Source organism: Vigna unguiculata, chromosome 11 (genome assembly GCF_037176805.1).
Source record: "Vigna unguiculata cultivar grain cowpea cultivar isolate G323 ecotype 2 chromosome 11, ASM3717680v1, whole genome shotgun sequence".
NCBI lineage: Eukaryota > Viridiplantae > Streptophyta > Magnoliopsida > Fabales > Fabaceae > Vigna > Vigna unguiculata.
Window position 1 is genome coordinate 6,654,796 of NC_140802.1, and position 72,089 is coordinate 6,726,884.

The window sequence follows — 72,089 nt, forward strand, 5'->3', positions numbered from 1 at the left end:
AAGTATACCTTTTTTATCTTCTCAACTGGTGCTGACAGGCCATTCATTTTTGCTGCAGAATTCCAAAGCCAAGGTTGGAGTGTTAAGGGGTGAAGCTTGTAAAAAGATTTGGAATGACCCTTCTTCACGTTTTGTGAGTATATCCTTCTAACAGATCCAATGCGTGTCTGGTTTTAATTTCAGAACTTATTTTATGTTGCTGTACATTTCTTTTTCTTATGCTATCCAATGCGTGTCAGCTCATCATGCAGCTTAGTCTCTCCATATTTGAAGCATCCTATCAGGCATAAACTACAGAATCTGCTTGCTTTCATGTACTTGTGGTTGTGGTGGAGTACTCGTATTCATATTCAAGCAGCAAATGACAGTTTAAATCCTGGTGATACACTAAATTACACAGCAACACTATGTTCAGAAAAGTGCACATATTATCTAGCTTTTACTTCATTTAGTCCTGGTGATAACAATTACTTGGCTGTATTGACTGCAAAAAATGATATTGAAGTTTGGATGAGTGATAGAAACCAACTTGTTGACCAGGATTCTGCAGTTCTATCACTTGACCACTATGGTGTGCTGAAAATAGGACCTCAACGTGTGAAGCCAATAATCCTGTATTCTCCACCAAAACCTATCAACAACACTAAGGCCACCTTGTTGGACACAGGAAACTTTGTGCTTCAACAACTTCACCCCAATGGGACTAACACTCTCTTGTGGCAGACTTTTGATTACCCCACTGACATTTTGATCCCCACCATGAAGTTAGGTGTTAATCACAAAACAGGCCATCGTTGGTTACTGGTTTCATGGATTACCAAAACACTTGCCCCTCCGGGTGCCTTTACCCTTGAATGGGAACATGTGGAACAAGAATTGATCATAAGGAGACGGGGAAAAGTTTGCTGGCGAAGTGGGAAACTGAGGAACAATAGATTTGAGCACATTTCAGAGGATGCACAAAGCGGGTTGAAGTACACCCTTGTGTCTAACGGGGACGAAAACTCCTTCTCTTTCACAACTACAAATGAAGAGCCTGATCGATGGTGGTCGTTATCAGATATTGGGCAGATATCTGATGGTGAAGGATATGTTGCAAGGGCTGATTTGTGTTATGGATATAACAACACTGATGGAGGGTGCCAAAGATGGCAGGATATACCCAAGTGTAGGAATCCCGGTGACGTGTTTCAGAAAAATATTGGTTACTTCAGTACTAACAATTTAAGCGTTGAGGAAAATACAAGTTACGTTCACAGTGATTGTGAGGCCAGTTGCTGGAGCAATTGTACCTGTAGTGCTTTCAAGGAATTATATCCAAATGGAACTGGATGTGTATTCTTTCATTGGATTTCAGCGGAAAATTATACTTTTGACAGTACTGGTGGCCCCTTTTACTTGCTGGTGAACACGTTGTCTCATCATAAGGGTAAGTCAACTAAATTGTTCGATTGATTTCTTTAGTTTATACTACTGTGTACCTTATGTACGATTGTCTGTGCTCTAACAGAAAGCAGTCATTGCTGTTTGTTGAAAAGTTATAATATTAATTGTAAACATTCTACACAGGGACAAAAAAGTGGATTTGGACAGGTGCAGTAGCAGCAACTGCTCTATTTGCAATTTGCCTATTCACTATTTGCCTAGTCTTAAAGAAGCGAAAATATGTGTTTCAAGGTAGTTACGTACTTCAAAATACATCACTAAGCACAATCTTTTGATAATTTACCTATATTTTAATCTTACCTAAACAGAGAAGAAAAGTCAAAGGATAGTGATGAAGATGGTTCATCTGGCAACTTGTAGTCGGTCTTCTCCAACGGAAGATTTTGAAGTTGTTTTAAAAGAGGGGCATGGTCTAAGAGTGTTTAATTATACATCAGTTATGGCAGCAACAAATGGATTTTCAACGGAGAATAAGTTAGGACAAGGAGGCTTTGGACCTGTTTATAAGGTGATCTGAAACTAGTGAAGCTATGCATTAACAAGTTTGTATCAATTAGAGTGCTGAATATTGGTTATTTTACTGGCATTTCAGGGAATTCTTCCAACAGGACAAGAGATTGCTGTGAAAAGACTTTCAAAAACTTCTGGACAGGGAATTGTGGAGTTTAAGAATGAACTGACACTGATATGTGAACTTCAGCATATGAATCTTGTACAACTACTCGGTTGTTGCATTCATGAAGAAGAGAGGATTCTAATTTACGAGTATATGCCAAATAAAAGTTTGGATTTCTATCTATTCGGTGAGGAATATACAAGAGTTCAGTAAATTATGTGTTCTTTTGATGGAGAAAAACATTAAAAAAAATTGTTTTCATTGTTATGTATTAATTAGAATACATATATAGGGAAACATTTTAGTTTTCTGAACTACCGTTTTCCAGTAATAGTTGAGGGCACTCAACAATCACACTAAAAAATTGGTTTTTGTTTGGTACACATACTAACCCATCACTATATACATGTTGAGAATTCGTAGATTGTACAAGACGGAAATTACTAGATTGGAAGAAGCGCTTCAAAATAATAGAAGGAATTTCTCAAGGATTACTTTATCTTCATAAGTACTCAAGACTCAAAGTCATTCACAGGGACATGAAAGCTAGCAACATTCTTTTAGATGAAAATATGATTCCAAAAATTTCAGATTTTGGGATGGCCAGAATATTCACACAACAAGAATCAGCCTCAAATACCAACAGAATTGTTGGCACACAGTGAGCTTGATAAACTCTCTTGCTTCCATTTTCTATGAATATATAAAAATGATTTCATCTTGTTACAAATTATTTTTTCTTGCAGTGGTTACATGTCTCCGGAATATATGATGGAAGGAGCTTTCTCTACAAAGTCTGATGTTTTTAGTTTTGGAGTTTTGTTACTTGAAATTGTTAGTGGAAGAAGAAACCTTGGTTGCTATGATGTTGATCGCCCATTAAATCTAATAGGACATGTATGTAAAATCAGTCATTTTGAGTTATTTCTTTTCTTATTATTCCCTGTGTCTAATTTGAGTAAAACATTTACAGACATGGGAGTTATGGAAAGATGGTGCATGTTTAGAGTTAGTGGATCCATCAATAAAGGAGTCGATTGATGCTGATGAAGTACAAAGATGCATTCATATTGGTCTGTTGTGTGTAGAACATTATGCAGATGATCGACCAACCATGTCTGACGTTGTATCAATGTTGACAAACAAAAGTGCAATAGTTTCCTTACCTCAAACACCAGCATTCTACATCGGCAGAAAGATCCTTCATGATAATTTATCTTCAAAGGGGTCTTGTACTGATTCTACATCAGAAATTACAGCTTCTACAATGGACACGACTGATTCCTATTTAATAGAATCAAGGTGAATAATTTCCTTGTACGGGATGTTATGGAGTTTTCCTTACCCTGTAACAAAGTACACTGATCTTTTCCTTTTCTCTTGACACGTGCAGACCGAGGCCATGCATTTTACATGCAGAATTCCAAAGCTTAAGTTGAAGTTTTGTGAGTCTGGTTTTAATTTCAGGGCTTAGTTTAACTTGATTTTACATTTATCTTTTTAATGTGTACCAGAAAAACCACACTGTGTCGTCCCTTGTGCAACACTCCCTCCTGTTGATTACAGTTTCCATATGATTGTGTAGTACTTATATCCATGTTAAAACAGAATAACAGTTTAAAGTATGATGATGCATACGCAGAAACAGCAACACTCTTCTGAAAATGCAAAATCTTATCTAAATTTTGGTGCATCGATTTCGTGTGTGAGAACACTCACTTGGTGTTATGCACTACAAATGAGGGTATTGCAGCTTGGTGCAAATTAATTGCCATTTTCTCTGCTCCAGAAGTAGAGCAGGGTATAGTGCATGGTATTGATTGTGAGGAAGAACAAGCAATAGTTGACAGAAACATAGCCATGATGAAAGATGTAGACGTCCACATATCCCTCAATGCTTTACAAGAAATAGAAGGTGACAGTACATTGCAACTTAAAGGATCAATGAAGAAGGAAAAAGGTGTTTATTAGTGATATGGTAAAGTTGTTGGAGGCTAAAAACACTGTTTGTGGAGGACTTTTCGGGAATAGTTGTTTCTGTTAAAAAGCTATTAATCACTTGAAAGTGTGAGCAGATAACTTGAAGATTCAATGATCATACATTTACAATACGTTTTTTTAGTGTTACATAGTAAAAAATTTGGAATTATTTTGGCCATGCATTGGTTTAGGACACTATGCAAAATTTATTGGAATTGTGCAACTCTTACTATGAGATTGAATCATCAAGGCTAAGAGGTGATATTGGAAGGAGAGAAACCAGATGCAACAATTCATGAATTGACAAGGAAGCTCGAATGATACAAGGAATTTGCATGTTACTTGCATTGCAAGGTTCAGTTTTGCGTAATGTTGCAGAGACATTTGATCAGGAAGCTCTAGTAGCAGAACAACAACATGGTCTTTCTGCAATTCTACAACAATTTCAGCAATTATTTGAGTCTAAACACACCTAACACCTAAGGGGAAATGTGATCACAAGATGAATCTCGTTAATGACGCACCTGTTTGCTTGAAATCATAGAGATACACATGCCCAAAAAGAAGAAATTGAGAGACAAGTGCAAGGGTTATTGGCAATGGGATTTATCATGGAAAGTACAAGTTCGTCGGGTTCTCTAATTTATGTTGGTGAAAAGTTTGGAGGTAATGCACAGTTTAAACCCCAAAAAATTCTCTACAATGGAATCCATAACTAAAACACCCATCTTTAACATGGTGAGATGTATATATTGTAGCCAAAGGGTTCACTTTGAGAGAATAAATTGACTACAAGGAGATTTTTTTTTGGTCTAAAAGGAAAGAACTTTGAGATGGAGATATGGGATAGATGTTCTATCATAAACATTAAGATCAATAGAAAAAGATCTTAAGATGATTTCGGTTTATCTCAAGTGACCTACATTAACAAAGTTTTAGAGATATTGTATACGAAAGATTTTTCAAGTGTGACTCCCACTTTGAAGGGTAATAAACTTGAATTGGGTCTGCCCAAAACATGATCTTGAGCAGAAATGCATGTAAAATATTTCATATGTTTTAGTTGTTGAAAATCTTGTGTGTTTAGGTTTATACTAAGGACATTGCTTCAATAAATAAATAATTTCATCCTCGTATACAAACAGACGGATAATTTGGAAGTAATTTGCTAGGCTGATTAAGAATTTGTTGACTGCAATGATTCTAAAAAATATAAATTTGGTTATGTTTTTATGTTAGCTTATGGAGTTGTATTTTGAAATAACAAAATGTAGACCTTGACTACTTTATTGACCATGGAAGATGACTTAAGTTTAAAATTATGGACTGTCCACCAGCTTACCCTCCCTATTCTCCAGGATTAGGCTTCTATAACCAAGAACACAACTATACAAATGTTTTAAACTGAATAATAGGGGCTGCGCGGACGCAAGCCCCCTCTACCACAAATTATGATGTAGATTCCACCACCAGGGTAGACCTTAGAACAGCACCCCTTCTTTGTGCAATGAAGGTCACTACTCTAGGCCATGAGCCTTCATGATCGCTCATTGACCCCATCCAGGTAAGTATGTTCTCCTATGCCATAACTATTTCTTTTATAGCTCATACTCTTTAATACTCTAACAGATATATCGATGTGGGACTTCACTTATGTTTACATTAGCCTACCTGTGCGACTGAAACTTCTTTTACGAAGAAGAACGAACGGTACTTTTGGTTAAGGAAATTTGAACACTGCCATAGAAATGTTGTTTATTTAAAACAAATCAGCCGACAAGCTCAATTTTTTTTGTGAGATTATAAATATTTGTAAGGAAAAAAAAAATGACATTATTTTATTGTGAAACTAATTCAAATGTATAGTAGGATGTTTGGATTGGCGTACAAAAATCGCATCTATCATAATTTTTTTATCAAACAGTCCAAAATATGTGAAGTTATAATGACTTGTTTGGTCCAAAATATGATCAAAATAAACATGCAGCTAATACTGACTTGCTTAACATATTGTAAACTAACTTGCTTAACACTTAGAGTTCTTCTAAAATATTTGAAATGAACTAAATTGTATTGTATAAAGAGTTTACAAATTATGTAAAATGAAAATGTACACTAAATTATTTTATTAATTTGATTTGGAGGAATTAAATTGTGTTTTATTAATTTGATTTGTAGGAATTAAATTGTGTTTGGATAAAGCATTTTAAGAGGCTAATTATTCTTTTTTTTTAAGAATTTGAAATGTTTTATAAGAAATATGTTGCTCGGATAAGAAATTCTAGAACTTCATCAGAGTAGTTGAATTACTTAGAATTAAAGAATTTCAAATTTCACCTGAAAAGTCAGAATTTGAAATTCTTGTTCTCAAATTCATATTTTGATCTCCATAGTTTGGGTTGATTGAAGTTTAGGCTAACTCAGCTCAACTGAACTAGGTTTGATTTAGTGCTAACTCAATGTCTTGGCCTAACTTGACTCTTCCAGAACTGACGTGATCTCCACCATTCCCACTTGGGCCTAAACCAACTTGGACTTGGGCCAAGCTAGACCTAATTAAACTTCATTCGACATGGACCTAGCCTCTCAACTAAACATGATCCTACTGTCTTGGCTTGACTTAAACCTAGGTAAACTTGGCTTGATCTTGGTTAGGGCTGACTTGGCTTGACATGGGTCTAGGTCAACTAGGGTTGATTTGACTTCGATGAGCTCGAGCTAAATCAACTTGACTTAGGAGGGGGAAGACTCTGCTCGACCCGGATGTGACTAATTCAGCTTGACCCAATTCGATACTAACTCGGTTTGACCTGGTCTTAGTCGGGCATGACTTGATCTGGTTCTGAACCCATATGAGCCTAGTCCAACTTGATTGAACGTAGCTCGTCCTGACTCAGGTGAGTGCTAAAGTGTTCCATGTCAACTCGACCTAAACCCAGGTCGACTTGGGTCCAAGCCTACTTAGTTTACTTAGACCGACTCGAATCGAATGTGCCAAAATTGATTTAACTCAATCAGGTCCAAGCTTACTAGAATTGACTCGACTGGGTTCGAGCGACTCAATTCGACCCAACAAGCCCTCTCTAGCTCTTATGAAACTAGAAAATAAGATTGTATTATTCATAAAATCCTGTATCACAGAGAGGTGCCTATAGAAATATATAGGCAAAGGAAAAACTAAAAGAGAACCAAGAGAAAACAAAACCCCATACAAAATAGACTCAAGGTAGTTATGTAATTCTACTGACATTCTCTCTTAAACTTATGGTAGGATTATAAACTGTCTTAAGTTTACATCTAATATTAGGAAAGATGATCTAGAGATAGGCTTTGTTAGCGAGTCTACCACTTTGAAAACGAGATAAGAGATCAATTATAGGTGACATTGTTTCACTTTATCACGAACAAAAGTTCAAAGTGTTTGGATTTTGGAATGCATGACAGGATTGTCTACAAGGAGAACATCACCAAGATTATCAAAGTAAATCTTTGAAACAGTAGAAGAGATCCAGAGTTTAGAATGGAGAGAATTGATCCATGTAATTTCAGCAAGAACTGCAGCAATGCTACTATACTCAGCTATTGGTTCATAGTACCCACAAGATATCAAAGATACGTTTGACAGCCTTCCAGTGATGCTCCTGAGGTTGATGCAGAAACTAGCACACCTTGTTAACAAAGTATGATAGTTCAGGTCAAGTGATGAACAAAGAAAATCGAGACAGAACCAGGGAATGTTGCATGTAAACAATTTTAGATGATGAATGAAGAACATATCTTTAACAAACATGGTTGTCAAAAGCAGAAAAGATATAGGTTACCACTACCTAAATACTTGGAACTAAATAGTAGGGGCTGCGCGAACGCAAAGCCCCCTCTGCCACAAATTATGATGCAGGCTCCACCACTAGGGTAGACCTTAAAACAGCACCCCTTCTTTGTGCAATGAAGGTCACTGCTCTAGGACATAAGCCTTCATGATCGCTCATTAACCTCATCCAGGTAAGTATGTACTTCAATGCCATTAGTATTTGTTTTATAGCTTATACTCTTTAATACTTTGCTGGATATATCGATGTGGAACTTAAGATAAGTTTACATTAACCTACCTGTGCGATTGCAAGTTCTGTTAAGAAGAACTGCATTTTTGGTTAAGAAAAAACATAATAGAATACAATATCGACGGACAAAAAATGTCAAAATCATTTTTAATCCAAAATATTTCGACTTGAACTGCCATACAAGGTTGCTCATTTTAAACAAATCAGCAGACAAGGTCAATTTGTGGGATTATAAAATCAGATAAATATTTTGGGAAAAAAAATACATTATTTTATTGTGAAACTAATTCAAATGTATAGTAAGATTTTTGGATTGGCGTACAAAAACTGCATCTATCATAAAATCTGCATCAAACAGTCCAAAATATGTGAAACTATCATGATTTGTTTGGTCTAAAGTATGATCAAATAAAACATGCAGCTAATACAAACACTCTCAAGCCAATTTTACAATTTACAGAACATATTATCTTCTGTATTAAACTCTACAGAATTCTCAACAATGGACTCCATGACAATAACACCGAACTTTAGGTAAGTAAGCTACTGACACTCACATAAGTTGGTGTTATTAACCTTATATCTTTAAATTGGCCATGCTTACCGAAGAATCTCAAATATTTTAGCCTTTGGTTGGTTTTCCTTTATAAAAGTGGTAACAGTGCACTCAGATAATTGAAACATTGCATAATTATATAAAGCCTTTTCATGTATGATAACAACTAAATACATACTTATTTTCTTGGAAATACAAACCAAGTGGAAAAAATGCAAAAACATTTTTTAGGAACAAAGGTCGCTGAAATATTTGTAATAAAACCATACTTTGAAATAACAATTAATCGTTGTAAACTGACTTGCTTAACACTTAAGTCTTCTAAAATATTTGAAACTAACTAAATTGAATAGCATAAACTAAAAGGACATGGCATGCACCCTTTTAGACAAATCATGAGAATCCATGACCCACTTATGTATTATGAATTGACATTATGTTAATGTGAGAGTTTCAACACACCCAGATATATATTCATATAGTGCGTGGGACTAGAAATTAGTTCGTAGTCCTAGTTCAACCCTCCAAAATCAATGTATAAAGTGAGGATTGTATCCACTTGTATATTGTGAATTGGTCTTATTTCTAGTGAACATGAGATTTCCAACACCTGTGCCTTTTCCTCTTGGTGAAGCATACTATAAACTCTTCTAGGCAAACTTTCCTCCACTTAGCCGCTAAACTCTCCTTTCGTTTCCCCTACACCTCCCCAACTTTTCACCAAAACTTATTTCATTCTTTCCGAAGCTTTTTCATTATCTTATCATCCTAGTACTTTTTTATTGTCTTTCATACTTATTCTCATTTTAAATTATTAAAACGTTCATGGTTTATTCTGAACATGAACACTTATATTTGTTTTCTTTGATTTGATTCTTTGTGATGACATTATATATAAGACTTTATTAAGTACCGCAAAGTAAACTTCGAGTTAAAATAATATATATATATATAACTTTTCGTTTTGGATTTTTTTTAAGTTTTGTAATTTTTTTTTCTATATGTTTGTCATTACTAAAAAAAATTCATATTTTTTGTCAATTTTGTTTTGATTTTTTTTAGAAAATACTTATACATTTTGTTATAAAAAAATATTTACAAGAAATTGCTGTTAATTTTTTCACAAAATATTTTGTAGAAAACATTTTTTACAACAAATTTTGTAGGAAATACTTACAAATTTTATAATTTTGTAGGAAATAATTACCCACGAAAGAATTACCTGTCAATGAAGATTCTTAGCAAAACTAGCAGAAAAAAATATGTTCTTGCAAATTTTCTTAACAAATTTGCAAGAAAAATTCTATGTAATTTGAGAATTTTTAGTAGTGTGTATTAGGTATTGTATTTGTTATTATTTTTCTTTTAATCAAATACCTTTTATATTCTAATTTTAAGAAGCTTCTTGGATGACCTTTCATAATCTTTTGGCTCGAAATTTTTTATTTTGGAATTCGAATCATTTTTTTAAGTGAGAATTTTATCTAAGGTTTTCATTAGAACTTTTGGTCTTTATGTTTGAGTTTTCAATTCTAAGTGAGAAATCTTTCTCTACTCATCAATTTCTCTTGATTTTGATATCAATCAAGATAGATGAGATTCTTTATTTTTTATCGCTTTTATCTTTTTGTTTTGTTAATAGTTTAGTTAGATAATGTCAAAACGATCCTACTACACAAGGTTAATTTTTCATCACTTGATTTTGTAATCTTTATTTTTTCTTTGGCTACAATTCTTTTTATTTTCTCTCAATTGCTCTATTTGTTTATTTGTTTAAAGTTTACAAAGTTCCTTCAGATTTTTAAGGTACTTTTCTCTTTATCCCAATGTTGATAACCTATTTTTTTTTCTTTGTGTAGTTTCACTCAAATGATATATTATTATTTTTTAGTTAGAAGTGATTGCATTCCAAAGAATGTTTTATTGCATGTCACATTAATTATTTTTGTGAACTAGGTAAGTTAGGTCATAATTTCACAATGTTTGGTCTATTACACTTGTTAGGAACCACTAACACAAAAAAACCTTTTAACGTCCAATATTTTCATACTGGGTGACGTCAAAATAACATCGAAAAACAAAGTAGACATCACTTAACGTCGGGACAATAGGGGTCCGACTTTATCCAACATCGGGGCCAAAAGTAGCAGACGTTAATATTCGCGCTAAATGGAGCCAAAAAACATAGCAGTTTGACGTCTGTTGGGCTCTGACAGACGTTAATTAACATCGGCCATGGTAAGCTCAGACGTTAAATAACGTCTGTCAGAGCACCACCAGACGTCAAACTGCTCTATTTGTTTTTTAAAATTTGGTTGTTTTTACAATATTCCCACACCTGAAAATCAGAAAATTTCCAGAACAATTCAATAATAATTTCAGCATAATTCTGAAGTTACAATTATATCTAATAACACTTAAGTTTCAACATATATTCTAAACTAATATAAATAACACCAAACTAAAAGTTTCAACATGATATTTTTGTACAGTAAAGTTTTTGAAAGGAGTTCTAATTCCTGTGCTATCAACTCCATCTTTCCAATAGATATGTTGCCCACTCCTGTCTTAGTGTGTGGATAAGGTCATCTGGTAGAGGTGATGGATTCTTGAACCGCTAAAAAAGTAATACAATTTCATTATGTATGAATATCATTCTTTAAAGTTTGATATGATTTATAATATGTGAAAGATAAATATATATATATATATATATATATATATATATATTATTATCTCTATCCATTTATCTTTAATTGTAGCTCGAATGATTGTTCTTATCCAAGACATGACATAATATCTACATTCTCATGAATCTTCTTGCTTGTTGCACTAAACATTACAAATAAAATAAACACATATCAAAGTCATAAGTTGACATACAAAAATTAATAACTTTAAACTGAATGAGTTATAACCTTTGGATATAATACTTTAAGTTGTTGGCCTCTAGGCTTACCCACAATTCTAATGAAATTTTGGAAACATAAAACATATGTTAGTTTTTATAACTAAGTAGATACATAGGTTAGGATTGAAAAAAAGTAATACTTACTCTTGTAACATGTTTTTCAAAGAAGGTGGAATCTTCCTATGGCATGAACAAAACCATACAATCGTGCATTGTCTTGGAATGATGTCACATAGTTGCCAATGATACCTACCATCAATCACAAGTACTTAGCCGAAATAATTAATAATACTTCATAAAATATTACTAGAAAAAACACCTATGCATCAATGTATGGCGCAAAGTAGATCTCTCTATTTGACTCAACTATCCATGTTTGCAAATAAAGTTTGATGTGGTCATGTGAATTTCCCGAAGGTTGAATGGTTTGAGGTTCAATGAATCCATAGACGGAAGATCGACCAAAAACTCTAAAAAGAAAAATAGTCTAAGATAAAAATTATAATTGCAAATAAAAAAATACAAGCAATTATACACATACAATGAAAAAGAGATAACAAGCAAAATAATTTCAAAATGATGCAAATGGGGATAAAAACACATAATATTCGGTTGAAAACACCTAAAATAAATCCACAATCAAATCCCAACAAGTTTGGTGGTGAAAAACATTCGAAACTCACTTGGAGGAGGTCAGAATAATGGTCGTCAACAGGAAGGATCGCGAAACACTGCAAATGGGGATGAAAACAAAAAATATTCGGTTCAAAATGCCTAAAATCAATCCACAATCAAATCCCAACAAGTTTGGTGGTGAAAAATGTTCGAAAATTACCTAGAGAGCTCATAATGGTGTTCGTCGGCAGAGAAGCTTCGTGAAAAATTGGTGGCGCGACAAAACAGTTAGGGTTTCTATGTTTCGTGTAGAGAAAATCCAAAAATTGAAGTCGGGGCTGCGTCGTCAGACGTTACTTAATGTCAGTGTAGAGGGAGTCAGACGTTATTTAACGTCGGGGCAGAATGGGTCAAACGTTAAATCACGTCGGGGGCAGAGAGCTCAGACGTTAATTTTTACATAACGTCGGGGTACTGTGGATCAGACGTTAAATTACGTCTGTGTTGGAACAAACGTTAAAAAAGTCAAATAATTTACAAAAATACCACCGATCATTTTTAACGTGGAACTTTTTTTGTACATACATTATATAGGTGACGTTATAGGGTTTTTTTGTGTCAGTGACCGTATGAATTTTGGTCACCAAATAAAACTTTTTTTGCTCGATCCAACATATTGAGTCTAGTTATGAGTAGTCGCACTTCAAATACTATTTCAACTTTTTAACCAATTGACTTAGGTCTAAAATGTAATCATCTTGTATGATATTGTGATAATAATTGATAGTGGTCTTGGTTATAAAAACATCAAACATAAATCTTTCTTTTTATTCTTCAAAATTGTTACATTACCGTTGAATAAGTGTCATCTGATTTTTGAGAGAGAAGGAGAGTCTTTTGAACAAGATTTACAATGTGTCCACTTAAAAGTGCATCTAACAGTGTTAATTTGATCTTATGGAAACTTAAAAAAAATATACAATAAACAACATAAGTATCATCCTTGTGTATTTCATAGATTTTTTTCATAAAAAGGAAAGTACTTAAATAACTTTAAAATTGAAAATTAAAAAAATATCGTTTATTTATGCTTAATTACTTGACATAATTTCACAGCCCAGTGGGTGGATCAATAATTTTTTTTTTTTATATGGATTCAATATTTTACCAATTGAACAATGGCCAACAACAACATTAGTTAAAGAATTAAGAGGATCTCTAGGAATTTGAAGCTATTACAAAAGGTTCATCTTGAATTATGGAAAGATTACAAGGATTAAGAAACAAAACTAGACGAAATTTTCATGATTCTCCCATCGGTGGACTGTCAAGGACTTAACTCAATTACGGAAGGATTAACGAGTAGTTTTATTAGAAATGATCCCTAAGTGGTGGATTAGAGAGGGTGTCATTTACCAAAGGTTCAAACCAGTAAACCAATTACCTCCAGGACTTCTTTAACCTCTACCTATACCTACTAAAGCCTAGAAGTCAATCCTTTTGGATTTGATCACTGGTTTTCCTGAGTCCTAAGCGATGAACATCATACTTCTTACTAAGCCATATATATATATATATATATATATATATATATATATATATATATATATATATATATATATATATATATATATATAGAGTTATATAGAGCTGTCAAAATGGGTTGTAACCCGCGAGCCAACTCAGCTCACCACGGGTTCGGGTTGGTTTGAAATTTTTTTATAAATTTCAAAACGGGTTGATTTTTGACCCGGCTCATTTAGAACCCGGTTCATCCGGGTTGAACCCGTGGTGAGCCAGGTTGGCTCACCAACATGCAGATAAAAGGGTTACACAAGTGTTTTTTATTAAGTTGGGTTTTACATTTGGTTCATGTTAGGTATTTTTTAACCAACACATAAATAATTTGTATTTTTTTTTATTTTGGTTTGTATTTGAATTGTATGAAAGTTTATTTAGATTTTAGTGAGAATTATAATTTAGTTTTGACTTAAAATAAAATAAAATAAATTGTATTTTTTTTTTAATTAAGTGAACCCGTGAGCCAACCTGTTTAACCCGCCAACCCGTAGTGGGTCGGGCCGGGTTCAAATTTTTTTGGCTCGCTAAAGAGTGAGTCGGGTTGGGTTGGCTCACTAAATCATCAACCCGTGGTGAGTCGAGCCGAGTCGGGTCGGGTTACCCATTTTGACAGCTCTCTCTCTCTATATATATATACACACACACACACACATTACACTACACATTTTTCTATTTTTTATTTCTTCTAATTATTTTGCTTGTCATAAAATTCATTCACATCTGTAAGATATTTTTCATCTTATCACAACTTTTATGAAACTAATGTCAAATGATATATGTCAATTAAATATTTTTAATGTTTCACATTTGAATATTTTTACTCTTATTTAATACTTCTATGTATTCTGCATTTTCTTTTCACATGATAATGTTTAACACTCTCAATTTATGGGTTTAATAGCATAAAGCTTCCATTTACTAGGTAATATAAAAAAATTATCTTCTTTATTCTATTATTCTTAATTTTTGTTTCATTTGAAAAACTCTTTTTTTTTTTTTGCTAAAATAATTTTTGTTATCTCTCACCCATCGACTATGTGATATTTGAAAAGTTTTCTTAGATCTCTAATCTATTTTTCATCTTATTATACCCTTAATTATACATTTGTTTCTTTTGTGTGATTTCATTCAGTGGTATATATTTCAAATTGGTTTTAAGACAATATTTGATAACATTTTTTATATTTTTATTTGTTGTTTATTTTTATCATGTAGAATACAATTTTGATATTTTTTATTTAATTATTTTTAATTTTCTAACTAATTATCATATGTGTAATTTTATCACTATAATTGTATAAAGAAATTTTATTTACTATATAATATAATAATTTAATGTAATTGTCATGAATTTTTATATATTGAAGATCAAAAGATGAAATATATATGTTATTATTATTAGTTTAATCTTTGATCTTTGTATGATTTTGATCAAGTGATGTTACAACTTTTATTAGTGTATAAAAGATGATATTCCATTAGAATTTAAAAAATTGAAGTAAACAGACATTTAAACTATTTTTTTAATTTGAAATTTTTTTTCTTTTTATATATTTTTTGGATATTTTTAATTTTTATCAACTAGGTTAACGTTTGCAAATTTAATAAATATTTTGGTTATCATGAAATTTTATTTTGTATTCTAATTTGAAATGTATACAATTACAATTTCTTTCTAAATATTTGATAGGTACGAAACAACTATTCTATTAATATTTAATATTTGATGATATTATGTTTCCTTTACCATTATTTTTATTATTTTATAAAATTTAATTAATTGATATTGAAAAGGTAGGAAAACGGGCACATGCATAGGTACGAGTATATACCCGTTATTCAGTGGAGATGGAGATGAACTTTTTTCTATAGGAATGTGTATGGGATAGTGAAACCCATCCCCATCCCACCCTGTTGTCAGCCCTAGTCCCTACTTTGGTAGGGGTATGTCAATTTGGTCCAGCTTTTAAAAAAGTTTCAATTGCGTTCCAACTTTTGAAAAAAAAAAATCGCAATGTAAGAGAAGAAAAGGCAGAGAAAAACAAGGATGGAACAAACTTAAACTCATGGCACGTACATATTGTTGCTTTTAGTCTTAGCAGTGAGTATTGTACGTCTTGAGAAACAATGTTCTTTAATAGTCCATCCACGTTACAAGTCCAAAAGACCTTAGTGATATTTGCCAATTTGTGTATACATGGAAGATGAAAATGAAATAGAAAGCTAAGTGGATAATTGCAAGGGTGCTAAGTAGGGATGGCAACAGGGTGGGGCGGGAACGGGTTTTGCTATCCCATACCCATCCCCATAGAAAAAATCCATCCCCATCCCTGTACCCAAACCTAACGAGTATCAAACTTTTTTCTCATCCCCACCCCCACTAGGTAACGGGTATAATCTCGTACCCATACCCGTACCCGTTTTCTTACCACTTCAATATTAATTTTAATTAATTTTCATAAAATAATATAAAATTAAGGTAAAAAAAAATAATATTATCAAATATTCAATATCAGGAGGATGATTGTTTCTTCGATATCAAATTCTTTGAAATAAATTATACTATGGTTGATAATGAGTTAGAAATAAAAAATAATTAGATAAAATATATCGAAATAATATATGATGAAAATAAACAACAAATAAAAATATTTAAAAATTAACAAATGTTTAGAAACAATTTGAAAGACTATTGAAAGATGAAAAATACAGTGGAGATGCGAATAAGTTTCATGACAAACAAAATAATTAGAAGAAATAAAAAATAGAAAGTATGTATATATATAGGGTTACTTAATTAATTGTGAATATTTTAATAATTTAAACGGGGATGGGTATTATGGCAGGGGATATGTACATCCCCATACCCATCCTCATACCCAAATGAAAAAGTCGGGGATTCTTCATACCCATATCCATATCCAGTCAATGCAGGGATTCTCCGTCAAAACGGAGACGAGTTTGGACAATACCCACGAGGACGGGTTTATTTGTCATCTCTAGTGCTAAGACTGCAAACACTTTGAAACACTTGGAGAGGAATACTTTGCAATTTAAAAACAAAAAATAAATGAGAGACTCTGTTAATTCATAGCTATTATTCTGAACTCATTTGTGTCTTCAACAATAGTATTTGGTTTTTCAATTTAGCATATAATTGCATTCTCTTTAACCTTCGAAAATCAATGAAACACTTGGAAGGACACACTTTGCACATTAAATAGAAAATCAATGAGATTCTGAACTGCATTACTTTGAAACACTTAGAAAGAAACACTTTGCACCTTAAACAGAAAATCAAAATGAGAGACTGTGTTAATTCCTGCCTGTTATTCTGACCTACATTTGTGTCTTGAACAATAGGTTTTGGTTTTTCAGTTTATTACTATGATTGCATTCTTTTTAACGTTCGAAATCAAAGAATGTGAAATTATGAATTCTTAAGTCAACCATGATTAGATTTTTGGAAACGATTCTATAGAACTGTTTAGGTTTACTTGGGGACAAGTAAAGGGTTAAAGTTGGAGTATGTTGATAAATGTCGATAAATGTCTAGTTTATTTATAATTGCATATTATTTAGACATTTATTTTGAATGAATTTGATGTAAATCTTAATAAAATAACCCCTTTGTCTTTAAATACAGAATGACGAGTAAAAAAGTAAAAAAATATGGAATTTGATATATTTGTGCTGTTTTTAAGGAAAAAAAAAGCAAATTAAGAAGATGACTTTGAATCCCAAATTTGATGCTGAGCACCGTGAGACGAAATGGTTTACTGAAGATTCAAATATAAGTCCTACAGCTGAGCATTAATATGAGTACTAAGCTACACATGATGTAAAAACCTTTGATACAAAGAAATCTCAAGCTCAGAATTAACAACTAAGCCTTAAGAGAAAACTCACGTGCATACTCAATCCAAAATATTAATTTCACAAATTCTTCTCGTCCAACTTTTCCATTTCTTAAAATTTATGAAGTTCATCACAACATATGCTCAAATTTTATCTGATAAAATGTCAAAGCTACAGTTATTCTACAATATCATTAAAATTGTAGAAAAAAACATAAACATCGGTACTTTGCCTTTATGATTTATAAGTAACAAGAATACTTTTTATAACAGAAAATACTAACAACAAAATAATTATTTTATAATTTTCATCATATAATATGATTTCAATATAATAATGTATTATAAATATGATTTCAATATTCATAGACCACAAAAATCCTTAATTTTTCTTTTTGTAGGACCAATAATAGTCCATCATATCTTTGTCGGCTTTCATTACTTCATTAATTGCAATAAAGTATGTTGTTCTTTTCTTCTCTCTTGTGGTGACAGGCTATTCATCTTTTCTGCAGAATTCCATAGCTAAATTTGAAGTGTGAAGCTTTAAGATATTTGGAATGACACTAGTTCACGTTCTGTGAGTATATGTTGCTATACATTTCTTTTTCTAACGTATCAGAAAGAATAACTATCAGCTCATCACTTGTGCAAATCATCATGCAGTTTAGTCTTTCCATATTTGAAGCATGCTGTCAGGCATAAGCTACAGAAGGTGCTTGCTTTCGTGTGCTTGTGGCTGTGGTGGAGTACTTATATTCATGTTGAGGCAGCAAACGACAGTTTAAAGCCTGGTGATACGATGAATTACACAGATACAGCAACACTATGTTCAAAATTGGGCAAGTATTGTCTAACTTTTACTTCGGTTTCTAGTGGTGACAACAATTACTTGGTTATCTTCAATAGAAATAAGAATATTGAAGTATGGATGAGTGATGGAAACCAACCCGTTGACAGGGATTCTGCAGTTCTGTCACTTAACCGTTCAGGGGTGCTGAGAATTGAATCTCAAGGTGGGAACCCAATAATCTTGTATTCTCCACCTCAACCTATCAACAACACTAAGGCCACCTTGTTGGACACAGGAAACTTTGTGCTTCAACAACTTCACCCCAATGGGACTAACACTCTCTTGTGGCAGAGTTTTGATGATCCCACAGACACTATGATCCCCACCAAAAAGTTAGGTGTTAATCACAAAACAGGCCATCATTGGTTACTGGTTTCGTGGTTCACCAAAACACTTGCCCCTCCCGGTGCCTTTAGCCTTGAATGGGAGCCAGGGGAACAAGAATTGATCATAAGGAGACGGGGAAAAGTCTGTTGGCGAAGTGGGAAACTGAGAAACAATAAATTTGAGCACATTTCAGAGAAAGCACAGCGGGGTTTGAAGTACACCATTGTGTCTAATGGGGATGAAAATTCTCTCTCTTTCACAACTACAAATGAAGAGCACGATATATGGTGGGTGATATCAGAGATTGGGGAGATATATGATGATGAAGGATATATTGGAGGTGCTGATTTGTGCTATGGATATAACTACACTGATGGAGGGTGCCAAAGGTGGCAGGATATACCCAAGTGTAGGAATCCTGGTGACGTGTTTCAGAAAAATATTGGTGACTTCAGTTATAGCAATGTAAGCTTTGAGGAAAATCCAAGTTACGGTCACAGTGATTGTGAGGCCAGTTGCTGGAGCGACTGTACTTGTAGTGGTTTCAAGGAATTTTATCAAAATGGAACTGGATGTGTGTTCTTTCATTGGATTTCATCGGAAAATTATACTTCTCACAGTACTGGTGACACCTTTTACGTGCTGGTGAACACCTTAACTCATCATAAGGGTAAGTCTAGTTAATTGTTCCACTGTTTTCTGTAGTTTCCTTATTCAATCAGGTTTTTTATACCTAACAGAAAGCACTCATTGCTTTGGTTGTTGAAAGTCATAATAACATAATATTAATTGTTACTTGAGTAAACATTCTATGCAGGTACAAAAAAGTGGAGATGGATAGCTGCAGTAGCAGCAACTGCTCTACTTGCGATTTGTCTAATCACTATTTGCCTATTCTTAAAGAAACGGAAATATGTGTTTCAAGGTAGTTACGTACTTCAAAATCAATGATGTCCATCACTAGCACAATCCATTGATAATAATTTATTTATATTTTAATCTTCCATATTTATCAAACAGAGGAGAAAAGTCAAAGGATGGTGATGAAGTTGGTACATTTGGCAACTTGTAGTGCGTCATCTGCAATGGAAGATTTTGAAGATGATTTAAAAAAGGGACATGGCCTAACAGTGTTTAGTTATACATCAGTTAAGGAAGCAACAAATGGATTTTCATCCGAGAATAAGTTGGGACAAGGAGGCTTTGGACCCGTTTATAAGGTCACTTTAAACCAATGAAGTTATGCATTAACAAAATGTGTCAATTAGAGTACTTAAGAATATTTGTTAGTTTACTGTTATTTCAGGGAATTCTTTCGACAGGGCAAGAGATTGCTGTAAAAAGACTTTCAAAAACTTCTGGACAAGGAATTGTTGAGTTTAAGAATGAACTGACACTAATATGTGAACTTCAGCATATGAATCTTGTACAACTACTTGGTTGTTGCATTCATGAAGAAGAGAGGATTCTAATTTACGAGTATATGCCAAATCAAAGTTTGGATTTCTATCTATTTGGTGAGGAATATACATGATCCAGTAAATTATGTGTTCTTTTCAAAGAAAAAATAGTGTTCATTATTATGTATCAATTAGAATTAGAACACATATATAGGGAAACTTTTAGTTTTCTTATCTACCGTTTTCCAGTGATGGTTGAGGATACTCAAAAATCACAATAAAAAAAGTCATTTTGGTTTGATACACATACTAACCCATCACTGTATACATGTTGACAACTGGAAGATTGTAGAAGAGGAAAATTACTAGATTGGAAGAAGCGCTTCAAAATAATAGAAGGAATTTCTCAAGGATTACTTTATCTTCATAAGTACTCAAGACTCAAAGTCATTCACAGGGACATGAAAGCTAGCAACATTCTTTTAGATGAAAACATGAATCCAAAAATTTCAGATTTTGGGATGGCCAGAATATTCACACAACAAGAATCAGCCTCAAATACCAACAGAATTGTTGGCACACAGTGAGCTTGATAAACTCTCTTGCTTCCATTTTTTAAGAATATATGAAAATGATTTCATCATGTTACAAATTAGTTTTTCGTGCAGTGGTTACATGTCTCCGGAATATATGATGGAAGGAGCTTTCTCCACAAAGTCTGATGTTTATAGTTTTGGAGTTATGTTACTTGAAATTGTTAGTGGAAGAAGAAACCTTGGTTGCTATGATGTTGATCGACCATTAAATCTAATAGGATATGTATGTAAAATTAGTCATATTGATTTAATTTTTCTTATGTTGGCTTTGTCTAATTTGAGTAAAATATTGACAGACGTGGGAGTTATGGAAAGATGGTGCATGTTCAGAGTTAGTGGATCCATCAATAAAGGAGTCGATTGATGCTGATGAAGTACAAAGATGCATTCATATTGGTCTGTTGTGTGTAGAACATTATGCAGATGATCGACCCACCATGTCTGATGTTGTATCAATGTTGACAAACAAAAGTGCAATAGTTTCCTTACCTCAAACACCAGCATTCTACGTTGGAAGAAGGATCCTTCATGATAATTTATCTTCAAAAGGGTCTTGGATAGATTCTGCTGGAGAAATTACAGCCTCTACAATCGAGATGACTGATTCCTAAGAAATACAATCAAGGTGAATAATTTACTCAAAAGGTATCTGAAATTTTCATTACACTGTAAAATAAAGTACACTGATCTTTTCCACTTTTCTTCATCTTACTTGTAGAATTTCAAAGCGGACGTTGAGGCTTGAAATAATATTTAGGATGTCTTTCAACTTTTGTGAGTTTGTGTTACGGAATTAACAAATGTATCAAATCGTACATGTAATACAGTGGAAAGTCTAATTATACTTTTTCAAGAGACTAATGTGATTTAGAAAAATTATGTTTATTTAATAATGAAGGTTAAGAAATTTCAAATAGGAAACATTTTGATGAATGAAAATAAAGTAAGTTTAAAACTAAGAAGGCAGTCAAATCCATAAATAAAAATAATTAATTTGATTTAAGAGAGTATATGATAAAAGCTTCATTGGGTGGGTTTTCGTGACTCAATTCAAAGTAAAACCACCAATATACTTCCACTCCAACTCTAGCATTCACACCTTTTATAAAAGTCTCAATTTCTTATAGATAGGTCTAACCTTGAATAATAAAAACTCTATGTCTAGCAATTTTTATTATAAGTTTTCATTAATGATCAAGTTTATGAATGACTAAATGTTCCATATCTATGTCTAACATGTTAAATCTTTAGATGTTCTATCCTAATCAGGTTTCTCAACCTATCTTTCAATCAGTCGATACTCTCACATATGCAATCAATAATCATACGTTAAAAAAAATACAACACAAGAGTGATGAAAATAATTATAGTAAATAGTGGAATTCACAAAGAGTTAAGAATACATTACACCTAACCCGTGAATGAGGGAGTTAATTACTCCTAGACACACTGAATACTACAATAATGATGAAATTAAACACCTTTAGCCCTCAAAATGAACTTCTACCATTAAGTGATTTTTTTCTCAAGTTTCTTTCTCTCCAATAGGGTGTTTTGACCTCTGTCATGCCCTCAATTTGTAGATTTTCAGTAACTCAACTCACTAGGTGAGTAGTGCATAATTCATTGGGCGAGTGGACCTTCGCTAGGGGAGTGGCTCGAATTCGACTGCACCTGCAACTTTGTACTTGTTAGGAACAAGGCAATAAAGGAATGAATAAAGGAGAGAAAAATAGACACAGAGAATTTAATGTGGTTTGGCGTACAATGTGTATGCCTACGTCCACGACTACACTAGGAAGTATTTGTATTTCTGGTATATCTTAAAGCTTTACATAGAGTCTCTTATATAGTAAAAATAGAGAACCACATCTCACTATTCTAAGCGATGTGGGACTAAATCAAGCACCATAATACTAACAATTCTCCCGCTTGGGGTTTGATTTACATTACCACCTAGTGTAGTGCCTTCATCATCAATTTTCTCGAAGGCCATTTGAGGCAATGCAAAGCCTCAACTTAGTTGTTGTGACAGTCTTGGTCAACATATCAGCTGGATTCTCTGCACCTGGAATCTTCAACAAAATCAAATCTCCATCATTTATCAAGTTTCTGATAAAATGATACTTCAATTCAATGTGTTTGCATATGGAGTGAAGAATTGGATTTTTAGCAAGACAAATGGCACTTTGACTGTCACTAAACAATGAAGGTTCATCTTGCCCTTTTCCTAATTCTTTTAGAAGATTCTTCAACCATATCATCTCTTTTGCTGCTTCTGAGATAGCTATATATTCAACTTTAGTGGTTGAAAGGGAGACTCTTCCTTGAAGTTTGGACTTCCAACTGATAGTTGTGCCACCCAACGTAAAAATATAACCTGTTGTGCTCTTTCTACCATCCAAATCACCTCCCAAATCTGCATCAGAAAACCCCTGTAAAGTGAGATTACTTCTTTTAAAGGACAAATGCATCTTTGAAGTGCCATTCAAATATCTCAATATCCACTTCTCGCCTTCCCAATGCTCCTTTCCAGGATTGGATAGAAACCTGCTCACAACTCCCAATGCATGTGCTATATCAGGTTTGGTGCAAACCATAGCATACATCAAGCTCCCTACTACAGATGCATATGGCACTTTAGACATGTGATTTTCTTCTTCCTCTGTCTGAGAAGATTGCCTTTTTGAGAACTTTAAGTGAGTTCCCAAAGGTGTATTCCTGGTTTTAGCATTTCCAACATTGAACATGCTAAGCAATTTTTCTATATATTTTTCCTGAGATAAATTTAGAATACCTTTAAATCTATCCATGGAAATTCTCATACCAAGAATTTGCTTGGCTGGACCAAGATCCTTCATTTCAAAATTTTCTGACAATTGTTTCTTCAACCTGTCAATTTCTGCCATATTAGCACCAGTAATCAACATGTCATCAACATACAAGGCAAGAATGATATAACTATCAACACATTTCTTCACATAACAACAATGATCTTCTTCACATATGTGAAATCCTGAGTTTCTCATAAACTCATTAAACTTCTTATACCATTGTCGCGATGCTTGTTTCAACCCATACAAACTTCTATGAAGCTTGCATACAAGATTCTCTTTGCCTTGTACTTCAAAACCTTTTGGTTGTGCCATAAAGATTTCTTCCTCAAGATCTCTATGTAGGAATGCAGTTTTCACATCTAACTGCTCCAGATGAAGATTTTCTGCAACTACTATACTCAAGATAACTCTGATGGTAGTCATCTTGACAACAGGAGAGAAAATTTCTGTGAAGTCAATTCCTTGTCTCTGTTGGAACCCTTTCACTATGAGTCTGGCCTTATATCGTTTGTTGTCATTTGGTTCTTCTTTTAACCGATAGACCCACCTGTTTTGCAAAACCTTCTTTCGTTCTGGAAGCTTGGTTAAAGACCATGTCTTATTCTTCTGAAGAGACTTTATCTCATCTTCCATTACTAGCTCCCACTTAATAGATTCACCTCCCTGCATAGCCTCAGCAAAATGCTTTGGCTCACCAGCATCAGTCAACAACAAGTAATGCAATGAAGGGGAGTACCTTTGTGGTGCTACAATTGTTCTGCTAGACCTTCTAGTCGGTAATTCAGGAGTTACTGACTCTACTATCTGTTCAGGTTCTGACATAAACTCTAACCCGGGCTCTGACTCAGGCTCTACTTTTGTATTCTGCCTTCTGTTGGCTACATCACTTTCTGAAATTTCTTCTAATGATACCTGCTCTGGCTTTTTATTTGCAAATTCTGCAGTTCTGTCCTTATAGAACATGTTTTCATTAAAAGTAACATTTCTACTTCTGATAATTTTCTTGTTTTGGTCATCCCAAAACCTATAGCCATACATGTCAAATCCATAGCCAATGAAATAACATTGCTTTACCTTAGGGTCCAATTTATCTCTACTATTAGAGTTCAACAAAATATATGAAGCACAACCAAAAACTTTCAGATATGAAAGGTTTACCTCATTTCCAGACCATACTTCTTCAGGTAACTGATAGTCTAAAGGAACTGATGGTCCTCTGTTTATGAGATAGGCTGCTGTGCTTATTGCATCTGCCCAAAATACCTTGGGTAATCCTGACTGGATTCTCATACATCTTGCTCTCTCATTCAAGGTTCTGTTCATTCTTTCTGCCATACCGTTTTATTCTGGTGTTCCTGGAACCGTCTTGATCATTCTGATCCCATTCTCTGAACAAAACTCCTTGAATTGATTACGATCATATTCTCCACCATTATCAAACTTCAAACATTTAATCTTTAAACCTGTTTGAGTCTCAACCTCTTATTTCCACCTTTTAAACACAGAAAACACATCAGATTTATTTTTAAGAAAATAAACCCATACCTTTCTTGTAGAGTCATCGATGAAGGTTACGTAATACTGTGAACCTCCAAGAGATTTCACTGGAGCTGGCCCCCAAACATCTGTATGCACTAGTGCTAGTATTTCAACTTTAGACGACTTACTTGTTTTGGAGAAGCTAACATTTTTCTGCTTTCCAAAGATACAATGTTCGCAAGGTCCAACGTCAACATGCTTCAAGTTAGGTATTTTACCTTTTGAGACCATGAGCTTCATTCCTTTCTCACTCATATGCCCAAGCCTCTGATGCCACAAATAGGAACTGTTGCCAACTTCTGCAATTGATATCATATCCTCATCTGCAATCATGTAAAGAGATCCTCGCTTCTTTCCACGAGCAACAACAAGATTACCTTTCATTACTTTCCAGTGTCCATCTCCAAAGGTGGTGTAATGACCTTCATCATCCAACTGCCCTATAGATATTAAGTTTCTCTTTAAGGCAGGAATATGTCTGACTTTGTTCAAAGTTCACACACTTCCATTAGAGGTTCTGATATTGATATCACCTCTTCCTATAATATCAAGAGATTTTCCATCTGCAAGGTAGACCTTCCCAAACTTTCTTGGAACATAGTTAGATAATAATTCTAAGGAAGGTGTAGTATGAAATGACGCACCTGAGTCCATAATCCAGGAGTCAATAGAACTATCTAGACTACATAATAGTGCATCTTCAATTTCATCAATTGTTGCATTTGCTGATTGATCACTATCTTACCTCTTGTTGTTGTTGTTCTTCCTTGGAGCCTTACATTGATTTGTAAAATGACCCATTTTCTAACAATTCCAACAAGTGATATCATTCCAAAATTTTGGTTTTGATTTCTCTCTAGACTTTGATCTGCCTCGGCCTTGATTACGACCTTTCTGGCTACTTCTTCCTCTAGTTTCATTACTCAATGTTGAACCAGAATTAGAACTGGAAGATTCCCCTGAACTTTTTCTGCGAACATCTTCGCTTAAGATCAAGTCACGGATGTTATCAAGCTTCAACTTACCATTACTTGCAGAATTACTAACTGTAGTAACAGTTGCACTCAAACTTTCCGAAAGAGATGATAATAAAATTAATGCTTTCACCTCATCATCAAATGTTATCTGCATTGATGCAACTGCGCAATAATTGTATTGAATTCACTAATATGATTAGTAATCAAGTTACCTTCACCCATTTTTAGGTTGACTAGCCTGCGAATCAAATACACTTTATTGGCTGCAGATGGCTTCTCAGACATATTTGACAATTACTTCATCAAATCTACGGTTGTGTTCTCGTTCATGATGTTGAACGCAACATTCTTGGCTAATGTCAATCGGATCACACCGAGTGTCTGCCGATCTAATAAATCCCATTCTACCTGCATCATGTCGGTTGGCTTCTGCCCTGTTGAGGGTAGATACAACTTCTTTTGATACAGGTAGTCCTCTATCTGCATCTTCCAGAACCCGAAGTCACTGCCATCAAACTTCTCAATCCTCACCTTCCCTTCTTCCAATGCCATTGCTCTTGCTGCTTTGACGAAAGCTCCTACTGCTTTTGACCAAAGCTCCTGTTGCGGCTTTTGACCAAAGCTCCCACTACTTCTCTAAACTAAGATTCCCAAAAAGAAAAATAGAAACCAAATCTGCAACCACAAAGCATACTAAGATAAATTGATCTGATATAAATTGTTAGGAACAAGGTAATAAAGGAAAGAATAAAGGAAAGAAAAATAGACACAGAGAATTTAACGTGGTTCGACGTATAATGTGTATGCCTACGTCCACGACTACACTAGGAAGTATTTGTATTTCTGGTGTATCTTAAAGCTTTACATAGAGTCTCTTATATAGTAAAATAGAGAACCACATCTCACTATTCTAAGCCATGTGGGACTAAATCAAGCACCATAATACTAACAGTACTAGATCTTGTATTAAAATGTTTGGATATATATATTTTTAATCTTCTGATTAGGGATGACAATGCGGGTCAGCTCAACCTGTTTAGGCTCAGTCCACACTTGGCCCGCAAAATGCAGGTAAGGGTGGACTACCCCGCATTTTCAACGTGGGTTGAAAAGTCTGGTCTGCCTCGCATAAGTGCGGGCCCACGGGCCCGCTGCTAGCCCACATTTTTTTTAAAAATTCTTATGATAAAACTTTCAATGTTCAACAAATTGAGAAACTTTAACAAGTTCACAAAATTAACCAACGACTTTGGAAAGTTGGATGATAAATTGATAATTCAACATTTTATCATATTCATATTCATACTTTGACATACACGATGTATTCTTCAAATTTTAGCACATTCAAAAATACACAGTACTTGTCTTTTCCAGTCATACAAGAATTTGGAACGTTCATTCATAAGTCGAGAATGAATGTAACCGATATATACAAGTGCAATTTTTGTTTTCTTTTTTTTATGCGGGTTAGCCCACACGAGTCCGGGCTTTTGTGGACCAGCAGGCTCAATATCCTGACCTGCCTCGTGTTTTTTTGGCGGACCTACAGGCTGGCTCGCCGGGCCAAGCCTATATTGTTACCCCCTACTTCTCATCCTCCGTATCTTGGGATGATTTGTAATTGAAACAACAAACTCAGTAGATAACTAATATTGTTGATAATCTTCTTAAATCTCTTAGATTTCCATTTATTTACAAAATATAAACAACATATTTTTTTTTTCAAATTTATTAAATAAGGCTTGAAATATTCAAAAACATAATAATAAAATAACAATAAAAAATAAAAATAAAAACATAATATCTGTTTGGCTTTAATTTCAAAGCTCAATAGTGTTGCATAAACATCAACACTCTCAAGAAATCAAAATATTGTCTAAATTTTTCATGTATTGATTTATAGTGATGAGAACCCTTGGTTTTATGCACCACAAATATGTTGACACAAAAGGTTAGCAATATCTAGATATTTTTAAACACTCTATAATATTCAGATTTGTTGTGTTTTGCAGTGAAGCACTACATGGTTCTTTTATAGGCCTATATATGGACATGACCCTTCAACTACATTCATTAAATATAATCATACCTAACCCACAATTAATGAACTCTATTGCATGCTTAATCAATGCTAGACCCACTCTTAACCTTTTGCAATCTCCTAGACAATTAATATAGCAACTTCCAACTACACGCATTTAAGTTTACCCAACAAAAAAAAATACAACAATGTTATTTCTTGAAAAATCATTTATGAAAGAAATGAAATACTTTTTTCCACTAAAAGATTCAGGGGTAATTGGTCTACAAATGTCTGTGTGAATTAATCTGAGTTGTTCCTTTGCCCGGTACTCGGCAGTCCTCGGAAGCTTCTCGAGCATGCACTTTTCACAAAATTTCTTTTCAAACTCCACAGTAAGGAGTTCTCACACCATCTCCTTTTTCACCAACTCGGCCAGTCCACTAAAATGTCCAACCTTTCCACAATTGTAACATTTAACTCATGAGTAGTAGTCTTTGGTTAAATGACTGTACTTCCCACATTTTAAGCACTCAACTCCTAAGTTGCTCGACTAACCTCCTCGGCCTCTACCACCACGACCTCCACCTTGGCGTTTTGTTGGCCGACCTGTTCTTGACCTCTTTTGTATCCTCCTCTACCTTTACCGCCTCGGCCACAAGTGTTTAGAGTATAAGTAACCTTCCTCTCCCTAATGGTTGCCTTTGCTTGGAGTGCTAGATCAAGGGACTCCTCCTTCTTCTTCGTTCTCCTGCTCATGTGCTTCAAGCGACCCAGCAAGCTCTTCCACCGAGAGCACTATCAAGTCCTTGGATTCCTCTATTGCGCAAACTATATTCTCGAAGTCATCGGTTAACGACCTTAAAATTTTCTCCACCACTCGGCAAGCGGGTAGCGTCTCTCCATTTCTACCGAGCTGATTCACTACGGTCTCAACTTAGGAAACGTACTTGGCAACCCCTTTAACTTCCTTCATCCTCATCCTTTCAAGCTCGCCTCTAAGAGTTTGAAGTCGGACTTGCATCACACGGTTATCCCCTTTGTATGCCTTCTCCAAGATATCCCACGCTTCTTTTGAAGACATCGCATTTGATATCTTCTCAAAGACGAACTCATCAACAGCTCGGTACAACACGTACAAAGTTGTTTTGTCCTTTACCCGTGTTACTTTTAACGTAGCAAGCTAGGCTATCGTCATTTAACCAACGTCCTCTCGTTCTTGGTGTCCATTTTCGACCACCTCCCATACTTCTTAGGAATCAAGGAGAACCTTCATCTGCATGCTCCAGTTATCATAACTGATGCCTTTTGATAACTTCAGCAAGGGCATGTTGTTAGCTAAGCTGGCCATGTCGATCAAACTTGCTAACTCACTCAAACACTCAAGCTCTGATGCCAATTTGTTGACAAACAAGTCTCTCTGGATAAACACTCTCTAATATTCAGATTTGTTGTGTTTTGCAATGAAACACTACATGGTCCTTTTATAGGCCTCTGGAGATGACCCTTCAACTACATTCATTAAATATAATCATTATCTAACTCACAAATAATGAACTCTATTGCATGCTTAATCAATGCTAGACCCACTCTCAACCTTTTGCAATCTTCTAGACAATTAATATAGCAACTTCCAACTACACGCATTTAAGTTTACCCAACAAAATAAGGATATTGCACCTTGGAGCAGTGGTAGAAACGTGGAATAGTTTTACATCACATTTCCGTAAAGTATCGAATTTAAAAAACGGACTTCTAATTTGTTCCACCGTTCGCAACATAACATTAATAAATATAGATACGGTGTTTATTTTTTGTATTGCATAAGTTTCTTGTGCGTCATCTTGACTCATACATTGGAGATTATAAATGTTGTATTATGCTATCTATATCGATGTCCAAGTGACACTTTGGTACCCACCATCAAAAGTGTTAAAAACAAAACCGCTCATCATCGGCAATTAGAAACAACCCATTCGAGGAATGGTCTGCACGCACAATTTAATTTGATGTTATTATAAGAGATACACATCTAAATGGTTATTGTTAATTAGGAAACTGTTCTAATTATGGAAAGACTTATTATTTACGTATTTTTTTCAAACTTACTTGCATAGCTGGAAGTCAACAGAATTAAAAATAGAAATAATTATGTTATTGGTTTTTAGAAAGTTAGCAATTGTGGTTCTTGTGTATACTTGGAAGCCAAAACTATATGTACACAACTATTTGTACAGAGGTCTTTGAATAAAAACTTTTATGGATAAATTTCCTCTACAACATTAAATTTTTGAGAAAATTGTGACTCAAGTCAAGGTTGGAGCTAGCCAACTTTTTACTGTTGATATTTGCTATCAAGTAGCTTGTGGCATTTACAAATGGTGACCACAAAAGAACTTATTGGATTTGGTGCAACAGGTTGGACCCGACTTAACTTGGCATGACATGGACTTAATGTAAGCTTAACTTGACTCGATCCAACATGGACTCAACATGGGCTTGATTCCACTTAGCCTAATTGAAGCTAGTTCGATTGCGTTTAACATCAGTCTAACTTGACTTGACTTGATTGGACTTGAGTGGGTTGTGCTCAACTCGACATGGTACGTTTAACTTGAGGTGTGCACAACTTCACTCGATCCTACATGGATCAAGCTCAACTTGACCTTCTATAACCTCAACTCAACTTTGGCAAACATGGGTCTAGCCTTGTACACCAGTCATCTCCCTTGTACACCATCCTGGCTCGTCTCAATTGCAGGCCCCATCCGACTTGTCTTAATCGTTGGCACAATTTGGCTCGTCTCAACCATCGGCTCAGGTCGACTGTGTGCTCGGGCTGTCCAATCTCAATCGTCGATCAGAGTCAGCCCGTCTCGGTCGTTAGCTCGAGTTGGTTCGTCTAGGTCCTTGGCTCGTGCTAGCCTTTCTAGGTCGTCGGCTCGGACAGGACCGTCTCAACCTTTCGATAGGGCAGAGCTGACCTATATGGACTGTTGGTTCGAATTGACATGTCTCTACCTTCAACTTGAGTTGCTCGATCAGTCTTAATCTTCAGTTTGAACCGGTTCGAGATGACTCAACTTTATCTTTAACTTAGGCTGGAAATATTATGTTTAGGTCGGTCAAACCCACCTTAACCCTAGCCTCAATCCACTTGAGGGAGGGCTTTGGAGACTGAGTTTTTTTTACCCCTCGTTTGGACTCCCTAAAAGGGGGTTTATTGAGCCATTAGCCAAATTGAAACCTCTACTCGTGGCTAATGAAGGAAATACTGATATTAAATACTATACAGCTGGTGTGGGCAGCACACAGTTAGGAACAATAGGAACTCGTTCACTAACAATGTTGGTTTTCTCAATACTTCTCGGCAACCAATTACATTTCGTGTAAGCACAAGTGAATGTATAATAAAGCCAATGAATATAGATTATTCTTTGCTTCCTTAAACCCATGTTATAGTAAGACCTATTAATTTTTTTTTTCCTTTTATCATGTGGAATTCCATGGCAAACACTTCTGTTTGTGAATAAAATTTTCAGTATTACTTCTGTTTTATTTGTGATCAATTTTGTAAACACTTACCTAAACATGTGTTGGATTAGTTGTTCTAAGGTTGATATAGAGCTAGTATGATAATTTTTTGATTTGCTATAGTGATATGGTTGGTGATGTAGGGCAAAATTCAGGGAAAACGGCTGCTATAGGAGGACTAGTTGGGGTGGCTTTTGTGGTTATATATTTGTTATCTGTGAGAAGTTTGAAGAAGAAACATGATGGTATATTAGTTATACGAGGCAATAAGTCTTTTTGAATTTAAAGTTATTTATAATGATAGTATACTGATGTTTTAAAATTGGAATGGAACTGTCCAATAAATATGAACTCAATTTTCCTATTGTGCAAAAAAAGTGTTAAACTTGTCCTTGCTAAAATGATATCCCATATCTTTGAAATTTCAATAATGTAAAGACAACAGAGTTGATGACTCAAAAGGAAAATGAGATGAGACAAATGGTCCCAGGACACTTGTTGGCCATTCATAATGTGCAGCTCTTTGTATTAAATTAAGAAAAAAAAATCTTTTATGAATTAAAAATAGTCTTATGTATTTTTAAAAATATATTAATTTAAAAAAAATTATTAATTTTTGTACATGTTAATGTTTAAATATTTTTGCAAAATAATTTTAACTTGTATAAAGAAACTAACTTTCTCTTTTCTTAATTTTGGAAGTGTTTATAAAAGATTTACTTTTAAACATACCATTAATGTAACAGTGACAAATCAATTTACTTTTTCTATATTAAAGATAACCGACTCTATACTTTTCTTTCCTTTTCTTCCACTAAAGGTTTTTTTTTTCTCCACTGACACAAAAGGTTAGCAATATCTAGATATTTTTAAAGTCATATAGACTTTATTTTAATCCCTCTAAAATTTTATTTTTTTGACGTGTTTTCATTGCTTTAAGGCTGAAAATAAAAGAAAAAATAATTAAGATAATGAAATATTTTAAATTAAAGGAATTATATTTTTTAAAGTATGCAATTCAACTAAATAATATTCTTTTTAAATAATAAAAAATTCCATCTATTTTCTTTCATAATTTATTTTCTAATTTTAATATATGTGTAGTTACATTTTATTAATTTACTAAAATAATCATTACTTTTTTTTAAAAAAATATTATTTAAATAATAATAAGAATAGTAGCAATTCAAAAATAGATAAATAACTTAATATTTTTTTACCCAATATGATTCGTACAATTTTAGAAAAAAAAATTCAATGTGATTCACACGCTAAGTAATTATTTTTTATTAAAAAATAAAAATTATCTACGTATAAATATGTATTTTATCTATATATAACAACATATTAGATTTTCTCTCTGTAAAATCCGTACGTAAATGAAGACATGCCTTTTATCCAGAATTTAATACAGATTTTAAATAAAAAAGTTAGTAAAATATTATAATTTTAAAAAGTTTTTTTGGTTTCTCAACTTCATTCGCTCCAGTTGGGATTGAAAAACTCATCTTCCTTGATCATTTTTGGTGGTCATCTTCACTACTCACATTGGCATCTTGATCTCTCTCGCTCACGTTGGCATCGTACTCTCTCCTGTTCTCTCAAATTTGCACCTTAGAGTGAGAAATTGAAGCTTGGAGTGAGTTTTCTTTAACGTTGTATTGTATTTGTTGTTATATTGACCCTCATTTGTTTTTTTTAGGTTGAAAATCTCTATTCTTGAAATCCTAGGTTGGATTGTTCCAAATCTAAGAGAGCAGCTAGAGCTCCAATTGTCCTTCACACTTGGTAAGAGAACTTCTAATGTGTTTACTTGTTATCGATATGTGTCTTTCTCTGTCTCTATCTCTTTCTTTCTATTAATTGGGAACAAATAAATTGAGATGATATTGGAGTTCTTTCGGGAGGAACTGGAACTACTAGAAGTTTTGTTGGTCGTGAAGTTGAGGGAGGGATCTTGTTATGGTTGATGGTGTTGATTATTGTAAAAATAGTGTATTGCAAAATATGAATGTAGCAAGACCCAGTTTTGTTTGTTGCAAGTCTCGTTCTCCTTTCAACATAATATATCTCTATCTTACTCAAACATTCGCATAATAAGCATAGTAGCCCTAATTCCATATAAGCAACTTCTAAATCTAAATGTTAAATCATTAATTCATTAGCCATGTTAGCATACAATTTGCATTAAGATAAGATGTCTAGAATGACCAAGAGAATAAGTATATTACTAGAACCAAACTCTTGGGTGTTTGATAAGTCTCTTATCTCTAGAGTTTTTATTAGCTAATTGCATTGTTTTAGGTAAGTTTAAGGTGTTAGTTAGGAGTTATTAACTTACAATTAGTTTAGTTAGGTCTTTAGGTTAGTTTTACAAAAGTAGCTTAATTAGGTATTTTTAATGCATTTTTAGTGTAATCCTTAGAGGTTCTGATTAGTATGGTCTAGTTTAGTAGATTTGATAGTCCATAAATAGGTTATTAGTTAGTCTTAGTTAGGAACATAGGCTTAGAAGTAGAATTGGTATAGTTGTTGTCTAGTTTTATGAGCTTTTTGGGAAGAGTTTAGTGTGACTAACATCCATTTTGAGATTTTTGAGTTTAATGCAGATAAAAAGGGTTAAGGATAGAATTCAAATGTTCAGAGAAAGCCATGGGAGAATCTGAATCAACCAAAATTGAGTGTAAAATGGCATATATGACTTTTTGATGGAAGAGTTTACCAGAGTTGACTATTTTATTTTCAATTCCAAATGACATCGCACTTGTGGGCAAAGTTTTAGAACATTTAATCATGTTTGTGTTGACCTTGAAAGGGATTAAAGTGGTCAAAAGATGCATGGAACTCCTAAATCTAATTTTCACATGTTTAGCTCATTTAGGTGGTTTTAGTTGTAGCCTAGCTTCAATTTGTGCATTCTAATTTGTTCCTTTCGTCTTAAATGCAGAAAAGAGTGTATGTTGAAGTTGATCCTAGCCTTGAGAAGGTTGCTGAGTTGGGTGGACCATGCTCAATAGGGCAAGTGATCTCCAAATATTTTTAGATATTCAAAATCACTATAAAGATAAATCATACTTATGATTATTTTAAAGATATTTAAGAGATTTCAACAATAGAAAAGTCATATCTAAGCCCAATCAAGTTATATATAAAGAGACCAAGGGGTAAAGAAAAAACAAGTTTGGAACATCGGAGTTTAGGAACCCTTCAAGGGGAGTCCTAATTTCCTTTTCTCTCCACTCTTCTTCTATTTATGTTATTTTGATTCCATTAAGGGCTAAGCTTCAATGGTTGGTCCCACTATAATTTCATAATGGATTTTGAGGTTAGATTAAAATTGTTCTTACGATTTTTGTTTTGGTTTTCATTCATCTATGTCTTTTATCTTTGACTCACATCGTAGCTAATTTGTGAGATGTTTTAATCTATATGCATGTTGATCATGAGTCCAAGGCTTTTTAATTTTAATTGAGAATGCACTTTAATTAAATTTAGAAACTTTCATGTGATTGAATGTGTTTTTGCCAATAATTAAGAATGTACTTTGATCAAAGGTGAAAACTTTAACAAGAATTAATCAAGAATGTATTTTGGTTAATTAGTTTTTTGCTTGATGTTAGAGGTAAAAAATAGACATGATTAGGAATAGTTATATTTAATTGATAATGTACTTTCTTAAAATTTACTATGATTAATCTACAAAGTTCTTGCTTTTAATTTATAATGTACTTTGGTTAAAAGTGAGAACACCAAAAAATTAATTAAGAATTTACATTGATTAATTTGAAAATCTAAGACAATACTTAATTGAATGATAATCCTTAGATAACCAGTGAAGAATCTATCTTGAAAGTAGTAGAATCAATCTATTTTCTTTATAAATGTTTTTATATCTTTTTATATTTCACCAATTTTATTTGTCTTATTACTCTTATTATAAGAACTAATTTGTCAATAATCAATTCCGTGTTCGTTGGGAGACGACTAAGGGTTGACTTTACCCTTTCTATTTTGTTAACTACTATCTTAACAATACTAAAGTTGCTATAGTTTGGAAGTATTAATTTGATCGCGTACAAATTCCCTTGGACTTCAGTAGTCTCTTCTTCAATGTACTTCATTTTCTTGGTGAGCAACTCCTTCATAAACTTAGCATATGAAGGCATTTGCTAAAATGCCTCAAAGAAGGGAATGCTAATCTCAAATTTGTTGAAAATATCCATAAACTATATAAATTACTTCTCCTTCTCTTTTTTAGAATGGGTCTCGGGATAAAGATGAGGCTTCACAACTTCGTTTCCTTTTCTTATCTCTTCCTTATCTCTGTTTTTATCTTCCCTCTCAATATTTTCATCATGTGCACTTTGCTCTCCATTATCCGGATCCTTCTCATTTTCTGTCATCTTTTGTCTCCCTACTAACATCGTAACACTCCTTGTAGCGATAACTTTACACTACTTTTTAAGGTTAGTTTCAGTGTTAGCCCGAAACTATTTCTTTGTAGTTTGAAATAGTTCATCATTCTCTTGAAAATTAGAATCTTTTCTCTCATCAAGCATATTAGCCTATTTAAAAGCTAAATTCAATTCCTCTTCAAAACAAGTTTCCTAACATCAAAAGTTAGTAACTACATTATAGAACTACTATGAGCTGAATCTAGATATTGTAAACACAACAAACTATTGATAATGGGAGTAATATCCTTTAAAGAAGTCAAATCAGCCAAAGAATTAGACTCCACTAGTACACCATAAGTTAAAACATCTACATTCTTAACAAAATAAGATTTGTTCACAACACAAATATTATCATTATTAACTACCAATGGTCCAGACTATGACTAAGGATATCAAAAAAATTGTATTTATGAGTATTCGCAAATAAAACCTGCAACTAATAAAAAATGAATAATATAAAAGAATACCTGCGGATAATAGATACGAGTATTTTTTTTTATAGTCACATGTCAATGGTGCGGGTAGGGATGTCAAAAAAATTTGTACCAGCGCGTATCCGCAGATAAAACTCGCAAATGGTAGAAAATGAATATTGTAAATGGACACCCGCGGGTAACGGATACGGGTATTTTTAATATCCCATGTTAACGGAGCGAGTACAAGTATCATAGTATCCGTACCCGTGGATGCCCATACTCGCTATACTTTAATTTAAATTAAAAAAAAAACATAATTAAAATATTAACATATTGATTTTGAATGAGTTATTTTTTTATCATTTAGTTTTTAAAAAATTATTTCTTTGTAAACTGTCATTAAACACTAATTAAATAGGTTATTTGAACTTTGTTTAAAATTTATATATGTTATGTATTGTATTTTATTTGAATTTACGATTAAAATATGTTGTTAAATATTTATTTTTATTTTTTTGTAAATATCCACGGATACCCGTGGATATTAAAAAATTATGCAGGTACACGCATAACGGATACCCGACGAATATGGGTACGGATACGGGACAGATATTTATTCAACGGGTAGGGTACGAGAGAGCTACTACCCTTACCCTACCCGCCCCGTTAACATCCATAGGTGCAGGTACGGGTATCATAGTATCATGTCGTGGATACTTTACTCACTAAACTCTAAGATACCAAAATACCCTCATATATATCTCTCTCTCTCTCTCTCTCTATATATATATATATATATATATATATATATATATATATATATATATATATATATATATATATATATATATATCACTACAAAAAAAAGTGTAAGTTATGGTGTTTATTTTTGTATATTACGATGTTTTTAAACGTCATTATTTACGAGTGTGGCATTTTTCTAAAACGTCGTAATTCCTACCTCCACAAAACATAATATGGCGTTCTGAAATCAAACGTCGTTTCAAACGTCATTTTATACATTGTATAAAGTGGCGTTTTCAAGAGGTAATTTATGACAGTTAAAAATGACGTTATTTATTTACTAGAAAACAAATCAAATGAAAATATTGACACTTGAAAATGTCATAATTCACATTATATAACGATATTTATAAATGTCACTATTCTAAACTATAAATATTTTTTAATAATATATTTTATTATTTATTATTGTCCACTATATTTATAATTTCATAATTCAATAATATTTTTTTATTATTATTATCAACTTATATTTATGATTTCATAATTCAATAATACTTTATTATTATTATGCATCTATATTTATAATTTCATAATTCAATATATTTTTTTCCTTAGTGTTGATCGATTAAATTATTAAAAAAATTATAAAATTCTAAAAGAATAAATGCTAGTATATAAATAAAATTGGACAATAAAGAAATTTCATTAATTGTGGAACAATTTCAATGTGATGAAGAGTTAAAAGATCTAAAAATAAAATAGACAATATTAAAAGTCATTCTGAAATCATAATACAATTTTACATTTAAACTTAATCCTAATTTGTTTGCTTCCACCACTTGATTATGCGACGGTGCACAACTTTGGATATCTACATATTCAATAAATAATGAATAAAGAATATAAGTAATTGAAATTCAAATAAATTAAGATTAATTTATGTTAATGTACAGTTAAAATTAGGTGTAGGGACACTAAAAGATAAGATTGTTACAATTATAAAAATCAAATAAATAATTAAATATAATAAGAAAGCAAATGGATTACTAAAATCATCTCTACATTTTTAATATGACAATAATGTTGTCGTACTCTTCGTACCTAAAATAACATTAACATCCTATTGTATCTATTTACAATTATATAGATCATGTCCAAACATCTTACGATTTGAACAAAATAGAGATAAATTTAAATAAGAATTTTCATGTGTTTCAATTTCCTCTACCATTTCTAAGAGAGTTGTAAGTGAGTTAGTGCATTTAAGGTTGGAGGTAACGAACTTTGATTTTTGATACTTTTTTGAAAACTATTCAACAAATAAGAGACCAAGTATGAGTAGGGTGACAATGCAGGCCGGTCTGACCCGTTTAAGCTCGGTCCGCCCTTGGTTTGCAAAATGCGGATCGGACTAGCCCGTCCCGCATTTTTAAAGAGGGCTGAACAATCTGGCCCATTCTGCATAAGTGCGACACCACGAGCCATCCCTTCCTTTTTCTTCAAAAAAAATTCTTATAATAAGCTTTCAATGTTTAGCAAATTAGGAAAATTTAACAAGTTCACAAAATTTAAAAAAAAAAAATCTTATGATAAAGCTTTCAATGTTTATCATATTCACATTTGTATTTTGACATACACGACATTCTTCAAATTTTAACACATTTAAAAATACATAATATTTGTTTTTTTCTAGTCATACAAGAATTTGGAATGTTCATGCAGAAGTTCAGAAGAAAAATAACTATATATTATACTCAAGTGTAAGTTTTTTTTTTTTATGCAGGCTAGTCAAGACAGGCTGCAGGCTTGTAGGCTCAATATCCTATCCCGCTCTGCGTTTTTTTCGAGCCTATGGACCAGTCCGTTGGGCCAAACCCACATTGTCACCACAAATTTTGAGAATAAAGGGCTTGAACAAAAAATGGTATCATAACCTAATCAGTTTTGCAAGCAAGGTTACAAATAATATGAATCATACAGGGATAGCAAGTAGGAGAAAACCTCAAGCCATGGAAAATGCATTTGAAAATCTTCAATAAGTCCTTTTCCCTTCCCTATCTATCCTAAAAACTTTCTTCAAACATAGAAAATCTATCGAGTATTCTTATGTCCCAAAAGAGGTTTCAAGATCTTGAAGAATCGTTCATCTTGAAGTATCGTTCATCAATATCTATTCCCATTATGAAGGGAGCTGATAGCATTATTGTTTGTTGCCTTGACCACGTGTACACCATGTGTCTGTTTTAGTTTTCCCTTGTATTCTAGTTACTTCAAATGAAAACAGAAATATAAAGATATATTAAATCGATGAAATATGTTCAATTGGACAGAAAAAGAACAATGTAAAGAGCACATTTTATAATTGAAACATACTAATTTCTTCTTTTTGTGTAACGTAACAGAATAGTGGCTATAATTTTTTTATTTTTGGAAGGTTCAAAATTCCTTTTCCTAACACCAATGAAAGATCAATTCTCTCTTTATTCAAAGTAGTGATAAAAAAGTCTAATATTGATAAGTTCAGTCGCTTACACTATTGGAAAAGCTAAAACAGAAAAGCAATTCACCTTTATGAGACTTCAATTTTATGGGTCTAAAGCCAATCAAATGGGTACAGCGCATTACCAGAAAGCTATATATGGATATAAATAATTGAATCTTTTCTCCAACAAATGGCTCACAAAACTTTTATTTCTTTCAGATTCTTTATATTTCGAGTCGTCAATAGCCGAAATGTTTTAAAAACCAAATAATGGTTTTAACTAGAGATAATAACGGCTTGAGTAGATAAAAAAAATGTTTACTCACTACAGTAAAAAAAAAAATTTAAATGTAATATATTATAGGTCCGTGGGAAACCTGTTTAAAAAAATATCCATAAATTTTAAAAAATTTGTGAGTGTTTGTGAATATTTGTGAATATTTAAAATAGATATTTTATATATTTTTAAAAAGTATAATATATATAATATAATTTAAATTAAATATAAATTAAAATTTAATTTTAATTAAATTTGATTTTAATTAAATTTAACTTAATAAATATAAATTAAATTTTAATTTTTTGCAAGTAATGAGCGGACCTTGGTTATGACTAGGGGAACCATGACTCCCCCAAAGTTTTTTTTAATTTTAATTGTTATATATATTTATATATTTTTTAAATTATTTTTATACATTATTTTTTATTTAAATTAAGTTTATATTATGAAAAATTATAATAAAAATAAAATAAAGATAAAATAAAAATTAACTTTTGATAAAGACTTTGTTAATGTAAGAAATTAATGTTCTATTTCTAGTTATAAGGTAAACTATTAAGAAAGTGTAAGAGGAAAAAAAAGACAAAGAGATAAATTGAGAAAGGGATATTAAAGAACAAAGATATTAAAAAATGCATTTTCACATTATCTCTTAGAGAGAGATTGAATAACACATTCTCACATGATCTCTCCCAAATTAAGTGTTTCCCAAATTAGTATGAATCTCGATTACGATTTTAGGAATTCTTTTATGAAATTGATATAAACCATAATTATATTTTTCTCCAAAGAAATATAATCCTATTTGTAGAAATTTAGAAATTTTTGTGTTTATTTTATGGTTATTTTATGCTATGATAGTGAATGATATTCATTTTTTTCTTTTATTATCATGTGTAATTGTTTTGAATGGAGAGAATGAAGAGTTTTTTTTAATTAGAAAAGAATAATTTATATATACAAATTTGAATTTGTCACCCCTGAACTTTTTGTCCAAGTTCCGCCACTGGATATCATTCATCCATTTATAAACGAATATTAAAATACCTGTTATCCATGGATAATAGTTACCTGCTATCCACAGGTAATAGATGCCCAGGAATACCAACTAGCTGTCGTCATGAATTTTATTTGCTAATACTTACGGATACAAATATTTTTGTCAGATTTCTTAGTCTGACTGGTTTATACAGATGAACCGACTTTTTACCGGTTTTAAATGACTTATAGGTCTTTTTCTAACTCAATGGTTAATCATAAAGACATGTCAAAGTGAGCCAACCCGGCTCACACTGGTTGGCTCACCACGAAACCGGGTTGAAAATGAGTGAACCCAACCCGGCTCACTTTTTTGTGAGCCAGAAATTTTGTAACCCGGCTCAACCCACCAATGATTGGTACGTTAAGTGGATTGGCTCACCAACCCACATAAAAAATTATTTATGTATTTATTTTTAAGTATTCAAATATTTAAATAATTTTCTAAGCAAACCCATGAGATGTCAATCATAGTAAAATCAAGAACCAATGTCTTCATCATGTTCACCACAATATATGATGAATTGTTTCAGAGAAAGTGTCCATATAGTCCAAGAAAACATAGTTAATATTACATATTTTCTATCATGTTATTCAGCAAAATATAAATAAAAAACTACACATTTTTGTTATACTAATTAGAAAATTTTGTTTATAAGACGATTATTTGAGTAATTTACTATAAAGAATATAGTTAAAGATTAAAGTATCAACGTATATAACTTGACAATCAAATTAATTAAAGATTCAAACTATGCAAATATTATTGAACAACATTCTAGCATTTAAAAATATGAAATTGTGAACATATATAATTAGGAGTAGTAAATAATTATTAAAAAAATTAAAAATTGTAAAGAAATGTTGGTGCATTAAGTGGGTCAACCCAAAATCACTTATGAAGGGGATTCATTGGGGAGATACAATACCAACGAAGCTTATGCTAAATCACATAAGGGATTGACACCATCTCAACCCAAAACCTTAAAATACTATGTTGATGGATTTTCTTCCTTATATGGTGTTCCACTTATGGGACATTATAGAAGAAGGATTCACTATTCCAAAAGACACTTCCACTCTTACAACACCTCAAAAGAAGGAGTTGAAGGAAAACAAATAAAAGGACTCAAGGGCTTTTTTGCTTTTCAACAACAAGTAGTTGATGACACAATCTTTCCAAGAATAATAGGTGCACAATCAATCAATCGTCATCAGTTCCAGTAATCCATCCTAAATCTTATTTCAAGCTTCACATCAGCTTTGGAATTCTTCATGTAAGATGCAAGGGCTTTGTTTGCATGTGTCAATAAAAAATAAAAAAGATAAACTTTTTACTTTTTACTACTTTTTTTTTCAGACCATGCTTTTGTTATGTGAAAGCAAAAGGTTTAACAATTTTGATTACAATATAACTAGAGGTGTCAATTTGGACCATAGCCCATGGGCCCCTGGCCCACTCTTCATAAAGCCCTCTTTTAGGGGGCTCCCGAATGAGGGGGCCAAAAACAAGCCCAAGCCCCCAAAGCCCCCTCTCTAGTGGGTTAGGGTTAGGGCTAAGGTGGGTTAGCCCCCCAAATAATACTACATTAAGCCAAAGTCAAAGATCAAGTCGAGCGATCCGGATGGGCCCGATGACTCAAAAAGACTCGACGACTCGGACGAGCCCAATGACCAGGACGGGCCTGATGACAAGGACGGGCCCGATGACCAAGATGGACCCGATGACTAGGACGGGCTTGACAACCCGGACATGCCCGACAACACGGACGGGCACGACGACCCAGACGGGCCCAACAATGTCCGGGTCATTCGACCTATTCGGGTCGTCGTACTATTTCGGTTCGTTGGTCCTGTCCCACAAATAGTAATTAATTTAAAAAATAATATATTTTTCATGTGAAAGATGAAAGCCCATGGGTTGGCCCTGACCCACTGGGCTTTTACAGGGTTTTTGGTCCTGTGGACTTCTTTATTAGGGGCTTTTTTTCAATATGGGCTTTTTTAGCCCTAATCCACATGGGCCAGGGCCAAACCCTGTGAACTAGGCCAAATTGACACCTCTAAATATAGCCCTAAGTGAAGTTGCCAAACATTAATTTATATCGTTTATGAGAGCAATATTTGTCACTTAAATTAGGAATATCAACAAAGTTTTAGTGCAATAAGTAGAAACATAAAGTTCAAGCATAAAATGGTATTTCAAGAGGAACCGAACATATTACAAAATCAGAAATTAGTATATACCTAAATTATTAGAATATGTTTGATTCTCTTGGATTGAACAATAGCAAACTACTAGATTGGAAAATATTTCAACATAAATTATAAAATTTCTTCGGATTACTTTCTTGAAAGTGTTTTGTGGAGAAACTTAAATAGACCTTTAGTTAAAATACAACACAACAATAGATTAGGCTCTTCATTTGTAGCTGTGAAAGAGAAGGAGTTTCCGTCCCCGTTCCGCGTTGTGCATCCTCTGGAATGTACTCAGATCTATTGTTCCTCAGTTTCCCACTTCGCCAACAAACCTTTCTCCGTCTCCTTAGGATCAATTCTTGTTCCATAGGTTCCCATTCAAGGCTAAACACTACTAAACGAGAATTTTTTTGCAAATTTGTTAAAAAAATTTGGAAGAAAAGACTTTTTTTATACTATTTTTCTAAGGATCTAAATTGACAGGTAATTCCTTCGTGAGTAATTATTTCTTACAAAAGTATAAAATTTGTAAGTATTTCCTACAAAATTTGTTGTGAAAAGTGTTTTATATAAAATGTTTTGTAAGAAAATTGACAGCAATTTCTTGTAAATTTTCTTTCATAGCAGAATTTATAAATATTTTCTAAAAAAAAAAATATTCAATACATAATTGACATGAAATGTGAATTTTTTTAATAATGAAAGGTACCGGGAATGGAAAGTGTTCTGGTGAAGAATGAAACCAGAAACCAATGATGGCCTGTTTTGTGATTAATACCTAACTTCTTGGTGGGGAGCAAAGTGGTAGTGGGATGATCAAAAGTCTGCCACAAGAGAGTGTTAGTCCCATTGGGGTGAAGTTGTTGAAGCACAAAGTTTCCTGTGTCCAACAAGGTGGCCTTAGTGTTGTTGATAGGTTTTGGTGGAGAATACAGGATTATTGGCTTCACACGTTGAGGTCCTATTTTCAGCACACCATAGTGGTCAAGTGATAGAACTGCAGAATCCTCGTCAATAGGTTGGTTTCCATCACTCATCCAAACTCCCCTTCTATTATTTTCATTGAATTCAACCAAGTATCGGTTCTTGTTACATAAATTTAAACGTGGGTTGTTGGAAGTTGCTATATTAATTATCTAGGAGATTACAAAATGTTAAGAATGTGTCTAGCATTGATTAAGCATGCAATAAAGTTCATTAGTTGTAAGTTAGGTAGTGATTATATTTAATGAATGTAGTTGAAAGATCATGTCTAGAGACCTATAAAAGGACCATGTAGTGTTTCATTGCAAAACACAACAAATTTGAATATAAAGAGTATTTATCTAGAGAGACTTGTTTGTCAACCGTTGTCACCATTATTTACCGAAGTAAAAGCTAGACAATATGTGCCCTTTTTTGAACACAGTGATCCTGTGTAATTCTGCTTCAGCATGAATACAAGTACTCCACCACATCCACAAGTACATGAAAGCAAGCACCTTCTGTAGCTTATGCCTGATAGGATGCTAAATATGGAAGGACTAAGCTGCCTGATGGTTTGCACAAGTGATGAGCTGAGAGTTATTCTTTCTGATATACTACAGAAAAAGAGATGCATAGCAACATAAAACTAAGTTCTGAAATTAAAATCATAGACGCATTGAATCTGTCAGAAGAATATAGTCACAAAACGTGAAGGAGTGCCATTCCAAATCTTATTACAAGCTTTACACCTTAACACTCCAACTTTATTGGCTTTGGAATTCTGCAGCAAAAAATGAATGGCCTGTCAGCACAAGTTAAGAGAGAAGAAAAAATCAGTATATTTAATTGCAATTATTAAAGTAATGAAAACTGATAAAGATATTATGGGCTTCTGATCTTACAAAAAGAAAAAAATAAGTAGCTTAAGGATTTCATGGTGTTTGAATACTGAAATGATATTTATAATATTATTTACTGTGTATTGTAATTCCCTAAAAGTTTATATGACGCTTAAAAAATAATTTCTCTCTATATATATATAATTTCAATGGTATCGTAAAATAATGTAGCTTTCACATCCTATCAGATCACATTCGTGCCTAATCCGTTGTCAATTTCATGATATTTTGAGAAATGCAAAAGTTGGACAAGAAGAATTTATAAATCTAGTGCATTAATATTTTGGATTGGTATGCTGTGAAGTTTATTTATACGATTCATTAGTGACCCATAAGCAATTTGTTTTTCCTATTGTTGAACCATTTTTACTTGTATTAAAGGGATGAAAACTGTGGTGGTGATTTTTCTATTGGTATTTTGCAAAATTAAAGATGTTTTAAGAAATGGTTGAAGTGTTGATTATCTTTTGTTCCGTAATGTTATACAAAAATGTAAATATGTTATTTAAATTACCTAAGGCTTAATTGTATTTTAAAGTATAAAATGTTGGGAATGTAACTGTGAGTTTAAGTCCCACATTGAATAAAAATAAAAAAGTTTAACACAATATAAGAATAAAGACCCATAAATTCATTGTTTCAAAATTTTGGTTGAAAGTGGTGTCAATTGTTATGTATGAGTTGGACTCATGTTGCATTATTGTTGTATTTCCTCGTAATCCTTTCTCAAATATGTCAATTTTGTAAAAATGGGAAGGTATAATAGGTGATGTAATTTGATTATCAATTAATGAAAATTGTAGTTGATACATGATAAATCCATTCACATACTTTGTGGGTGAGTTTGAGCTGTTCAGACTAAAATCAGAATGAATATGAAAGATTTTGTTTTAGCAAGTGTGTATTGAGATGGAATGGATTAGTTATATGTTAAGGAAAAAATGGAACTTACCAAAACTATGCAAAATTGAATCTACTAAACCACATTAGGATCAAATGGGATGTGAAGAGTCATGCAGCCCATGTCATATCAATATTTTTAGTTCTATCTTTCATACACATCGTTAAGAGGAAAATAAAATTCACCATTGTAAAATACGATCATATTTAGTTGAGAGGCTAGGTCCATGTCAAGTCAAGTTTAATTAGGTTTAGCTTGGCCGGAGTCCAAGTTAGTTTAGGTCCCGGTGGAAATGACGGAGATCATGTCAGTTTTGAAAAAGTTGAATTAAGTCAAGACATTGAGTTAGGACTAAACCAAACCAAGTTTAATTGAGTTGAATTAGCCCAAACTTAAATCAGCCCAAACTATGATCAAAATATGAATTTGAGAACAAGAATTTCAAATTCTTACTTTTCTTGTCAAATTTAAAATTCTTTAATTATAACTAATTCAATTACTTCTAGAATTTTAATTTCTTTCAAAATTCCTTATCCATGCAACATATTTCTTATAAAACATTTCAAATTCTTAAAAAAAAATAATTAACCTCGCTTTATCCAAATAGAATTTAATTCCTACAAATCAAATTAATAAAATAATTTAGTGTACATTTTCATTTTAAATAATTTGTAAACTCTTTATACAATACAATTTAGTTCATTTGAAATATTTTAGAAGAACTCTAAGTGTTAAGCAAGTTAGTTTACAATATGTTAAGCAAGTCAGTATTAGCTACATGTTTATTTTGATCATATTTTGGACCAAACAAGTCATTATAACTTCACATATTTTGGACTTTTGGTAAAAAATTTATGATAGATGCGATTTTTGTACGCCAATCCAAACATCCTACTATACATTTGAATTAGTTTCACAATAAAATGATGTCCTTTTTTTCCTAAAAATATTTAACTTGAGTTTATAATCCAACAAATTGAACTTGTCTGCTGATTTGTTTTAAATGAACAACAACATTTCTATGGCAGTGTTCAAATTTCCTTAACCAAAAGTACCGTTCTTCTTCGTAAAAGAAGTTGCAGTCGCACAGATAGGCTAATGTAAACATATATGAAGTTCCACATCGATATATCTGTTAGAGTATTAAAGAGTATGAGCAATAAAACAAATAGTTATGACATAGATTAACATACTTACCTGGATGGGGTCAATGAGTGATCATGAAGGCTCATGGCCTAGAGTAGTGACCTTCATTGCACAAAGAAGGGTTGCTGTTCTAAGGTCTACCCTAGTGGTGGAATCTACATCATAATTTGTGGTAGAGGGGGCTTGCGTCCGCGCAGCCCCTATTATTTAGTTTAAAGCATTTGTATGGTTGTATTCTTGGTTACAGAAACATCGAAGATCAGAGAATAATTGTAAAAGTAAATTCACAGTATCTTAATACTATTATGTATTGGAAGGGAAAAGTTATAATTTTCAATACTTCAATCATATATGCACATAATCTCCGTAGTATTGTTGAAGTACCTGGAGAATGTGGAGGCATGGCATTAGGGTAAGCTGGTGGACAGTCCATAATTTTAAACTGAATTCATCTTTCATGGTGAATAAAGTAGTCAAGGTCTACATTTTGTTATTTCAAAATACAACTACATATGGCTGCATAAGGAATTTGTCTAGGCTATTTTCATCCTGCTTCTCTGATATTGACAGTGGGAATCACTAGATGGCAGTGAGAATCATTAGATGGTATAGACATAGCAATATTGATAAAAATGTAGCAGGTGTATATGGCATGCTATTATCTCTATGAAGGTATAAGGTTGAAGTCACTTACGAGCATGTTCACTTTTTTGGCTTTCATCTCTGTCTGAGTACAAAGTTGATCTAGATAGAGATTTTGGTGATGGTTGGTTTTTGTTTTGTTTCTCTTGAGATCTTAAGATCTTTTTCTATTTATCTTAATGTTTATGATAGAACACCTATCCCATATCTCCATCTCAAAGTTCTTTCCTTTTAGACACAAAAAAATCTCCATGTAGTCAATTTATTCTCTCAATAAACCCTGCACTTGTCTCTCAATTTCTTCTTTTTGGGTATGTGTATCTCTATGATTTCAAGCAAACAGGAGCGTCATTAACGAGATTGATCTTGTGATCACATTTCCCCTAAGGTGGTAGGTGTGTTTAGACTCAAATAATTGCTGAAATTGTTGTAGAATTGCAGAAAGACCATGTTGTTGTTCTGCTACTAGAGCTTCCTGATCAAATGTCTCTGCAACATTACGCAAAACTGAACCTTGCAATGCAAGTAACGTGCAAATTCCTTGTATCATTTGAGCTTCCTTGTCAATTCATGAATTGTTGCATCTGGTTTCTCTCTTTCCAATATCACCTCTTAGCCTTGATGATTCAATCTCACTGTAAGAGTTGCACAATTCCAATAAAATTTGCAAAGTGTCCTAAAGCAATGCATGCCCAAAATGATTCCAAAATTTTTACTATGTAACACTAAAAAACGTATTGTAAATGTATGATCATTGAATCTTCAAGTTATCTGCTCACACTTTCAAGTGATTAATAGCTTTTTAACAGAAACAGCAATTACCGAAAAGTCCTCCACAAACAGTGTTTTTGCCTCCAACAACTTTACCCATATCACTAATAAACACCTTTTTGCTTCTTCATTGATCCTTTAAGTTGCAATGTATTGTCACCTTCTATTTCTTGTAAAACACTGAGGGATATGTGGACGTCTACATCTTGCATCATGGCTATGTTTCTGTCAACTATTGCTTGTTCTTCCTCACAATCAATACCATGCACTATATCCTGCTCTACTTCTGGAGCAGAGAAAACGGCATTTAATTTGTTCCAAGCTGCAATATCCTTATTTGTAGTGCATAACACCAAGTGTTCTCACACCCGAAATCGAAGCACCAAAATTTAGATAAGATTTTGCATTTTCAGAAGAGTGTTGCTGTTTCTGCGTATGTGTCATCATACTTTAAATTGTTATTCTGTTTTAACATGAATATAAGTACTACACAATCATATGGAAAATGTAATCAACAGGAGGGAGTGTTGCACAAAGGAAGACAGAGTGTGGTTGTGAGGACCTAGAAAATAGTAGTTTAGAATGAGTAAGTGTTTAAAATAATGGAACTCGATTATTTTATTATTAAAAATCTTAAATATAAATAGAAATCTAATAAACGAGTTTCATTAGTTATAAACACTATCTCTCTAAGAACTGTGTCTAAAATCCTCTCTGTCTTCTCTCTAAGTTTTTGACTCTTGTAATCATGTATTCAGCGATCAGAGATCGCTAGGGGATCTCTGCGACACGCCCTACGTTTCTGTCCGATCAATTTCTCAAACAGAGTAAGTTGATTTTCTGCTCTTTTCTCTGATTTTGTCTAAATCTCATTGCATGCGGATCATTTTAGACCGTATGTGCCTTCTGAGTTCTCCTTATGTTTTTGCACTAATCAGTGGTTCTATTGATGCACTCTGATCATGTTCTTGTTGTTCTTAGGGAGAATTGGGGACTCTGTTGGGTTGTTAGGTGTATTTGAACTCTCTGTGAACTGTCTGTATAGTATCTCATGTAAGGGAAGCTAATATTTATCATGTCTCAAATCTATTAGGAATGTTATTATATGATTATTTTGTAATTGACTTATGTGTTTGATATGTGGACTGGGTTGTGATGTTTGAAAATGATAAATACTTAGGTTTTATCTGATGTTTGAGAATAACTGTATGCTATAGGTGCTTTTGGATGCAATTTGTGTGATTATGTTGATAGAATTAATGTGTGATACTCGAATGGTCTCTGTAGAGGTTTTGGGGTTGTATGGATTGGTTGAATAGGTATAATTTTGCTTAAATCAACTTCTGTAGAAATTGTGTAGATTTGCTTACTTGTTGGGTGAGCCTCCTCGCTGGGCGAATAAGTTGATCTGCATAATTATGCAGAACACTAATCTGCAGAATTAACCAGATTCGTAGATTCGCTGGATGAGTAATACTCGCTCGGCGAATTTCCAAGTTAGGAAATTTCAGACCTAGACTAGTGGTTGTGCGAGTGCTACTAGCTAGGCGAGCACAGGCCAGTGGCTGGGCGAGTGGTACTAGCAGGGCGAATTTCCAAGTTAGAAAATTCCAGACCTGGACTAGTGGCTAGGCAAGTGCTACTAGCTGGGCGAGCACGGGCCAGTGGCTGGGTGAGTGGTACTGGCTGGGTGAGTGGTACTAGCTGGGCGAATTTCCAGAAGGAAATTCCATACCTGTACCAGTGGTTGGGCTAGTGCTACTAGCTGGACGAGCATCAGCCAATGGCTAGGCGAGTGATACTAACTGGGCGAGTAAGTACGAAATTGAAACTTGCATTCTTGAGTGATTTGAATGATATTTTTGTGGTTATAAAAGCTTTTTAATTATTATGAATGATGAGTATATGATATGAGATTGTTTATATGATACTGAGTTGAGATTGGTTGATGCTAACCCAAGGAGGATCAACAATGATTGTGGTAGTGTATGCATTAAGTGACAGAACTGCAGAATCCTTGTGAACAGGTTGGTTTCTATCACTCACCCAAACTTGAACATTCTTATTTACATTGAATACAAACAAGTAACGGTTGTCATCTCTAGTTGGCGAACCAAAAGCTAGAGAATATTTTCCCTTTTTTGAATATATTGTTGTTGTATCTGTGTAATTTAGTGTATCACCAGGCTTTAAACTGTCATTTGCTGCTTCAACATGAATACAAGTATGATGGTTTGCAAGCACCTTTTGCTTGAAATATGGAAAGACTAAGCTGCATGATGGTTTGTGTTGTTGTAATTCAAAATATCATAACTGTAATAACTGCATTAAGTTTTGCAGTGATTAGTTCCTGTTACGTTTCTGTTTTGTATAAATACTTTGTATCCTCCACTTTCTGATATATGAGAAATACATTCTAATTTCTCTAACTCTCTATTAGTGTATGCATTATACTCTTCTCTCCATCTCTCTTTGCTAACAGTGGTATCAAGAGCCCTTCCGACCCAAGAGGATCTGAGGGTGTAGATTAGTGTGATAGAAGCTTGTTGCGTGTATTAGCTTCATGGCTGCTAGAGGCGTGATTTCTGGCAACTTGCTTGTGTTCGATGGCACAAGCTATGGTGATTGGTGTGTCAAGATGGAAGCCATTCTTGGTTTCCAGGAGGTGGATGATATCGTAAAGAAAGGACTGCAAGAACCAACCAAGAATGCTACAGATGAAACAAAGAATGTATACAAGGAGAGTCGAAGGCTGGATTGCAAAGCTCGGATGTTACTGCACCAGTGTTTATCTACCACTGTTTTCCAGAAAATCTCGAAAGCCACAACATCCAAGGAGATATGGGACATCTTGCAAGAAACATATGGTAATGTTGGAAAAATTAAGGCAGTTAAACTACAGTCCCTACAGCGACAGTATGAATTACTGTGCATGAAAGATCAAGAATCAATTGTAGACTATCTTGGAAGGTTGCAAGTTTTGGTCAATTCCATGAGAGCCTGTGATGAACCTGTGAAGAAAAGCAAGGTTGTGGCTAAAATCCTTCGAACACTTACACCCCAGTATGATCACATTGTTGTCGCCATTGAAGAATGCAAGGATCTTATGACGATGAGTCTTGAAGAATTGCAAAATTCTTTGGAAGCTCATGAGCAACGGCTGATTGAAAGAAAGAATAATGACAAAAGTACTGATCAAGCCTTCACTACTAGGGTTGATAATCAACGTTTTCGAGGATGTGGTGGCAGAAGAGGAAGAGGGAGATCACGGGGTGGTAGGAGTGGAGGCAGATTTGGAGAGTATTCTGAGCAGTTAGTGGATGAATCTGGTCCTAGCCAAAATGATGGTACCAAAGGAAGAGGAAGACATGGCAGAGGTAGAGGTAAGAAACCATATGATAAAAGGAAGGTACAGTGCTATACGTGTGATAAGTTTGGCCATTATTCCTATGAATGTTGGCACAACAGTTCAAGCAAGAAGAACAAGAAAGGTGATGAAGCACATCTTGCCCAAGACGAGAGTGATAGTGAATCTGATCATGTGTTGTTAATGGTCACAACAAACAGTAGAGAAGACGAGTCATGCTGGTATTTGGACACGGGATGTTCTAACCACATGACAGGGAGGAGAGAGTGGCTGGTAGATCTTGATCCAAGCGTGAGAAGCAGTGTCAGATTCGCGGACAACAACACAATAACAACAGAAGGAGTTGGCAAATTTATGATCACTCGAAAAGATGGTAAAACTGCTTACATGAGTGATGTGTTGTATGTTCCTAACATGAAAAATAATTTGTTAAGTTTGGGACAATTACTGGAGAAGGGTTATGCTATGTCAATGCAACAAAATCACATAGAGGTGTATGATGGGCAACAAAGGTTGATTCTTAGAGCTCCACTGTCATGAAACAGAACTTTTAAGATCAACCTCAATGCAACAACTATCCAGTGCTTAGCATCAATGAATGTTGAAGAAGAAGGATGGCTTTAGTACTACAGATTCGGGCACCTAAACTTCAAAAGTTTGGGTCAATTAAGCAACAAGAAGTTAGTAAGTGGACTGCCACTTATTCATGTTCCTGATAAAACTTGTGAAGGTTGCATCGTCGACAAACAAACGTGAAAGGAGTTTAAGAAGTGTGCACCAAAGAGATCAAAACAGCCACTTGACATTGTGTACTCGGATGTGTGTGGTCCTTTTGATACACTCTCACTTGGAGGCAATAGGTATTTTCTTATCTTTGTGGATGAATGGACCAGGAAAATATGGCTCTATTTGTTGAAAGAAAAGAAAGAGGTGTTTGCAAATTTTGTGAAGTTTTGTGCATCAGTAAAAAGACAATCTGGTCTGAAATTAAAAGTGTTCAGAACTGATGGAGGAGGTGAGTTTAATTCAAAAGAAGTAATGGAATTTTGTGAATCAAAGGGGATACATCATGAAGTGATAGCACCTTACACCCCCAACACAATGGGGTTGCTGAGAGGAGAAACAGGATGCTACTTGACATGTGTATATGTATGATAAAAGGAAAGGGGCTACCACATTATTTCTGGGGAGAGGCAGTCTTTACAGCTGCCTATGTACTAAATAGGTGTCCTACAAGAGCCTTGACAGATTGTACCCCTAAAGAAGCTTGGACAGGAGAAAAGCCTGTTGTTCACCACCTTAGAATTTTTGGATCAGTTTGCCATATGCACATACCAGCTGAGAAACGTAAGAAGCTTAGAAGTGAGGCCCTTATACTGGTTGGATACCACTCAATTGGTGCCTACAAACTGTATAATCCAGAGAAGAAGCAAATTGTGATAAGTAGAGATGTAGTTGTTTATGAGGCTGCAAAGTGGAATTGGTAGCCTGTGGCAGTAACTGTTGAGAAAAGGCACATCCCGTGTCTTCTTGAAGACAAAGCTGTTGCCACAACCAGCACCAGCAGTGGAAATAACACCAACAGAAGGTCACAGAGGGTGAAATTTCCTTCCACTAGACTAACAGATCATGAAGTTATGGCTGATTGTGAAATTAGAGATGATGGAGAACTCGTGCATCTGGCATTCCTGGCTGATTCAGAACCACTAATGTGGGAGCAAGCTACATAAGAGAATGGAAGGAGGCCATGCATGAAGAATTAAAGTCCATAGAGAAGAACAAGACTTGGGAATTAGTAGACTTGCCTCACCATAAACATCCAATTGATGTTAAATGGGTGTTCAAAACCAAGTTTAAACCAGATGGAAGCATAGCAAAACATAAGGCTCGGCTGGTGGCAAAAGGTTTTCTACAGAAACCAGGAATTGATTTCACGGATGTCTTTGCACCAGTTGCAAGGCTTGAAACAGTATGGCTTGTGATAGCTGTTGCAAGTTGGAAAGGTTGGGAAATAGGTCAGCTTGATGTCAAATCAGCTTTCTTAAATGGACCTCTAGAGGAGGAGGTTTATGTGAGGCAGCCACCAGGATTTGAAAGAAAGGGAGAAGAACATAAGGTGTTCAAACTGCATAAAGCTTTATATGGCTTAAAACAAGCCCCACGTGCCTGGAACAAATGCATTGATGCATTTCTGCTGCAGATTGGATTCAATAAATGTACAGTTGAATATGGAGTATATGTGAAAGTTTTCTCACCCAATAATTTGTTGTTGATCTGCCTGTATGTTGATGATTTGCTAGTAACAGGAGATTCACAAGCTGAGATTGAGCTATTCAAACAGAAGATGAATTCAGAATTTGAAATGACTGATCTTAGGAGATTGAATTATTTTCTGGGTCTGGAATTCAAACACACTTCCAAGGGAATTTTGCTGCATCAGAGAAGGTATATCAATGGCGTTCTGAGTAAATTCCACATGGCAGATTACAATTTAGTTCCTATACCAGTTATTGCCAATCTGAAATTGGGTGAAGCAACAGATGAAAGGCTGGTTGATGCTACCCTTTATAAACAGGTTGTAGGGTCTCTAAGATATGTTTGTAATAGCATACCAGATATTAGCTATGGGGTTGGTTTGGTTAGTCGTTTCATGAACAGCCCAAGGACATCACATTTAGCTGCAGCAAAACATATACTCAGATACTTAAAGGGAACAACAGAACTTGGACTTTTCTTTCCAAGAAGAACAAGTCATTTTCCAAGAAGAACAAGTCAGGATGAAGGAAATATGGAGGTCTGGACTGATTCAGACTGGTGTGGGGATAGAATGGATCGAAGGAGTACATTTGGGTATTTCTTCAAGTACATGCATGCACCTATTTCATGGTGCTCCAAGAAACAGAATGTTCTAGCCTTGTCCTCTTGTGAAGCAGAATATATTGCCTCTGCTGAAACAACTTGTCAATGTCTATGGCTTTCAGCATGTATTAAAGAGCTGAAACTTGAGTGCAAAGAACCAATTCAGCTTTTGGTGGACAACAAATCTGCCATCAGTTTGTCAAAAAATCCCGTATGCCATGGAAGAAGTAAACATATAGAAACAAAGTTCCACTTTCTAAGAGATCAAGTAAGCCAAGGCAGATTGGAGCTGGTGTACTGTCCTACAGAGGATCAAGTAGCTGATGTGTTTACAAAAGCTCTAAGACAAAGCAGATTTGAAAAGTTGAGAGAGCTGCTGGGTTTGAAATTGATTAATATTTTGGATTAAGAGGGGTGTGTTGTTGTTGTAATTCAAAATATCATAACTGTAATAACTGCATTAAGTTTTGCAGTGATTAGTTCCTGTTACGTTTCTGTTTTGTATAAATACTTTGTATCCTCCACTTTCTGATATATGAGAAATACATTCTAATTTCTCTAACTCTCTATTAGTGTATGCATTATACTCTTCTCTCCATCTCTCTCTGCTAACAGTTTGCACAAGTAATGAGAGGTGAGAGTTATTCTTTGTGGTACTTTAGAAAAAGACAAGTATAGCAACATAAAACTAAGTTCTGAAACTAAAACCAGACACGCATTGAATCTGCCAGAAGCATATACTCACAAAATCGAAGTTTCCATAGCAAACTTTCAACTCTCAATAAGTTAAAAGTGACCAAAAGTGAAAAAACTAAAAGGTAAAATTTAACCATGTATATGACGATGAGGAAGGGATCTTCATCGGCAGTTCTTTGTGGAAAACATGTTTTGAGAGAACTTTAATTAACTTTAAGTTTACTTTTTCCCTTAAAGAGATCGATCGAAATGGCACTTAAAATGATATCTTTAACATTAATTTGGTCTTTATCATGGATATTTTGTTTTTTTTTTTTGAGTTTTCTATTTTTGTCCGTTGTTAAGACAAATTACTTCATAGTTTAATTAAATAAACCTATTTACTTTTAAAATTAAAAATACTTACACCAACACAAAAATAGTTATCACCAGTGTAAAATAGGCTTTCAACATCACAAGTTGCATATCAAACGTAGCAAAATTCAAAGGTAAAAATGCATTGTGGCATTTTTATAAATATTTCATCTAATGAGACGTAGGATCTTCCTCCAATACACATCTAATTCAAAATTGACGTCAACTAACCCTAGGTTCAACATCAATTGACATCGGCTAGTCCTAACTCCGACGTCAATTTTGAAATAGACGTTTGTAGGAAGGTATGACGTCTAGTCTATAAAATACGGACAGGAAAAAAAGAGATGCGAGAGGTCACATTTTTATTGTTTCATAGCGTGCAAGGCTCCATTGTAGCAAGGAGACGGCGACAACAAGCTTTTAAGGTGCATTACACTCCTTTTCACTCCATTTTACTCCTATTGATGCTTGTGGTGCTCGTTTTCTCCAAAGGATTCATTCTAATCAATTGGTTTTCGCATTAAGGGTAGTTTTTATTACGAGATTGGCAAGTGTACTAAATCGCACAAATAATAAAGTAGAAAGTCTAAGAATCGTTTCTCAAGAGACTTGTGAAACACTTGGCAACTCTTGCAATTCATAACTCAATTAGACAACAAATTTCACAAAAAACAAAAATAAAACCTTTTTTTTATTTTTATCAAACATATGGTGTACAACAATGCATGATAAAGGCTTCACTGGATTGGGTTTCATGATCCAATTCAAAGAAAAAACACCAAATAATATTCTTCGAATTCCTACTTTAACATTCACACCTTATGAACAAGCCCTAATGTCTTAGCGGCGAGTTTAAACTTGAATAATAAAAACCCTAATATCTTAGCAATTTTTATTATAAGTTCGCATTAATAATCAAAATTCTGATGTTATGAATGATTGATAATGTTGATTTTTACCATTATCTTACTTATCTTTTGTTGACAGAATCAACTTCTCTTGAACATTTAACCCACTTAATCATCACTTTTACTTTGTTTTTGTGAATAATTACATTTTAGGTTACATTGATCTAATTATACCACGAATCCCCATTTTTTGTGTGAAATTTCAGTGATAGGAAGCTCTTGCCTCAGGCCAAAGAAGCTTTCAACCATAGAAGAAAGAAGAAAAACCATTTTCGAAGATTCAAAGCCATGCAGCGAGCGCTAAGCGTTAGAAAAGTCAGCGCTAAGCGCAATTCTTCTCGCATTTTTGGGCGTTAAGTGCTAGTTGGCCACCGCTAAGCGCTATTTGATTTGCATTTCTAGGCGCTAAGCGTCAGTTGTCCAACGTTGAGCATTGATTGACTCGTAAACTGGGGTGTTCAGTGGTGCGGGGGTGGCGCTGAGTGACGCCTATGCTGATGTGGCAAACTTAACCTATTTCTTCTGGATTGCTCGATGGAGAGTCATCTTTGGACATGGGAGGCGCGAGAAACTCATTTTGGAGAGCTTGGAAGTGTGCTAGGGCTTGAGGGAACGGCTTGTTCTTCCATTTTGTATCTCATTTCTCTTCCATTATTCCATTTGTAAGCTTGAGCTCTCCATGACAATGGAGAGCTAAACCCATTCTTGTTGGAGTTAGATGTAGCCACTGCACTCTTATGTAATTGCAATGTTTTGAATATATAAATGTCTCTTTCATTGAATGCTAGTCTTCTTGTTTCTTAACTTAATGCTTGCAATGATTTGGTCATCCATTGCATGATATTTGGTTCATTGGGTGTGGAAATATCTTTATAAACCTTGACTTGGAATAAGAAAACTTAATGGAACTTGTATCTAGGAATTGGGCTTCACCCATTGGTTGTCTTAAACCCTAATGCATACACTAGTGCAGGAAGGGAATTTGACAATGGTTATTTTTTTTCATTCTGCCTCGGTTCCAGAATCGAAGCATATTAGGACGAGGCCAAATGGGGTCATATTTTGGCCTCGAGTGTGAACCGAAGTAGAAAACCCACATTCTGCCTTGGTTCTTATGAGAATCAAAGCCATATGGTGTGATAGAAAATCAATCCTAGGTTCCTCTGCCACCTTTGAACCACCATGGAAGTCGCCGTCCATCTTTGATTCATCGAAAACCACCACGCCACCTAGGAACCTCCGCCACTCGCACTTTCACACATCAATGAATCCATTATCGTCTTGCAACAATCATCGAAGATAGAACCACCAATGTTCACCACAAATATTCACCATGAGCAGCATCACCGTGGATTGTAGCAGCGTTCGTGGGGAAGGAGACCCAACGATCCGACGTGGTAGTGCGAGGTAGAAGGAGTAGCAAACCTATGGTGGCATGAGTGGTCAGAGCGCAACAGCAGCAGTAGGCGTGAGGAGAGAAATCGTAGGGATGAGGAAGAAGAAAAAAAAGAAAAAGAAGAAGAAAAAGGGATTCGCATTTTTGAACCCTAACAGAACTTATGGCCTCGGTTCAATTTTTAACCGAGGCAGAAAACCCTTTTTGGCACTAGTTCAATTTCACCTAAGACCAAACATCACCCTAGTGGCATTTTTGAAATACTGGCCAACTTTTTTGGATCAATTCAATTTTTAACTGATGTAGAAAACCATTTTTGGCACTAGTTCAATTTCACCCGAGGCCAAATATCACCCTAATGGCATTTTTGAAATACTGGCCAACTTTTTGGCACCGGATTTCTTAGAACCAAAGTAGAAAGGCATTTTCTACTTCGAGTATATGTTGAACCGAGGTATAAAAGTTGGAAAAAAATTACAAAAATGCCACCGTGCCATTTTATGCTTCGGTTAAGCGACAATCGAGACCTATAACACGAGTTAAAAAGCCAAAACTGCACTAGTGATAAAGAGGATTTGCTTATTAAGAGTTTAAGAGATTGACTCTTAATAAAGAAATTTAGGCTCAATCCACTAAGGAATTAGGGTTTGAGTAGAATTGTAGGTTCACATTAGCATATTGATGTAGAGGATGTAAAATTGTAGTTGTATGAGAGCAAAGTAGGTGAATTCTAACCCCGACAATATCAATTCATATCATTTCTAATCTTTTCCATTCATTAAGTGCCTTTAAGTTCCAAAGTTCATCTTTAATCAATTATACAAAAATTTACTTTCATATATGAAACTCAAAATTATGGAATTATTCTTTTGTTTAAATTAGTTATTAATTGCACGATTATTTAGTATACACGAGTCTTTTGGGAAACGATATCCTGGTCATACAGGTTACTACTTGCACGACTTGGTACACTTGCCACGACTTTGTATACTTGCCAAAGTCTTAACAATGACCAATGATGTACTCTATGTCTAGATGCACAATCAATTAGTTGTATACTCTAGTCTAGGTTATAATATCATGTCCAATAATTAGAGACCATTATCATACAGTTAGAACAAGAATAGAACACAAGAGTGATAGAAAATAATTATATTGAATAGTGAAATTCACAAAGAGTTAAGAATACATTACATCCTGTTGGATCGAGTGCTTACCACTTGGACAAAACTTATAGCTAATAGTCAAGGCACAAATCTTTTTACTTAAGAGTGTAACAACCCAAGTGCCATGATTCGATTGTGACCCGACCCACATAATCTCTACCACAATACAATTGATGCCACATGCAACAATCTCCCCCTCATCAATTGTCTTCCAAGGAATCCCACAATTGGATTATAACTCGGCCCACCTGGCCTCCGCCATGGGACAATTGTGCAACCCATAACAATCTCTCCTCTAACAATTGTCCATGAGGAATCGAACTCATGATCGTGGCTCTAATACCAATGGTTGGATCGAGCACTTACCACTTAGCTAAAAGTTATAGCTAATAGTCAGGACGCAACTCTTTTTACTTAAGAATGTAACATCCCAAGCGCCACGATTCGATTATGACCCGGCTCACTTTGTGTCTGCCACGGGACAATTGGTGCCACATGCAACAATCTCCCCCTCATCAACTGTCTTCCAAGGAATCTGACACTTAGATTATGACTCGGCTCACTTGACCTTCGCCACGGGACAATTATGCAACCACAAGACATCAAACCCCCATGAATAAGGGAGTTAGCTACTCTTTAACATTCTGAATACTAGAATAATGATGAATATGAATGTTTATGGCCTTCAAAATGCACCTCTACCATATTTCCATCTCTCCCCAAAGAGGAGTTTTTTCCCCAATAGGGGTTTCCTGTCTACTGGAAGGGTTGTTCCTTTCACCTTTGTTAGGTGCCTTATTTATAGATTTTTCAAATTGGACTAGGCCCGTAACTTTGTACTTTGTATTGAATTATCTTGAATATATTAAATATATATCTTTTAATCCTCTGAAACTCCATATTTTTTAGATATTCTTCAAATATTTTGTTTGGTAATTGAAGTAACCAACTTGGTGGATGATTTTGTTGATATTCTTTTAATATTCAGTACTATACTGATTCTGTTGATAATCTTCCTAAATCTTTGAGATTTTCACTTATCTACAAAATATAAACCACACATTTATCTTTTCCAAATTTATTAAATAAAATTTGAAATATTTTGAAAGATAATAATAATATAAAAATATATATAATATAAACAAAAAATAAAACATAATAATTCCAATTATTAGTGTTCCATTCTTTCATTGAGGTCTATTGCACTCTTTTTCACTCCATTTTACTTCATTGATGCTTGTGGTGCTCATTTTCTCCAAAGGATATTCGACCTACCATATTGGTTTTCGCATTAATTTAAATTTATTTGATGTGTTTGATGAATTTATAAATTAGGTGCTTTTTAGTTAAACATTGAGCGAACCTTAGTTCTCATTTGAGTTTTAGTACAAATGATTAAAATTTTAATCGTTTATATTAAATCTTGAATTGTCTGATCAGACTGTTTGGAAAAATTATAATTTGCTATAACATGTACATTGAAGTTTATGCATAAATTTGATAAAATTTTAGTTGAAACCATTTTGTGTTGTTCTTCGAATACATATTTGATTGTGGTCATGAGTGATCACTTTTACTTTGTGTACTTCGAACACTAATGCGAAATGCCACCAAAATTTATCAAATATATGATGTTATACTTCTTTATATACATGTTAGAAAATTATAAAAAAAAAATTGAATGGGTAGGATCTCACCCTGTGAGAGTTAAAAATTTGAGATTGATGGAGTTTGTTTCTGAGTTCTTGCAATATGCTCAAGAACACACAATCTCTATGAACAGGACATATTTTTGTTCTTGTGTTCGTTGTCTTAATCAAATAAGTCAGGACTTCGACACAATGCGTGATCATCCATTCATCCTTGGTATAGTGAGGAGTTATACAATTTGAACTTGGCATGGAGAACTACTACACAAGCCTATGACGTCACGATGAACAGATTATGTAGACGAATGGATGAGTTATTATTTAGAGGACATGGTACTTGATGTTGGTGAAGAAAAGTTTGTAAGAGCTCATTTATATGATTCTCTTAAGTTTGATTTAGAGGAAGAGTTGTACCCTAGATGCGCTAACTTTACACGACTATCAACGACTTTGAATTTTTGAGTTTAAAAACATGGAATGGATGGACCAACAAAAGTTTCACAAAATTGTTGGCGTTGCTGAAGGAAATGCTTCCATAAAATAACACATTACCTATCCGTAATTACGAAGTGAAGAAAATTTTACGTCTAGTGAATTTTGGGCATTAAAAGATACATGCATACCCTAATGATTATGTATTGTACTGAAATGAGTTTGCTTCATTGAAGGTCTATCAAACATGTGGTCTACCACTCAATATCAAACACTACTGGTTGGTTTTTCTTTCTTCCCCATTTGATTTCTTTTGCGTTTTTCCTTGAGTTTGCATTTTCCTTGAGGTTTTTTATTCCTAAAGTTCATGTTTTTTACTGTCATTCATGTCCACGGTACTTCATTCTTCTCCAGGGTACTGCATTATGATGGGATTGTGTAACTTTCCAAAATGCGTCAAGGATTGCATCCTCCTCCATTGTTGCTCGCGTTTCGCACTCCCATGTTCCTATTATTAGCTTAAAAATTTACATTTAATATGAGCCTATATTTTTATAATGTTGTTAATTTATTTTTTTATCTTAGATATGCTGATTTATTAATTTATTAATTTATTTAAAATTGGTTAATTATATGCTTAAATATATTGATTTTTTTAGATTGTTGTCAAATTGAGTTAGCCTTAGTTTCCACACTCATCGCAGTAGTTTGTTGTGGAACAACTCACAATTCACTTAGAAACATATACCATATAAACAAAGTAGAATACACAGTATAACCATAAGTGCTAAAATGCTACAAGGCTAAATAGAGGAACAAGAAGAACAAGCACATACACAAAGTATAACATGATTTGACTGAAGTATTAATGAACTCCTACGTCCATTAAGGAATGAACAATATAAAAAATTACAACTCAAGGTTTCTCTCACAATAAATTTTCACTCAAGACAACTCAAACATTAGACAACTCGAAAGATAACCCTCTACAAAAGCTACAAAGTCTCAATGATACACAACTCAATTTGAATCGATCGAAACCATATTGAACCAAAATTAATTATTTAAAAATTATTGTAGTACATATTATTTAACTTATATACAAGACATAAGTGTGTAAGAGGAAAATTTATGTATCTAATATAAATTTGTGAGTGATGAGTAAATATTATGGTTAAAGTATGAATGAGGCGAAGGAAAAAAAGTTTTCCAAATGGTATGATTATTACATTATTAGTTTTGGAGGACAAAAGTGTTAAACTAAAATGAAAGTATGGGAAGGAAATAGTGCAAAAAGACTCACTTTAAATAGAATTCGTGGGCCAACTCGGCCCACCATAGGTTCAGGTCAGGTTGGGTTGAAATTATTTTACAAAGTTTAATACAGATTAATTTTTGACCCGGCCTACTAAGAACCCGACTCACCCAAGTTGAACCCATGGTGACCCGAGTTGGCTCACCAACCAACTCGCAAATAAAGGATTAGACAACTTTTTTAATATTTGGGTTGGGTTAGGCTATTATTTTTTAGCCAACTTATTGGTTTGGAAAATGCATACCTAATATTTTTGTGATTTTGGTTTGTATTTGGGATAGAACATTATTTTGGATTGTACCGAAGTTTATTTAGATTTTAATCATAATTATAATTTAGTTTTTTGGGACAAAAAAATTGTATTTTTTTTAATTCAGTGAACCAATGAGTCAATCTATTTAACTCACCAATCCATGGTAGGTCGGGTCGGGTCGGGCCGAGTGCCCCGTTTTGATGGCTCTAACTTTAAATGTTTTACATTTATTATACATGTGTTTACATATGACATTTATGTCACAATCTATAAATATAACATGATCATAATCACCTTATTTATTTATCCTTTGTTATAAACGTGTATACACCCCTTATGCCACTACGTTTTATTCTATTTTAGTTGTCCATCAAAAGGAAAGATAATACCAAATTTAAGGTAAAATATAATTAGTCATTAAGTGACCAGTTTATAAAAAAAATTATTGATAACTAGAATAAATTCTAAATTGGTCATTATAGTGAATTAGTCTCTAAATTTGTTATTTACATTAGCTACCAAGGTTTTAACTAAAAAATCAAAATGAGTTTCTAAATTTGTCCCATTAGTGACAAATTTAGATACAAATTAAGAGACCAATTTGTTTGGTAGATACAAAACCTTGGTAGCTAATGTTAATGACCAATTTAGATATCAGTTCACTATAGTGACTAATTTAGAAACCAATTTAGAAACTATTTTAGTTACCAATAATTTTTAGTTAATAAATTGGTATCTAAAAAGTTATCAATAATTTTTAGTTTATAAATTGATATCTAAATTTGTCACTATAATGACTAATTATTTTTTATTATTAAAATTTGTCACAAATAAAAAAAGTTTTTGTAGTAAAATATGCGTAATGAATTTTTGAATGCATAATGATATATCAAGATAAAAGTAAACAAATATTTTATTATAGTAAAAAAGATAATCAAATTGTTCATTATAATGTTAAAAAAAATAAGCTAAATACATGTATTAATAAAACATTATACGATTAAACCACACAACTATTCCAAATCAAACCACAAAAATTAATTTCGTTTGATTTAAAATATATTCAAACAAAACTAGATATAATTTTTATGTTTCACGTAGGTCATTTTGACGGAACCACGTAAATCCTTTGTGCTCTTGTTATTTTACTTTTGTCTTGTAATTTTTCATGTGTGTGTGTGTTTGCAATCCCCAACAATTGGTATCAAGAACTTAAGGATTCAAGCGAGAGAGAGAAATAGCAAAAGACAAGAAAGTGAAGATTGACACGTTTGAAACGGAAGTGATTTCAAATTCTGAAGATGCAGATTAAGAATTATATGTATTAGAAGAAGTTGTACCAACCTTTATTTGAGAATAAAACAAGAACTATGTCTCGGGAAGATTGGAGTTTCTGGATCAACAGGCGTTGGGCGTCGTCAGATTAACATTGGCGAAGAATGTTGCTTACAATATTATCAATGAAAAGACGACATATGGTTTGATAAAGGCAATACCAAACATGTATGAAAATCCATCGACATCAAACAAGGTATTCTTGATTCAATAGTTAGTTAATATGAAGATGTGAGAAGGTACTAGTGTTATAGATTATGTGACCGAATTTAATTCCTTGTTGTTGCTATCTTTGTTGCCTAGTAGTTGGTCAGGAATTCTCACGGTAATAGCCAATACATTTGAGACTACAAAATTAACATTTGAAGGAATTAGGGATTAATCCTTAGTGAGGATGTTCGTAGAAAGAACGTCGAAGAATCAACAGGTTCCTTATTAAGCACTGAAAGTATAGGTAGAAGGCCTGAAAGAGGGTAAGGTTCTAGACGTGGCAAATCAAAGTCAAAGAAGCAAGGACAGTTCAAAACTTGCAAGGATATTACATGTTGGAATTGTCAACAGAATGGCCACTTTAGAAACCAATGTACTACTCTTGTTGTTACTAAAAAAAGAGGCATGACAACACAGTGAATGTAAGCACAATAAGATATTGATGATGCATTGATCTATTGTGTTGAGAGCAAGTTTGAATCCTGGATCATGGATTCTAGAGCATCGTTCCAAGCTTCTCCTTCAAATGACTTGATAAAAAATTTCAAAACTGGAAATTTTGGCAAAGTTCGTCTTGTAGATGGTGAAGCTTTAGACATTGTAGGCATGGGAGATATAAATCTTAGAACTTTTACTAGTATAGTTTAGAAATTGAAGAATGTTATATATGTTCTAGGACTCAAGAGAATGTTAATCTTTGTAGGCATGTTGGATGTTCAAGGATATTGAGTTATATTTGGAGACGGCCAAAAGAAGGTGGTGAAGGGAAATCTAGTTTCAAAACCTTGAATGAGAAGGCAAAGAATATGAGAATTCATGTAGGGTTACCAAAGAAATTTTAGGCAGAAACAATGAGCATGAGGAGAAATGGCAATGCAAGGATGTAAGTCTTTCTCACTTAAAAGTATTTAGTTGTGTTTCTTATGTTCGTGCTAGAGATGCTGACAGGGACAAACTTGATCTGAAAGCAAGAAAGTGCCTTTCCATTGCCTATGGAGTAAAGGATATAGGATATCGCTTTTAGGATGATCAAAATTAAAAGGTCATTAGAAGTAGAGATGTTACATTAAAAAAATGCAATGTATAAGGACAAACTTGAGGCAAATATTGAAACTGAAAAGAAGGTAACAGAGAAGGAAAAAGTAGTGTTAGAGGATGTTACAAAAGACGATCTTGTAGGAAAAAGTGGAAGTACAAGAGACACGACAGTTGAGGAGATCCAATAGAGTTATTAAGCCTCATCACATTCAGCAAATTACTTGTTGTTGACTGATGATGGAGAGTCCTTATGTTATCATGAGGCTAGTAGTGACCATGTGGCTTGAGATCAAAGGAGAGAGTTCCTTTGATGTGTGTGTGCTTATATATTTGAATTATATATATGTTTTATACTATTAGCTCACCCTCTCTACTTGTTTAAATAGGTGTTTCTCAATTTCATTTGATCAAATAATTTTTAGGTCACACATTTGATTATCTTTACTCCTTTAGAAATCATATTTAAATTACTTGTCCTTTTTATTTATTTTGTTGTTCATTTATCTTTACATTTGAATAATTATTTCAATTCAAAAAAATAGTTACTAAAATTAGAAAAATAAAAAAATTGAAAAATACTTTTGTATTATAAATAATTATTTAAATTTAAAATATAATAATTAAGAGGATATAAAATTGAAAAAATAAAAAAAGACACCAAAGATGTTTATCTCTTTAGGTTAAAATACTTCATTGGTTCACGTTTTTGTTCAAAAATCTCAATTAGGTCCTAAGATTTTTTTTTAGTCTCAATTATGTCCATAGTTTTTAAAATGCATAACAATTAGGTTCATTCCATTAGTATGATGGTAACAGTGTTAAGGATATGCCACGTGTCAGCTCCACATTTTTTTGATTTTTTTTTAAATTTATTCATGTCACGTGTCACGTCAATATTGTGCTACGTGTCAAGTCGGTAAGGTGACACGTGTCAAGTCATTGTCTGAATCTCAATTTGGTTCATATATTTGTTATTTTGATTATATTTCAGTCCATTTTTTTTAATATTTATTTTAACTTATTTAAATATATTTAAAATTTTAAAATAAATGGACTGAAATGTAATCAAAATAATAAATATATGGACCAAATTGAGATTCAAACAATGACTTGACACGTGTCACCTTACTAACTTGACAGATGACACAATATTGACGTGACACGTGACATGAATAATTTAAAAAAAATTCAAAAAATTTCAAAAAATTTCAAAAAAGATGAGGAGCTAACACATGGCACATCCTTAACACCGTTACCACCATACTAATGGAATGGACCTAATTGTTACGCATTTTCAAAAATATGAACCTAATTGAGACTAAAAAAAAAATTAGGACCTAGTTGAGATTTTTGAACAAAAACGTGGACCAATGGAGTATTTTAACCATCTCTTTATATATGTAGTTATATTATTATTATTATTATTATTATTATTATTATTATTATTATCATCATCACTACGCGATATTATTATAGTAGTATATTATTGTTATTATTATAGTTAAACATACATTTTACTTTCATTTACTACGGGATCATATCTCAATTACTTGCACTTTTTATTTGTTTTGTTATTCATTTTATCTCTATATATGTGAAATTATTTGAATTAAAAAAATAGTTACTAAAAAAAGTAAAATGATAAAACTGACAAATAATTTTTTATTATGAATAATTATTTAAATTTAACAAATAATAATTAGGAGGATAAAATTGTAAAAAAAAGACACAAAAATTGTCTATCTCTTTATATATTTAGTTGTTATATTATTATAATAATAATAATTATTATTATTATTATTATTACTACTAGTGTAAACACAAGCACTATCGCGCTTGTGTGTATGCATTTTTTAAATATGCGTGATATTATATTAGTAGGTGATAATATTGTAATGTTATTAAATTAATATATAAAATAAAATTATATTTATTAAAAATAAAGTGAAATATATCAGAACAGATGAAAGAATAACAATTGATAAATAAAGAAGAAGAGAAGAAGCAGAGATAGACGATTTTATAAAAAGCTTGTAATAGTAACGGGAAATTTTTAAAAATTTAATAAATTATTATATTTAAATGGTAAATTTGATATTTTGAAATGTGGACACAAAAGAGGGAATCCTCTTTATATATTGTTATAGATTACTAGCAAAAACACAGGCGCTACCGTGCTTGTGTGTTCGCATTTTTTAATTTTCATAGAAATTTGAGTTAAAATCAATAAAGAATACATAATTGTTAAAATTAAAAAAATAAAATATGTATAGAAAAGAAATTTTTAAATTAATTGTTAAAGAGAAAAAAACAGAATAACGGTTAAATTAATAATTGAGAGTAAAACTGGAATAACAATGGGATATTATAGTTTATATATTGGTATAGATTATTATTATTATTGTTATAATAATAATAATTATTATTAGTATTATCACTATGGGATATTATAATGGTATTATTATTATTATTATTATTATAGTTAGACACACATTTTAATTTTATTAACTACTAGATCATATTTGAATTACTTATCTTTTTTATTTGTTTGGTTACTGATGTATATTTTTATATATAATTATAAATTATCATTATTATCATTAACATTAGTATTAATATTAACATTAACATTAGTATTTGTAGTATAAACATTATTATTATCATTAGTTTGTTATGATTGGTATCATTATTAATTTTATTATTATTATTACTATTTATAGTGGTGTTATTAGTATAAGTGCTTTTATAATTATAAAAAATCTTTATTATACTAAATATTTTTGTTAAATACATTTTTAATCTTTTTAAAAATTTTACAATTTACAATTTATATTAATATTATTATTAATATGTTTAATGGTTAAATCAATATAATAACAATTATATTATTATTTTAAAAAGATTTGAAATGAAAATAAAAAATAAAAACATTGTGCGTACATGCATGGATAATAGACTATTATAATTATTTCGTAAAATAAATTGACTGTACCATATTATATCAATTTTATTTATTATATTTAAAACTGAATTTACGACTTTATTACTTTAATAATAACATTTACATCAATATAACCCAATTTTCATGATATTTATTATTTTATTTTGATTATTATTATTATTATTATTATTATTATCATTTATGACTATAATTATTAATATTATTATCAGCTCTAACTATAATTTTAATTATTATTATTAGTATTATTATTAACTATAATTATTATTACAAACAATAATTATTATGATCATTATTATTACCAACTATAATTATTATTATCATTTATTAACTATAATTATTTCTATTATTATATTACTACTATTGTTATTATTATTAATAAGAACTATAATTATTATAATAGTTATTTTTATTATTTTTGTTTTTATTATTATGGTTAGATATACATTTTACTTATTATGTAGGAATCATGTTTCAATTACTTCTCATTTTTATTTGTTTTGTTGTTCATTTATCCTTACATTTGAACAATTATTTCAATTCAAAGAAATAGTTACTAAAATTAGTAAAATAACAAAAATTAAAAAATTATTTAAATTTAAAATATAATAATTAAGGGGATAAAATTAAAAAAACAAAAAAGGACATCAAAGATGTTTATTTCTTTATATATGAAGTTGGATTATTATTATTTTTTTATCTGTACGAGATATTATTTTAGTGTTATTATTATTATTAACTATTATTGTTATTATCATTATTATTATTATTATTATAGTTAGACACACATTTTACATTTATTTACTATGGGATCATATCTCAATTACTTGTATTTTTTATTTGTTATTTGTTCATTTTATCTCTTTATGTGTGTGATTATTTAAATTAAAAATATAGTTATTAAAATTAGTAAAATGATAAAAGTAACAAATATTTTTTTATTATGAATAATTATTTAAATTTAAAAAATAATAATTAAGAAAATAAAATTGTAAAAACAAAAGAGACACAAAAAATGTATATCTCTTTATATATGTAGTTGTTGTATTATTATTATTTTTATCACTAGGAGATATTATTATAATGGTATTATTATTATTATTATTATTATTATTATTATTATTAAAGTTAGATACAAATCTTAATTTAATCTACTATGGAATCATATTTGAATTATTTGTCATTTTTATTTGTTTTGTTGTTGATGTATATCTTTATATATAATTATAGATTATTATCGTTAATATTAGCCTTAATATTAGTATTGACATTATAGTAAACATTTGCTTAAGTCCACACTCATTTAAGTTCGCATCCTGCATAAATCCGCATTTGAAAAGGGAAAATTCTCAGACCATCGACTTTGTGACTTTATTTTCAGGAAAGATTACGTAAAGTCATGTGACAATTATTTTCAATTTTGTTCACATGTGGTTGTCGATTGACCATTGTGTAAGATGCGACGAAGGATGAAGAACACACCCTTAGCTTAAATCAATTAATCCGATAAGGAGAATCTTTTAATTCATTCATATGAATAACATAAAATAACAAATTCGTCTTGTAATATATCTCTTATATCTCATATCTCTTATATCTCATATCTCTTATATTTTTACAACCCCTACGAATTTCCAACAATCATAATATTTGATATTGTAATTATATGACCCCTAATATTCCATAATATGACTCATAAAACTTTATAAGTTCGCATCCCAATAAAATTTGCATCAAACTCCTAAGATCAAAATGCGGACTTAAGCGAATGTCTACCGTAATATTTATAGCATAAATATTATTATTATTATCATTAGTTTGTTATTATTGGTATCATTATAATTTTTTTATTATTACTTTGATGATGGTGTTATTATTATAAGTGTTTTTTTAATTATAAAAAAAATTGTTATACTAAATTATTTGCACTTTTTATTTGTTTTGTTGTTCATTTTATCTCTATATATGTGTAATTATTTGAATTCAAAAAATAGTTACTAAAATTAGTAAAATGATAAAACTGACAAATAATTGTTTATTATGAATAATTATTTAAATTTAATAAATAATAGTTAAGAGGATAAAATTGTAAAAATAAAAGGAGGAGGACACAAAAATGTGTATCTCTTTATATTATATATGTAGTTGTTGTCTTATTACTATTTTTATCACTATGGATATTACTATAATTGTATTATTATTATTATTATTATTATTATTATTATTATTATTATTATTATTATTATTATTATTATTATTATTATTATTATTATTATTATTATAGTTAGACACCCATCTTAATTTTATTTACTACGAGATCATATTTGATTTATTTGTCCTTTTTATTTGTTTTGTTGTTGATATATATCTTTATATATAATTATAGAGTACTCTTTTAAAAAATTTATGATTTATAATTTATATTAATATTATTATTAGTGTTTTTAATGGTTAAATAATTATAATAACAATTATATTATTATTCTTAAAAGATTTGAAATAAAAAAAAAGTGTATATACGCACAGGTCATAAACTATTATAATTATCTCGTAAAATCAATTAATTGCACCATATGTATTTTATTTAAAACTGAAATCATTATCGCATCGCTTAAATTTTTACTACTTCATTACTTTATTAATAACATTTACAATAATATAACCTAATCTTCATGATATTTTATTACGTAATATTTTAACTACTTTATTATTTAAATATACAAAATAAAAAAAAATGCAACCTGTGCGTATGTACGGCTTGTACTTTTTATTTGTTTTGTTGTTGCTATATCATTACATCTAAGTCATTAATTCAAGAACGTAGTTACTAAAATTAGTAAAATAATAAAACTGAAAAATATTTTTTTATTATGAATAATATTTAAATTTAAAAAATGATAATTAAGTGGATAAAATTGTAAAAACAAAAAAAGACACCAAATAAATTTTTAGAAAATTTCACATAAAAATTTTATATTTGTTGCAAATGTTTTTACAAATTTAAATTAGCAAAAAACATGTTATATATATTTTAAAATTTGACAGGAAAATACTAAATTTTCAATTGATTTTTATTTTATTTTATTCGCAGGATTTTCTTACGAAACTTACTGAAAAATTATTTATTATTTAATTTTATTTCATACAAAGTTTAAATTCACAGAAAATTTATATTCTTTTAGAAATTTTTCTATGAATTTATATTTGTTGAAAAGTTAACATAATTATAATATCAAAAATATTTAAATAGGAAAAATAAATAATTTTCATTCATAAATATTTTAAACATGTAAAGGATTTTAAAAATATTAATAATTTTAAATTTTTATTTTATTTAAATATTTCTATTACAATGACCATAAACTATAAATATTATTAATTATATTATTATCAAATTTATAAAAATATAATATCATATTTTTATGAGATAATTAAAATAGTTACAAATTTTTCTATAAGTAATAAATATAATATCGATTATGTTATTTTTTTAAATATA

At 32.5% G+C, this 72,089-nt stretch overlaps 2 protein-coding genes, 1 long non-coding RNA gene, 3 other non-coding genes and 1 pseudogene across 8 annotated transcripts in view; 4 read left to right on the forward strand and 3 right to left on the reverse strand.

Moving 5' to 3' along the window:
- Positions 1–3,727, forward strand: part of LOC114168194 (G-type lectin S-receptor-like serine/threonine-protein kinase At1g67520) — a 3,772-nt gene extending 45 nt beyond the window's left edge. The window contains exons 1-9 of one of the 2 annotated variants that reach the window (XM_028052932.2): positions 1–133; positions 252–1,429; positions 1,570–1,677; positions 1,755–1,954; positions 2,039–2,249; positions 2,486–2,723; positions 2,809–2,959; positions 3,036–3,364; positions 3,456–3,727. The exon at positions 1–133 is cut by the window's left edge and continues 45 nt beyond it. In XM_028052932.2, the coding sequence (XP_027908733.1) occupies positions 114–133; positions 252–1,429; positions 1,570–1,677; positions 1,755–1,954; positions 2,039–2,249; positions 2,486–2,723; positions 2,809–2,959; positions 3,036–3,364; positions 3,456–3,501 (2,481 nt within the window). In that variant the 5' untranslated portion in view covers positions 1–113 and the 3' untranslated portion in view covers positions 3,502–3,727. Of the gene's footprint in view, positions 134–239; positions 1,430–1,569; positions 1,678–1,754; positions 1,955–2,038; positions 2,250–2,485; positions 2,724–2,808; positions 2,960–3,035; positions 3,365–3,455 lie in introns of both variants that reach the window. The other variant, XM_028052931.2, reaches the window with a different exon arrangement.
- Positions 3,728–5,453: 1,726 nt separating this feature from the next.
- LOC114170862 (U1 spliceosomal RNA) lies at positions 5,454–5,614 on the reverse strand. Its single transcript, XR_003601223.1, has one exon. It is a non-coding gene; the product is annotated as a U1 spliceosomal RNA (small nuclear RNA).
- Positions 5,615–7,890: 2,276 nt separating this feature from the next.
- LOC114170863 (U1 spliceosomal RNA) lies at positions 7,891–8,052 on the reverse strand. The gene has a single exon (XR_003601224.1). It is a non-coding gene; the product is annotated as a U1 spliceosomal RNA (small nuclear RNA).
- A 10,034-nt stretch (positions 8,053–18,086) lies between these two features.
- On the forward strand, positions 18,087–21,653 carry LOC114168195 (G-type lectin S-receptor-like serine/threonine-protein kinase At1g67520). 2 transcript variants are annotated; one of them, XM_028052933.2, is made up of 9 exons: positions 18,087–18,203; positions 18,290–19,473; positions 19,621–19,728; positions 19,824–20,023; positions 20,110–20,320; positions 20,549–20,786; positions 20,872–21,022; positions 21,096–21,424; positions 21,518–21,653. In XM_028052933.2, the coding sequence occupies exons 1-8, from the start codon at positions 18,184–18,186 to the stop codon at positions 21,408–21,410; spliced, it is 2,427 nt and encodes an 808-aa protein (XP_027908734.1). In that variant the 5' UTR covers positions 18,087–18,183; the 3' UTR covers positions 21,411–21,424; positions 21,518–21,653. The 2 variants fall into 2 exon arrangements, with proteins under 2 accessions (XP_027908734.1, XP_085524815.1); XM_085668689.1 differs by having other exon boundaries at positions 21,096–21,646.
- Positions 21,654–25,916: 4,263 nt separating this feature from the next.
- On the reverse strand, positions 25,917–26,725 carry LOC146880924 (uncharacterized; annotated as a pseudogene).
- A 6,425-nt stretch (positions 26,726–33,150) lies between these two features.
- On the forward strand, positions 33,151–35,152 carry LOC114170674 (uncharacterized). Its single transcript, XR_003601119.2, has 3 exons — positions 33,151–33,325; positions 33,409–33,494; positions 34,654–35,152. It is a non-coding gene; the product is annotated as an uncharacterized LOC114170674 (long non-coding RNA).
- A 12,128-nt stretch (positions 35,153–47,280) lies between these two features.
- On the forward strand, positions 47,281–47,441 carry LOC114170861 (U1 spliceosomal RNA). The gene has a single exon (XR_003601222.1). It is a non-coding gene; the product is annotated as a U1 spliceosomal RNA (small nuclear RNA).
- Positions 47,442–72,089: the final 24,648 nt, after the last annotated feature.

Coding starts and splice junctions, on each gene's coding strand:
- LOC114168195 (XM_028052933.2), top strand. CDS start 18,184: ATGACACTAGTTCACGTTCT. Junction 18,204..18,289: donor ATGACACTAGTTCACGTTCT/GTGAGTATATGT, acceptor ATCATCATGCAG/TTTAGTCTTTCCATATTTGA. Junction 20,787..20,871: donor AACAGAATTGTTGGCACACA/GTGAGCTTGATA, acceptor TTTTTCGTGCAG/TGGTTACATGTCTCCGGAAT.